This window comes from Pituophis catenifer, unplaced genomic scaffold (assembly GCF_029215685.1).
Source record: "Pituophis catenifer annectens isolate HBS135680 unplaced genomic scaffold, rPitCat1.0.hap2 SCAF_3, whole genome shotgun sequence".
Taxonomy (NCBI): Eukaryota; Metazoa; Chordata; class Lepidosauria; order Squamata; family Colubridae; genus Pituophis; species Pituophis catenifer.
In genome coordinates this window covers 32,638,655-32,710,031 of record NW_027256883.1, presented here as the reverse complement: position 1 = coordinate 32,710,031, position 71,377 = coordinate 32,638,655, and the positions used below count along the sequence as shown (strand labels likewise).

Here is a 71,377-nt window from a genome sequence, read left to right as displayed (position 1 = left end):
TCCTATAGTTTTCTTGATTAAGAAGAACTACTTACCACCACCATTCTTCCATCAATTAATTTCCTCCTTATTGTTGATTCCTTGCCATTCCATTTCTGCACTTGAACCAGCGCTCCTTTTTCTAAGGTTACCACAGTCTGTAGATCCAAATAGTAATACTAAAAGTTATCATTTTGACACAGATTGAGTACAATAAAAAATGCGAAATATTACTCCCATGTGTAAAGACTATGCATCTCTCTCTCTCTCCCTCCCTCTCCCCCTCTTCCTCCCCCCTCTCTCTATCATCTATCTATCTTTCTTTGATTTGTCAATTGATCTATCATCTACATATCCATCATCATCATCATCATCACCATCATCATCATCTTCTAGCACTTAGGAATAATCAGCTGAGAGAGAAAAAAAGAGACACATATATCCTGCTTGTCACACTGGATAGCAGTGCTTAGCTGATAATGGTGGCTGATCTTGAAAAAACTAATCAGAACTTGGATGATGAGCTACCAAGAGACAGCAGAGCAAGAGACTCAAGCAAGAAGTCAAAATGCACCCTGGAAGAAAGCCAGGACAAAACTACTTTTGTACTGTTGATATGAAAACAATATAGGTGAGTCCATGAATTCATCAGTCACGCTGTTCCCTATATCCATTTTGCTATTTCTGTATTGTATTGTTCCATCATAGTCACTTGCAACCTTGAGCTTTGCTACTGTATATTAAATAGCTACAGTTTTATTAGCAATAAAATGCCAATTATTTTTCTGCTATTGAATCGCAAACAAATGACCCTCAATATATATTATAGTATATTTTCCTCTTGATGGTGCCTCTTCCTATTTTTCTGCTTTATCTTCCACATGATTTATGCTCAGTTCTCACATGCCTTGTTTGCTTTGTCTCCTTTGAATTATTATTTGTGTTTGTATAATCCTTGGGGCTCTCCTTGATTCTGTCCTGTTTGTATCAAAGCCATAGTTTTATGTAAGTCTGCCTAACCCGAGGTGGAAAATCTAGGGGCCCACTAGTGGCAAAATCACTTTTCTCTACGTCTATACAACCCTCTTGTTGTCATCTGAATTTTTGCAGCCGACATATAGTAGTTCTTTTATAGTAAAAAGGAAGTTACAAAGATTGTCAATTATAAGACATTTTTCTTCCTTTTCTTTCAAAATACATCTTAAACATACTCAACACTTTAATGAGAATTTCCCACATCAGGACTGAACTCTGAGGAAATATGGTAGACGGTAATCAACTATCTGAATGATCCACTTATTAATTTCCTCTGTGATTGGAAACTCTTACACTGTTCCTAAGAACAACAAAATACCTCCGATAAAATGTAAAAAAAAAAAAGCTTATTCACCTTGGTTTTTCTGCCATCTGCTGTGGTTTCTTGAAATTCTTGACCCAACTTAAATATGATCTGTGTATTTTTAAAGGTACTTTCTGTTCTGATTGTGACCTCATCACCCTTCATGCTGATGATGGTTTTAGGCTTTGCCAAGTTACCAAGTTTCCTAGTTGCCAATCCCACTCCTATGGAACACCAAGAAAAAAGTAGTCATTCATTACTCATTTGACAAAAAGTGTACGGGGGTGGGTTGTATTATGCAATCATTTACACCAATTATCTCTGACATATTACGTACCTGCACTCATATTTAAATTCATAGTTAAATAACAGCATTTATTTGTGTTCCTAGTAGGACAACTATTCATTGCTGTGAACCACATAGTCATAGCCCAATACCCTCCTTAAGGGTAGATTTTTCATATTCCACAGTGATGATAAGGAACATCTGGCAGGGGACAATGGGAATTGTGCTCCAATATGTCTATAGAGTGACTGGTTGAGAAAAACTAAAACAGCAGCATCAAGTGAATAATAAAATTAAATAAATAACAAATGGAAGCCAAAGTAGAAAGAACTGCTTTTCTGTGATATCTTTTCTATATGAAGAGTCAGTTTCCAGAAAAAAAATTAATCCTGTGAGGAAGCACAACCAGGAGTACTAACCAGGGGTGAAATGTTCCCGGTTTGGACCAGATCACCTGATCCAGTAGTGATGGTGGTGGGTGGTTCAGAGAACTGGTAGCAAAAATCCCTGCACCCCCCCCCCCCCCCGCCCCATGCCCAGCTGAGCCGGGTGATCATCAGAGGCTTTTTTTTTTTTTTACTTTTAAAAGCATTTTTTCTACAATCTCTTTGGCTGAAAAAATGCTTTTAAAAGTAAAAAAAAAAACAAGACTCTGATGATTTCCCGGCTCAGCTGGGATCATCAGAGACTTTTAAAAACATTTTTTAACAACCTCTTTGGCAGAAGAAGTCGTAGAAAAAATGCTTTTAAAAGAAAAAAGAGCGTCTGATGATCAGGCAACTCAGCTGGGATCGTCAAGCCTTTTAAAAGCATTTTTTATAACCTCTGTGGCCAAGAGCTTGTAGAAAAAATGCTTTTAAAAGTTAAAAAAAAAAAGTTGGCCACGTCCACCCAGTCACATTACCCACCACCAAGCCACGCCCAGAGAACCGGTAGTAACAAATTTTATATTTCACTACTGATACTAACTGTACCTTTATTGCACATTAACAGAGTTTTGCAATATTGAAAATATGCCTCTCCTCCTTTACTTTTACTCTCCAGAAAACTAAAGTCCCCTTTGAAACATTTCCCACACTCTCCCTCCTTCTGTATGGGGCTGAAACATCTTCCACATGCCGGTTGGGCAGTCTGCACCTATCTCGTAAAGTCACTTTCACCTATCATTACAACAACATGCAAGATCTGATTTTAGTCATTGAATCTTCTGCACCAGATGCATGCATCTATATGTGTATAGTGCATGTGCACCTGGGAGAAACTTATTGCATTTTACATATTACCTCCAAGTGTGATAACCACATTCTTTCTTTGATGTTTGATATCTGATGATGCATTTACAAAGATGAATGATTGCTTGGAATGACCGGTACTTCTTGATGATGTAGAAATAAAGCATGCGTGGGCTATACAAATCCAGATGACTATCTGATGGCACCAAAGAGATATAGGAAACTCTATTGCTCAACTGCCATTTATTAGCCATGTGGATGTTTGCAGTCCAGATGGTAACCTCATCACACATAATCTCCTTTTTTTGTTTTTTCAAAAATGCATTTTCATAGGTTAAAAAAGTAGTCTGGAAGCACATCTTCTTAAGTATACTGATCTTACAACAAAGCAAGTTAACATTCTCTAGTAAAACAAATGATAATTCACATAGCTCTTTCTTCTTTCATATTTTACTTCATGCTCAAAAACAATCCAATACAGTTTTATTTATATATATATATATATATATATATATATATATATATATATATATATATATATATATATATCAAACTTTCATATTTAACCCAATTAAACTTCCTTAAAATATACCTAGTTTTTGGACAAAATAAACAACTAAATTTATATTCCAGACATATCTGACTTCATCAGTTAAAAGCCTTCACTGATGGAGTAATTCTGCGAATAAATAGAGTTATGCCTACAATTTCTGTGCAACAAATAATTTTATTTACAGTAAAAACTGGCTATCAAGAAATTTAGGATTATTTATTTAAATTTATTTATTTATTTATTTATTTATTTATTTATTTATTTATTTATTTATTTATTTATTATATTTCTATACCGCCTTTCTCCCATAGGACTCAAGGTGGTATACAGTCAAGAAAAATATAGATATACAAACATCATAAAATTGCTAATTAAAATTATTATTATAACATAGTTTGGCCCAATTAAATAGAACCTAAAATTAGATAACATTTTAAAAACATTCACAATGAATTAAATTAAATTGATTAGCTACCCAGCTCCAATGGACTCAGAGGAAGTTTTTCCTTATTCCATCATGAATAATGACTTGGAAGAAGCAACAAGAAACATATTCATCTAATACTATAATAAAAGCTAAGTAATAAATTCTATGAAGGTTATTACCAAAGAAGAAATTTAAAAATTCTCATGTTTTCTAATATTTATTTTAAAGAGAATTAAATGTTTCATAATCTAACTGCAAAACTCTGATGAGAAATCAACAACGGACAATCTGCAGCATTTTAAAAATCAAATCGAGATAAATCTCACCCAATTCCTTCATATAATCATCAAAATTTTCACTAGAGATGAGTTTCCAGCTTCCCACAAATTTGTTGCACATAGTTTTGCTGGTTGTGTATCCTTGGGAGAAGGGCAATGACAGGAGCAATTCTTAGGAAGAGGCAGATGGATTATATGAATGGTAATATCCCAGCCACATCTTTTAAAGAGAGACCTAGGACATCCAGGGCTCAGCACCTCCCAATGCAGAAGGGCAATGTCAGAGGCCAAACAATGGGCCTTTGTGCCATACCATTCATGCTAGTACCAAGACCAGCAGCATTTGCCTGCCACCAACTCCTCCACAGTAATACAAAGAGGAAGGGTGATGGGCGTGAGTTTGCTACTATTGTGCTGGAGCACAGATGCAACACAGTGCTCTTGGGAAGGACAGCATTTGATTTTCAAGAAAGTCTTATGACACTGTCTTATGAGGATGAGGAATAAACTTAATGTAGCCATTAAGGAAATAAGTACAGATAAAATATTGTTTAGGATAGAAAAGGTTGTGTACTATAGGCAAGAAACCGATTCCAAAATTCCTTGCGCTATGTTCATCATCAGAATGTCAACATACTAGGAGGTCTTAAAGTCAAGATATTTCAGAATGTTGAAAGTATAGTGCCATATTGTACATAATATTGACACATTCTCCTGGCACCAAAATAATCTAAAAGGCTAATAACACAGATCACAGAATGGCCTTAGAGGTATTTCAGCCCAACCCTGTGTACAGCTAGGAATGTAGGAACTACAAAAGATGCTTTTCTAACTTCTGTTTGTATTTCAACCAAAGGAAATTCCATTACATTCATGACCATCTTCTTTGCTGCTAAGAAGTTTATCCCAATGTTTAGTAGACTTGTGCAAAACCCGGAAGGCATAGCGTCTGGCTTCACTGAAGGAATATTTGAAACATCTTTTACAAGCTTTATGCTTTGTGAAGTAACACATCCCCCCCCACTTCTAAAAGCAAAGTGAAGCAGTTATGTTATTTCGTTTTAGTTTACTTCTGAGGCTTCCTTCTATGGTTCTAAGAAATGGAAGAGGATTAGAAATATATATGTCAATGTATACTGAACTTGTGAGTGAGATATAGGTTTTTTGGTTATGGATAAAGTGTAGGCCACGCCCACCCCAGTTCTGCAAATGGCTAAAACATAGTGAAACATCACGTGATGGCAACATGATGCAGCGAGTTTGACATCCGTGCTTTAAATGATAATCCTCCCACACTGATGCTGATACAGTTCAAAGAACAAAAAAAAGAGCTGGTAGTTGGAAGGGAAGGCAGCTGGGTGCCAAAGAAAAGATAAATTCTTATAAATTCTCTGTATATAAATATTACTTCCTGTGTTTGATGAAAGCTGGGTAAGTCCTAGTATTTGCACTTATTTGATGGGGATAATGTTGGCAGGAGAAGCTGAGTCATTTTGTTGTAATGCTATGAATAGGTGTTCATTTGAAGCATGACCTCTGCCCCAAGTAACAGATAAGATCATTGCTTCACAGGTTGCTTTACGAAGTGTATTTCCTAATAATTTGAAAATGATTTAAGGCTTTTTTTTTTTTTTTTTTACAAAAATGGAATGCTATCCCCACTTGGACCTCTATTAAGGAGCCTCCTTGCATTTGTCTCGGTTCCTGGTGTGTTCCCTTTCCTCTTCTCCCTTTCTATACTCAAAATATTTGAAGGGAAAGCTGATTCTTGTAAGTTAAACACCAACTTCATCTTTTATTTTTGACTGTTTCTGGAATCCCTAAGTATTCTTAGATCAGGGAAAGAAGAGCGAGGAGTTACACAGCCAATGCTTTCTTAGGAAGTGGGCATCCCAACTCAGAGAAAGGTAAACCAGGATGGTGGAGAAGTGTGGAATTTAGGAATCAATCTAATGTCCTGATAAATGAATATAGTTATGCTGGCCATGTCTATTATGGCAAGTCACTTTATGCCAAGTCCACAGCATAACTTTCAAATATAATTTGGAGATTTTAGAAGTCCTGCTTTAAACATTTTTTAAGATAATCAATATGGGTAATTCTTGGAACTATGCTCCAAATAGCACAACAAGCAACTTCTGGCCTTCCTATTTTCCCAAAAGACATTAATTTATTCTCAGGAAGAATCCTAGACATTTGTTCTAACAAATTATGGCTCCAAAAAGACGATTCTTGAAACCACCCACTGGAAGCCCTGGACTCTAGTTATTCCAGCATTATTTTTTTTGAAATTGATTTTTCTATAGGAAGTAAAACAGCAAATACAGCAGTAAAGAAACAATGAACTTTTCAACGTACACAGTATAAAAGAATAGGTGGGGCAGGACAATTACACTTTAGCCTATTTCATTATTTACTACAGTCAGATTTCTAAAGAATATTTAAATAAGTGAGGAATAATGAGGCTAAGTTGATCCCATAAGGAGAACATGAAAATCTAGTTTTGACTGATCCTTATTCAATTTCCACAACTGAGTCAGAAACTTTTTCATTTCAAGGTAAACACTTTATTGAATAATCAAAATGTTCTGAATTAGGTACAAAAGTAATTGGGAGTTGGTCTGTCAAATTCAACTTCAACAGAGCTGAAGGCTGTGCTCCGTGAATCAAACTTCATATTTTGCTTTGAGATACATCTAATTTTTACAATATGGATTTTTCATGCTTTCTCATACACTCTAGTGGAGACAATTTTGTTCATTACACACTCCTAGAAGAGAAAAAAGCACAAGAATATCACCATTATATCATATCAGCAATACAGTTATTTTCAGTAAGTGGATCAGGTGTCCCTTTATCCAAATGAAGTATGAGACTATCAAGGAAGCCAACAAGACTTGGATTGATGCAACACGCTAAACCAATTTTGGCTTAGTGTATTGCATGACCCCAGGCAATGGTGCTTTATTTTTTAAAAAATCATATCCAAGAGAATAAGATTCAAATTGCTTAAGTCTGCTTATATGTGCTTATATCCTTGACCACTGAAAAATGCATTAGACAAATTCTCTCCAAAAAGGCCAGAAAAACAATTTCCAATATTTGAAAATTGCTCTTTTGGCTTGCTTGAAGAGAATTTGACTTACTTTTCTGTTTAACAATGGACTGAATATTGGGTTTTTAAATAATTTGAATTATGCTTGTATAAAAGACTGAGAAATATCCGGAATATTTAAGCAAGAGTTTTTAAGATACCTTCGAGTTTCCACAGTTCATAGGTTGTGCAAGTCAACATAATACCTTACTGGCAACGTATTTAGACATTTTTGTTGAAAACACATTTGCTTAAGGCCCTTCCCTTGATGTTGTCACAAACGATCAATTAATCCAATTGTCTTGTTTGCACATGTGCCTGCATGCCAACGTCATCCTGAAATCTGAATGACTTCTCATTTTCCTGAAACTGCTCTTGCCACAGCTGATACATGGCAGGTTGGCATTACCTTTTCCACTGAGAAGAGTACTCACCGATTACTTTTCAGTGAGAAACTGTCTGCTAGAATGCTTTTTCTTTGCTAAAATCAAGACAGCATTTCAATTACTAGGATTTTCTTTTCATTTGTCTTTTTGGAAGCATGTAGGTGGTGCCTATAGAAAAGGTTTTAAATATCAAAAGAGTGGAGTTTCCCTGCATGTCCCATTAGAGATTACAGCATCCATCAATATCACTTTTCAATCTGATCCATTGCTCTGCTCTTGTAAAAATTATAGATTATAATGTATAAATATGAGAATCACCATTCGGCCACGGCTAGGGCCATTCATTTCCAATCAACTCATTGCTAGGGGCTGCCATTGAATCATAATATTTAAAACCTGCTTCATTTTGAAATCATTCTACACTAAAAAGGATGTTTGTTGCAAATTTGAGCCAATCTGATGAATTCTCAGATTGAGAATCGGAGAATGGTTGTAGTAGAGTCTGAAGTAATGCTCTCAAAGTGAGATTTGCTTTAAATACTTTTTAAAAAATAGCACAAGATATACTGTTCTACTTGCAAAATAGCCTAGTATTTCCCTTCTGTATTAACTTGCTTATTAACTTCAAGGAATTCTTGACTCACCAACCAAAATAAGACACATCTTTCTTCTATAGGATAGTAAAAAGAGAATATCTTTACTTGTTTTACTCTTTCCCCTTTGAAAAATGTTCACTCATAAACTTGCCATTTCTATTGCTGGAAAACATCCCAAATGTTTATAACCAAAAATGAACTTACCACAACCAATTTACCATCTTCTATTTTTCTTTTTATTATTGTTTCTTTGCCATCCCATTTCTGCACCTGATTCAGTGAGCCATTGTCTAGTGTCACAATACTCTGCCAAGAAAAATTATCTGGTCAATTTTATAAAAAGGCAGCGTTTGAAATATGTGAATCAATTTAGGTAGAAACACAGTTCTCAAACTATGCACAATGTACATCTCAGTAAGACAATAATCAGCATTCAATGTTTTTTTTTAATAATGAAATTACTAGCATGGTGAAAGTTCTGCTCACTGCAAGAAAATAATCACAGACAGAAACAACATATATATTGCCTGGAACACCTAATATCTATTCGTATAAGTAGGGAGTCATGTAGATCCTTGAACAGAAGATTCAGAAGCTGCTACAGAAGTATTCCTTCCACTCTAGGAAAGGGGGAAGTATCAGGAAGAGGCTTTGGCTGGCTCCTTTTGTCTTTACTGGGTATCAGTGGGAAGCAAGGTAAAAGAGAAGCAGATTTCGTTACGTTAACCTATCTCAATAAAGTATATTCTGGTCTATTAGGAATTAGTTTCCTAATCTGGTCAGCCTTAGAGGGCTGATGTATATGAGAGAAGCCTATTCAATCTGATCAGATGTATTTGAAGTATATAATTTCCCCTAAAACTCTTGATACCTGGGGCTACCATGATCTCAGAGGCATCAATTTTATTTTTATTTCACCTTTCTTTTCTATAAATAACTCAAGGAGGAGAACATATAGGTACGGTGCTCAACGTACAGCCACAATTGAGCCCAAAATTTTGGTTGCTAAAAAGCAATACATTTGCTTAGTGAGTTTTCCTCTATTGTAGGACCTTTCTTGCCACAATTGTTAAGTAATGCAGATGTGAATAACACAGTTGTTAAGTGAATCTGGCTTCCCCATTGACTTTGCTTGTCAGAAGGTTGCAAAAGATGGATCACATGACCTTGGGATACGCAACGGTCATAAATACATATACATTGCCAATTTTGATCCCAAGACTATGGGGATGCTGCAATGACCATAAACGTGAAAAATGGTAATGAATCACTTATTTCAGTGGCATTGTAACTTGTCACTAAATAAACTGTTAAGTACTTGTACTTAATGCTCCTTTCTCCTAGTTTCCCTAAAAAAAAACTACCCTGTGAGGTGGGTTGGGCTGAGACAGAGTGACTGTCCTTTGGCTTTCATACTGAAGGCAGGACTAGACCTCAGACTTCCAATTTCTAGCCTCGGGCCTTAATCAAAAAACCAAATTGGCTCAATATAAATATAAATATAAATATAAATATAAATATAAATATAAATATAAATATAAATATAAATATATATATATATATATATATATATATATATATATATATATATATATATATGGATATAGGTAGTCCTCAACTTACGACCACAACTGAGCCCAAAATTTCTGTTGCTAAGCAATACAGTTGTTAAGTGAGTTTTGTCCTATTTTATGATCATTCTTGCCACAGGTGTTAAGTGAATCACTGCAGTTGTTAAGATAGTAACACAATTGTTAAGTGAATTGGCTTCCCCATTGATTTTGCTTGTCACAAAATATTATCACATTACACCGGGACATTGTTACTGTTGCAAGCATGAGTCAGTTGCCAAGCGTCTGAATTTTGATCATGTGACCATGGGGATGCTACAATGGTTATAAAAAATGGTTATAAGTCACTTTTTTCAGTGCCATTTTAACTTTGACTGGTCACTAAGTGAACTGTTGTAAGTCGAGGACTACCTGTACCTTTGTTGGCATCCACCAAGCTTCATGCCGTGTCCAAATTTTAGATCTAAAACCATTAATTTAATCTGCAGGAAAGGGCATGCTACGTGGCTAGCTGGGGAATTCTCGGAGTGAAGTTCACACATCTTCAAGTTGCCAAGGTTGAGAAACATCACTTTACAGTTTATTTTCATCAGTGCTTTAGATCTCCAAGCGGACTGCATATTCTTCTTAATTAACAAGAACATGTGGCTGCAGCCCATTATTTGACTTGGATGTCACCTGCCCAGAAATCAGCAAAACCGGAACATCTTGTAGGATGAAAGAGCTTAAAACCCTTGTTTCCCAACTTAAACTTGCTAGAATTCTTAACCAAGTCATTAAGCTTGGTATTCATGTCTCACACAGTCATCATTTTATAAATGAGGAAGTTCCTACATTATCATTTCCAAGAGAATTCACAATACATTTTCAAGAGTCGAAATGTACTCAACCAAAATGATTTAAGGGAAAGTAGGGAACTCACCTTTACTTTTCTGTCATCTGCTGTGGTCTCATCGAATTCTTCTTCTAGTTTGAAGGAAATCTCAGTGTTTTTGAAACTGCTTTCAGTCTTGATAGTTATAACACCCCCAGTGCAGGTGATAATTATATTGGGCTTGGCCACTCCAGCTATTTTCCTAGTGGCAAAGCCCACACCTACAAATCAAACCAAAAATCATGAATTTCTTATCACAAATTTCTTGATCTTGAAGACTGAATTGAAAAAACACACACCTACTTATAAAGACTTGATTCAAGATGGGTTATAACCAAACCCTTACAGAACAAGAGAGTAAAGAGTTTAAAGACAAAGTTCTTTTCCTACAGTCATTTTTATCTTGATGGGGGGTTTGCCTTTGATTAGAGCTTCTCTGTATAAAAATTGTGCTGGAGGTGAGAAAGATTTTAAGGCATGGAGTGCAAGCTGGATATTTGATCTGGGGACCAGCTTGAATTGTGTAGTAAATTGAGTTAGGTGACTCTATTGCCTGCCATAGGCTGAAAATAATAAAGCAACTGTCCAATTCAATCTCTGTTCTCCCCCAACTATTTGGTATATTTTGTATATGAAATCCAAAGTAGTTTCCACAATTAGCTTTAATATATGTTTTCATAAATATCCTGATTGATTTCATTTGATCTAGCTAACAAACTTCATAAAGTGCCTTTTCCTTTAAGGCAACATCACTATTTATTACAATTACTCAAAGCTATCAACATAAATATTTAAGAGCCTTGGTGGTGCAGCAGACTAAAGCACTGTTAAGTAACAAAAGCTGCCTGCAATTACTGCAAGTTCAAATCTCACCAGGCTCAAGGTGAGCACCCGGTTTGTGGGGGCAATAAGCTGACTTTGTATATAAAAGAACACCGCTTGGGGGGGGTGCGAAAGCCCTACTAAGCAGGTATATACAAAAAGTATGAAGGCTATTGCTTAACGCATTGTAAGCCACTCTGAGTCTCCGGAAAAGGGCGGCATATAAATCGAACCAATAAATAAATAAATAATAAATAAATAATAAATAAATAAATAAATAAATAATGAGAGGAATACTAAAAGCCCTCCTCCTATCCAGAGCAGTATTTACTCCAGGCTGTCACAGATTGAGAAAGATAATTTCCCAGAAACCATGGAAAAAGAAAATGTCAGAATCTGCTTGGTCCTATACAGCAGTGGTCCCCAACCCCCGGTCCGCGGACCGGTGCCGGGCCGTGGAGTACCTGGCACCGGGCCGCGCAGCGGCCGGGGGACATAAACGCTGCAGCGCAAAGGCTCCTGGGCCGTGCGCAATGGGCCGTGCGCAAAAGCTCCTGGACCGTGCCCCCACCCCTGCGCGCGCTCAGCGGGCCGCGGCGATAAAAAGGTTGGGGACCACTGCTATACAGCATCCTGTTTTCTATACTGGGCAGTCATACATTAGTGAGAAGTATTCAGATCAGAAGTCAGGCTGTTACCCCTCTCCCCAAACTGGCAGTCAGGGAAAGCTGTCTTTCTGATTCTTAAAGTAATATAGACCTGAATTATAAGATAAAGGGATGGCAACTACTATGATAGCAAATTATACTGTTCAGCATCAAGAAGTTTAACTGGTGCTTGCTTTCGCACATAGAATGACTTGCAAGAACACATCAAAAGGGCTTCCATGGTGGTGGGACAATTTAGGTGGGGTCCTCCATTCTAAAGGGTTAGAAAAGCTTTTTCTATGTTTATCCAGAGCATAACCATTTTTTAAAACAAGCACTTTACTCAATGGCTTATTTACCAAATATTACCTTCATTTTTATGCCCATCTCCACTCAATTTTCTTTTCAAAAGACTGGAGACAAATATAATTTCTTGAAATAAGTATTATATAAACTAAATTCCTTACTCTACATAATTTGATATAATCCAGCTATATCTGCATTTCATTTGAAGAAATATTTGTAACGGCTGATCTCAACAAAAAATTGAGTAGAAGATTGTCCCCCAGGTTGTTAAACAGTAGCAGCAGAGGCACCTCGGAAGCTACCTTACACCTAGGGAGAAACTTAGTTCTCACATTGCACTGAGCTATGTTCATTTAAGTGAAGCCTGGAGACTGAAAAAATGCAAAAATATTAGAGGGGTGCAAAGAGATGCAGAATACTACCTCTTTATTGCCATATTGTCTATTCGAAGTTAACAGCAGTCTCAGAAGTCTTCCATATCACTTACTACTAGAGGTGTTATTAGCCAGAAAATGAAGTGTAAAGCTAAAACTATGGGCTCCTTGAACTTGAACGTCCAAGAAAAGAGTGTCTAACAGATTTAGAGGTATCTTTATTCCTATGCCCTATATATATTAATATTGGAAGTAGGCCATTTGCATACATTAGTTTTACCACAATTAAACAAGGGACCAGCATTCTACTTAAAAAGTGTGATGGATAAACAATGCAAAGCTTCAGGCCAATTCTTTGAAGCATCATTAACCTAAAGCAGGCATGTCTTGATAAGAACATTACCACTAGTTCAAAGCTCACAGCTAGCCATTACCAAGCATCATAAACCTTGCTCACATTTGGCCAGAGGGAAAAAACCATAAGCTTTCATATAAGGGAGCATCTGATCAGAGCTTCTTCTGTTTGGGGTGTTTTGTTAACATTTGTATCAATGTTAATGTATGTTGAGAAAATATCAGACAATAAACATTTAAATAAATAAGTAGCAAGAACCCTTCACACTCCTGTGGTAAGTAACCTGGCTACAAATGCTATATAAAACTTAAACATGATTTCATGCTTTTCTAATATTTAATAAAACAATTCCAGGGTAACATTCTACAATCCATGCTATACGAACTGAATTTGTACATTCAAAAATTAGTTGGAAGCCAGATAAAATGCAAACAAAATGAATTTTACTTTAGACATACAGTATAACATGGATTACTCTGGAATCTAGCATAGCTAACAATGTAAGCAAGAGTTTTTCCTCTGCATTACTATTAACAATAAAGAAAAAGGAGCTATATTGTCACAGGTTAAGTTTATAATAAAACAAGTCCACTAGTTACATACCTAATAAAAATTCTACATAACCACATTCTCCAGCAAAACCAAAGCTTTTTACTAAATTCAATAAACAATTCTTACCCAGCTCCTTCATGTAGTCATCAAACTTTTCACTTGAAATTAGTTTCCAAGTTCCCAAAAATGGTTCACACATTGTGAAGGACTAAGTTTTCTAACACACTCTAAACACCTTCCTGCAAACCTCGATGTAATCACCACTTCTGTTACTAACCTTACTCATGCCTTTAAAAAGAAGCTTTGACCATGTGATTTTCTGCTATTAGCCAATAGTCACTCAGGCAATCAGTGGCTCTGATTTAACATATTTTTTTTCCTTAGTGGGTCATAGTGCTATTAGCCATTAGGACAAAGCATTACCAGCACCTAACTATTATGTTTTGTTCTAGCAGCAGTAGTTATTTCTGCTACTTTTTCTCTCCCCCCCCCCCCACCCAGTAATACTGTATTTGGTATGACTAATTCACTGCATAAAAAGCACTGACCTCTGCACTGATCTAGCAATTAACTATTTGCTGCAAAATTATAATTACATACAATGAATAGCACAATCCCATGCATGTCTGTTCAGATGTCAATTCCACTGGGCTTTATTTCAATGGGCTTTATTTCCACATAATGTTTGGAGAACTCTTTGTGTCTTAAAGCTTTCAGAAATCTTTTTAAGTTTTATGTATGCAGCGAACAAGTCAAACAAATATGCTTCATATCACTATTTAACTTGATTGTGATGATAATAGGATCCTTAGATTTGCTGTAGGTATTTTAATTATCTCTTTGTGAATTATAAATTGGCCTAATCCTGAAAGAGCACAGATATTCAGTCAACTGTTTGACACAACAAAGGGTTTAGCATTTTATTCAGAAGAAAGAAAAGTGTGGTTGCATTCATTTTAATGAGCGGATTTTTTTTTAATGAGTAGAAGAAAGGCACTGTGCTTACGTGAGGTTTGAAGCATTTCTTCTGAAACAATCCTAATTTATGTTTTATTTGGTTTTAGTTTAGCATATTGTGTAAACAGTCATTGTGGTTTGTTAAGCATGGTTTATGCAGTGTGTTGTGTGAACCCAATAAATGAAATAATTAGTACAAACATTTCCAAAAGTCATACAATCCAATTATAATGGATTTCCCCATTAGTTGGGATGTTAATAACATCAAGTTAGAGAAAATTGTACTTTTATTAACTAAAGTCAAATTTTAAAATAATAATCTTAGGAAAAATTTTCCTACTCTCTTAAGCACTGCCTTATATTGCAGAAACAAAATACAAATATGTTGAGTCCTAACATTAGGAAACAAATCTTTGCAAGGATGTCTTAAATTGTAGGAATTGCATCACCAAAATTCTCTTTCAAGAAGGATATTTTTGAAAGAAGAGGGGATTAACCTATTTTCCAAAGCACCAGAAGGCAAGACAAGAAACAATGGATGGAAACTAATAAAGGAGAGAAGCAACATAGAAATTTCCTAACAGTGAGAACAATTAGCCACTGGAATGGCTTGCCTTCACAGGTTGTGGGCACTGTAGGCTTTTAAGAAGAGACTGGACAGCCACTTGTATGGAATGATAGGATCTCCTGCTTAAGCAGTGGGTTGGATTAGAAGACTTCCATCATCCCCTCCGACTCTGTAAGGAGTCAAACAAACTTCCTTATGAATGTATCTGGGTTACTACTATTGATGGGCCAACTCATGAGAAAGTTGTTTCAGGATTGTATTCACACATTCTGAGCCTTTGCATTGTAAAATAAGTATAAATAAAAGCTATACATGCCTATTTGGAAGTACAGTAAACTCTAGTCTAAGTTTTATGGAAAGAAATAGGAAAAAATACACGAAGCACTAGAATATAAAATAAATGAAAAACTAAACAAACAAAAGACAAAAAAGGGAGGGAGGTTACAAAGTATCGAAACCTATGCCACTGAAAAACACAGTCATTTTTTGATTAGTGGATAAAACTATCTTTTCAAAAACAAAAATCCCATAAATGTCCTTAGTACTAACTTTAAAAATATTTGTTTAGTTTTGATACAGTTATGAGCATCATAACTGCTGATATGGGACATTTGGTTTTGACAAAATTTGTTATTTCAAAGGCATATCGGTAAATATTTTTATTGTTTAAAAATTTAAAGCATCCAATGAAGAAAGGGAAACATGCTTGCTTCAGGAGTTACATCCCAAATACAATAAATTGTTCCAACTATCCTGGAAATTGTACAGATGTGTTAATCCCTTTCCTGTTGTATCACCATAAAGGCATATTGTGACAGAGCCATACGCTCAAGCTCACTAAGCTTTCTTAAGATCTTGCGAATATCCCTGGAAATTACAAATATTTGATCATGCATACCTAGGAAGATTTATGTGGATTTCTGCTAATATGTATAGGATTCATGGAATGCCTTTTTGCAAATTATGTTCTCATACCCCTTTCTAAAATAAATGTTTCAGTGTCTTTATTATTTTGAAGATAGAGTTTAATTCTACTGATTTGTGAATTATACATTTTATGTGATTACTAAAAGTTCACTTTTGATATGTAATACCAAAAGTTCACTTTTGCGTAAAATGTCATGGAAACCTAAATCAAATTGGTCCTTTCCAAATGTGATTGGACAGCATGTGGATAATTCCCAGTCAGGCTGACCTTTAGTAAAAATACTATTTTGGGAACTATATTCATGAAACCATATTTATTTTTAGAAAAGAAATGAACTTTGTTCATGAATTTTTTCCCCTTTCTGGCTCCTAGCTTGAACTATTGCTTACCCTTTTTTCCCTACAAGGGAAGCAAGATTTCATTTTTCAGCTACACTTTAATAGAAACTACCGGTACTTATCCTATTATTCTTCATTATCAACAACTCTTATTAAATGTGAGTTTTCTGACAAAAGTCCTGAAAATATTCCAGGGTCATCATACCTAGACTACAACAATCTGGATTGTTGCACCATGAATGTCTAAGCACACTGCTGCTATACATAAAAAATGGAATCATTTATTTATTTACTTAAAGATTGTATTGCTACCCATCTTAAAACAGTTCTGGTGCTCACAACTACAACAAACCCCCCAAGCTATAAAACCATAAAGCTGTAAAACACAACCAAAACTCAATGCATCTGCCATCTACTTGGGATGCACCAACTACTAATCCCAAGCACCTCACTCTACTCTAACAGATAAAAAGCCAGGTCTTAAGGGCTTTCTGGAAGACTAAAAGGCTGGGGAGGGGCTACTGGATTTCCTGGGATAGGATGTGCATATGATAGGAACAGCCATGGAAAAAGTACACTTTTGAAGTACCTAGATACTGACATTTCAGGGAAGTGGCTCTGGAGCATGGCTACTCTACCTAATCAGGTAGGCTAAGCAGATATGCTCAGGGAGTGGAGATCCAGCACACAGGGCATCTCCCTTGCACGTCACATATAATGCAGACATATAAATGAATAAGGGTGCTTCCTACATCCCTGGTAATAGGTAGACACACCAATTGATGGAGAATTTTTTTGTTTTCCCAGACATTTTAATTGATGTAATTATCCTGACCACTGTTTCCCCCCCTCCTTTCTTTGTTTATACTGCTATTATATGATTTTATTGTTTTCATATGATGATTTATCATCACCCTGAAAATATCTGGTAGAGAGCCACAAATTCCCAATTCTTGCTCTGCTTGGTGTGATATAGATCTTGAGTTATAATGTAGACTTTGGGGGATAAAAAAGCAAGTACTATAGTGGCCAATTTACTGTATGAGAAAGCAGACTTCAGTGCTTATTAATTTAACTTTTCTGTGAAATCATTGAATCTATGCTTGTTGGAGAGGGGTTTTGCTTGTTGTTTCAAATTTTTGTATTTTTACTTGCCACAAACCAGAGCTTATCCATATTTGACCGACATGAATTGTAGTTAACTACTGTTAATACCTTAAAATAAGAGAGAGGAAGAGAGTTCTTGAAACCTATCTGCTGCATATCCTGTTCATTATTTCCGTAGGAATAATGACTCATGTTTCCATAATATCTGAGATTAAGAATCCTGCAGCATTGTACGTCTTGAACAAGTTTTCAACAGGAATGACCTTGATTTTAGAAAAGCTGGTAAAACAGCAGAAATATATGACAAAAGTAAATACCACCATTTTGACTTGGGCTTGAAGCATAACACCAACTCAGGTGTTTCCATTTTCCTAGCTACAATGATTTTATGCTAAAGCAGTTTTGTATCTGACACTGTTTTTAATTAAAAATAATTAGGAGGCAAGGCAACATTGTTGCAGACTTCCTTTGAAGCTCCTAAATGAATGAATCATCTTGCCATGCATTCTTCCAGATTAATGCCCCATGATTGTTGCTGCCTCAGTCATCAGCAATTTGTGGCTCATAATCACTGAACCAGATGAATGATGTCAAGAAGCCTGCAGTGAGAAAATTGGAGATGCAGGGCACCTTGTGCTGTTATGATTTCCAGCACCCTGCTTTTTAGCAGAAAAGCATAGATCAAAGTATAAATGAAAACTTTTTTTTTTTACTTCTGCCAAATAATCCAAAACGTATCAGGTATAGGTAGACATATTAGAGCAAGGTGGGTGTAATGGTTATGGCATCTGGATAAAAAGCTGGAGACTACGAATTCTAGTCTTGTTTTAGACATAAAGCCAGCTGAATGACCTTGGGGCAATCATTTTCCCTCAGCCCTAAGAAGGAGACAGTGGCAAACCACTTCTGAAATCTTGCCAAGAAAACTGCAGGGACTACTCTAGTCTAGGTAGTCACCAGGAGTCAAGATTGATTCCAAGACGCCTTTGTACACACACAATGTGTACATAGGATAAAAGCTTGCTTCTTTCACTCTTTTGTAATATCTTATTTATTGGAGGTCAGAATATTGACAGGTTTCCCTTGAGTACAATGTTCTTTCCTGCTCTTTTTCTGTTAACTGCTGAAAAATGTACTTTTCAGAAGTTAGGAGCTTTGTTAAGGACAAAGCAGCCAGCACAAAAAAGTAGAAACTTGTTTTAGTTTCTGCATCTCAATGTACCTAGCCCTGTTGTTGAAAGATGGGTCCCAGAATCCATTTGGTTATATTGGCAGGGGCTATTGGGAGTTGTGTTACAAATCTGGAGGACTGCAGTTTCCAGTTGATAGTTACGATTGCTGCATTGTTGGAAAGATTTGAACCATTTTCTCTGAAATCATTACGCATTTTAAAACTGCATCATATAATTAATAAAACTGAGCAGAGGTTTGGAAATAACTTGGAAGAATTAATTAAGAGTGTAAATATGCCCCTGTCTGCAACTCTTCAAAACAACTGCATCTTTTCTAAGGAATGCATAGCAGTCTTCTGCAGCTATCAAAGATCCAAGGAAAAAATGCAGTTTTACAAAGTTCCAGAAAAAAATGTTACATTCATTCTTCTGTGTGCTCTGAAGAACCTCTTGCAGACTGCATTTCAGAAACTCCACAATCCTAAACATCTTACTTTCTGTACTTTATATTACAAAACCATGTTGGACTTCACTGAATTAATATTATGACTTCATTCCACATCCACATTCCTTTTTATAGGCTTTTTTTTGAGGTAGGAGATTTAATAACTTGCCCCAGACTTAAATTACAATGGCTTGTTATTATAAGCACTTGTTGAGAACTTACTGAATAAACAGGTATACAATTGTGATTTAAATATTTCAAAGTTTTATTGATAGCATATTTATAAGATGTAAGAATAAATACCCTGCAAGAATGGTACTTTTCTATGCCATAACTTGATATTTTGCATTATCAAGATATTTATGCATCTTAAACTTGATTTGAAATTGCAAACTATGCAAGTAAAGCCTTAGCCCTGATTTTTGGACTTTCTGCTTCTTCCCATCCCACATTTTTAAAAGGAACATTATTTGATGAAGAGTTCTGAAAAACCTAAAATCTGCATACTTTTAAAAATAATTTGGTTTTCCTAATAATAATGCCACAATAATGTGTCTTTTTTTCTCTCATGGATCCATGTTGCTGCATTTCTTTATTCAAAACAGCGTGCTCCCAGTTTACAGTATGCAGATCTTTTTGGAGTAGCTTGATTTTTGTTTGAGTTTTAAACCTGTTAATTCCCCAAAGAGCTAGCAATCATGATGAAGTGTTTCATTTATATACTCATTACATTTGCTTGACATTTTTTAAAAAAATTGTAACACATGCCAACCATGATATATCATTAAAGAAACTCACACATTTCTTTGCTATGTCTTCAGACAAGCCGGTCAGCTTTATAAATTGAACTCTAGCTTCCTTTTTGCACACTGTATTCTGACCTTAGTTCTACTTGTCGAGTATAATCCTGGCTGTTTCGTTTTGTGAAAATACAAAGACACCCCCTGCTGGTCTGGTTGACAAGCATAAACGTCTGATTACACTCCTTAAACTTTCATAACAATTTTGCTAATTGATTACCTGAATCATAGTGACATGCAGGGATAACAAAAAAGTGTTACCCTTTCTTCCCCTTTTGCTGTGTATTTGCATTCGATTATTTCATGCAGCAAATGCCAAGATGTTCTTGTTTTCTATTCAGAAATCTTTCTTTCAGGAGAATATAAGAGTTGGGCTGGCCAAACTTCTGGCCCCTTGAACCAGTACAGTATCCTCTGACCAGATACCATTTGAAGGTCACAAGCAGGGCCTCTGGGCCACCATCATCTCCAGCCAAAAAGTAACATTTACAGTACATGGAGCACTTTCACATTTGATGGCCATGTTCTCTAAGAATGTCTCTGCTCTGCCTTGAAGGAGCGTACCAATTATCTTGGGGCAGGGTGGGAAGAAGGAAGAAAGTTTTAAAAATAAGGTCAAAATACCATCTTGGTGAACAATTTAGGACTTAAAGAAAGAGCAGTGGTAGCTTTTACTGACAGGCATTTAGTCTGTTCTTGGTCTATGGGATAGTGTACATTTTTTAATATTTTACATTTTTAATATACTACATCCTGGAAATCCAAAGTTCTTGTGGCCTCTTTTGGAGGTACAGTGCAGTAAAAAAAAAAAAAACCCACTAGAGGCCCTCAATTTGATCTCTCTATCCAAAAGGGGAGCACTGTGAGATTTGCAAGGTAAGTTGGAGAAAAATATATATTTTTTTGTTCTGGTGTACAGAACTGGCTTCCACCCACTTACCTGCCAATATTTTTATTCTTCCTTCTTTCTTTTTGCAGGGATGGCAACAGGGTGCGGTAAAGTCAAGATGGGAGCCACAAACCTATGATTGAAGCCCTTTCCCTTTACATGCATCAGTATGTGCAAAAAGGGTTAGGGCTTGGATTACAGCTGCCATCTTGAATTTTTTTTTAACCTTTTCTAGGATACCTTTGTTCTTTTGGCCTAGGATAGTCACATTCCATTTCTGGTAAAGAATCATTATTTAGAAATCCAGGCAAAATGCTTTGCCTGAAATGCAGGAATGGGGACATCCTGCCATTCTGAATTGCTGTCTGCGATGCAACTCTTATAAGTAAATGAAGGCTATTGAAATCTGTGTTTGCTTTAAGTTCTAGTCTCTTAGGTGATTCAAATTACTTAACAGATAAGACGCCAATGCAATGCAATATCCTGTTTGTGTTGAACTTACTTCCTGAGTCTACCAAAGTAATGGAAAGTCCTACTGCTAAAAATAGGCATTAGCCTGCTTTGTGCATAATACTAAACCATTATAACTTTTTCAACAGATTGGAATAAAACCAAATTGTGGTGTGGTATGAACTTCTATTTGTCCTGTCACAAGTTATAACATAACTTCTGTAGGTACTATTTTAATTTCATTTCATTCTTCAAGGGTTCTCTCAAACAACGTTTTCCAAGGCAGTAAGAAATAATAAACATTTAAATGTGAATGAAAGCAGAACTACAAAAAGTAACTGTAAAATAAAGCACTACAGTGGCAGGAAAATATTTGAAGCCAACATTAAAATAATCATCAGCATTGCCATGAATAGTTTGGGAAAGAACAGTGACTAGACTCTAAAGATTTTGTTTGGTTTGGTAGTTGCCCAGACATCCTGGATTACTGAGAAAGCTAGGGTGAAAAATGACATATTTTTACTCCGCTCTTAGCCAGTTTCACCAGTATCAAAAAGCCCACATAGATAGCCAGAATTCTTGCTAGAAATACTGACCAACGAAGTGTTAGGGCTCATAGCCACACCGTGGAATATATAAGGAAAGAAATGGGAAATGAATATACAGTAATTTGTCCATTGTAAATTAAGAACTATTACACATCTTAGTAATGGAGTTGGGTTTTCTGTCCTGTGTTGGCCTTAGTTCCTAACTGATTTCTCCTTGCTTGTAGTCCATTATAGTGCAACGCTGGGATGTTCCTTGGAGAAATTCAAATAACATAACTTCACATGAATCCATGATGAAGCTAGCATTGTGAAAATCTATCCAAAGTGTTCCATTCTTCTTTAACATTCTGTCATGTTAATCCACAGATCTATTCCCAGTTTTTTTTTCTACATCATAATTAAATGATGGTGGAGCAATTCTTGGGAACCTGGAAACTAATCTTGAGTGAAAACTTTGATGAATACATGAAAGAACTGGGTAAGCAAGCACACTGCAGGAAAAACCTAAATTTTCAGAGATAACCAGATTTACTTGTTTCTTAGATTTATAGCCTTCTTTTTATCCAACAGTAAAAAGTAGAATATATAATGCACCATACTCCCATTTTTCTCTATAAAAATGTGAAGTTTTGGATTGACAAAGAGTGAGAATAAATAACTGATCCAACGTCAGTGAACTTGCGATTTTGGGTGTTCCCAGTGTCAGGCCAACTTTTTAATCACTACCTTTTTAAAGTGTGTTGCCTACAAAAGAATATCAAATATTTCTGTTTCCAAACTTTGGAACAAATACTATGAGATATAGTAAAAGAACGAGGTATATTTAAACTGCAAAAAAATAGGAGTAAGAAGAAGCATGATAGCAGCCTTTGGCCATTAAAAAAGAGGGTTGACTTGTTCTCTCTTGATAGGCTGGGAGGTGTTAGGCTTGCACTTAGGTAAGGAGGTCTAAAGTATTTCTTCAAAACATGTTTGAAACCAAACAGAGCTATAATAATTACTTCTAAGACTCCCCAAAAGTACAATTTCAAATCTGGTGCTCCTTGATAAATTGGATTGCAGTATCCATCATCCTTAATTGAAATGGTCATTGCCTTTTCCAATTCAGTACTTTCCAGGAGTATTTTTGACTATATCTTACAGGTCTAGTTAGGAGTTGTAGACACCTATCAGGCTGAAGAATACGATGTGTCTTGGATATTTTATCTTGGCTTGCATTGGAAGATTACTAATCAAATCCACTAAACAAAATAAAATTATCCTAAAATCCAAATCTTGATTATCTAAATTCCTCCTTCTACACACTATTTGAAGTAGAACATCCTGCGGGTTTTTTAAAAAAAGTTTTATCTAACCAGACCTGCAGTCCCATACCTGATTTGGAAAATACGAAGATTTAACCCTGTTACTAGGATGAAAATAAAGTTTTTGGTTTTATGGTTTACTAAAATATGTTAATAAAAAATTAGAAACTATACTACACCAGTGAGCAATGTGTCATTTCATTTTATTTTCAGTAAGTTTTAATTCATCTTTTTAATATTTTTTTGTATTTATTTTTACTTTATCTGTTGTTTTTCTATAAGATAGGTATTCTTTCTTAGAAAAAAAAGTGGCATATAAACCAAGGAAATAAGAAATGCTAATAAAAACAAAAGTTGCCATTTTCTAACCTGAGTTATTTCTAAGAAGGCCTTAAAAATACTGGATGATATTTCATATTTTGCATTCTGCAGGAATAAACTTTGCCCAAAGACAACTGGGTTCTCTAGCCAAACCCAAAGTAATCATCACTATGGACAAAGATGTTATCACCATTAGAACAGAAACTATCTTTACAGTTAATGAGATCTCCTTCCAACTGGACCAAGAGTTTGAGGAAAGAACAATAGATAACAGGCTGGCCAAGGTAAATATTTCTAGGTTTTATTCCCATGTTTAAGAAGAAGAAATAGAATAACTTGCCATATAACAGAATCATTACCGTGTTTCCGTGAAAATAAGACCCTGTCTTATATTTTTTGAGCCCCGAAATAAGCGCTTGGCCTTATTTTCAGGGAGGTGTTATTATTTTGGGGTGCATGGAGCAAGACAGGGTTCCTCTTGCCATCTTACCTGATCTCCAGCTTTGTTTCCCTAACCCAAACCGGAGGAAATGGCGGGCACCAGCTGTGCAAGCATTTAAATATTTTCGGTGAGGGCTTATTTTCAGGGAGGGCTTATTTTCAAGGGGGGCATGCGCTCAAAAGCCAGAATTGGCTCATTATCAGGGGAGGTCTTATTTTCCGGGAAACAGGGTATTAGAATGTCGGTCTAGTGTTGAAGGTACCAGACTAGAAAGCAGAAGATTTTGAGTTCAAATTTTGTCTTAGTCATGCAAAGCTGATGGGAGACTTTGGACCAGTCACTCTCTCTCAGCCCAACTCACCCAAGGGGTTGTTGTTATAGAGAAAATAGGAGGAAGAAGGAAATGTTGTGTGTTGGAAATATTCACTGCCTTGAGTTATTTGTAAAAATGATGAAGACGGGATACCAATTCATAAATAAATGTCAGCTAATGAAAAATGGGATGTATGGGGGAGGAAAGAGGGGATTCAATTAACAAGGTGGGAGAAAGAAACTATCGTTCCCATAACCTCCTGTGTATTTTTAGAGCATTGTAACAAAGGATAATGACACCCTCATTCATATACAGAAGTGGAATGGCAACCACACTACTATCAAAAGAAAAATAGTAGACGGAAATATGGTGTTGGTAAGTTTTTTTCAATCTACCCTGCCTTTTAATTTATTTAGTTCTATATAAAGCCCCACAAAGACCTGATTTTAGAGTAAACATCATATACCTCATTGTTCCTATGGCATTCCCAACTATCAACGTAACATTTCAATTGTTCTCATTTTCTGTTATTATCTTAGTATTATTTTGTTAATTATTAAATCTACATTAGTATGTTGGGAATTGTGGGATGTTCAGAATACCTTAACAGCTATCAAGGAGTTTCGAGGTTTCTTCAGCTATATCTGCAGAAGTTGTTCAATGCTGAACTCAGGCAGTATGAGCTGTGAATTATGCTTGTGTGAACTCAATCCTTTAATGCTTTTTTACTTCTTTTTTATTTTATGAACTACACTCAACTATTTTTAGAATTAAAAAATGACAACCCTGGGGAAGAGGGACAAGGAGCATTTTCTTCAAACTGCAACCTCAAAGTCACTCTTATATTTAATGTAATCGATTCTACTTAAAAATTTTCGAGAATAACTTGCTAGTTTGGAGAAAAACTACAGATAGTCCACAATTTACAACCACAATTGGAGCCAGATTTTACTTTGTTAAGCAAGGCTTTGTTAAGTGAGTTGCACCTGATTTTACAATCTTTTTTTTTTTTTTGCTAAGGTTGTTAAGCAAATCACTGTAATTGTTGAATGAATCATGCGGTTGTTAAGTGAATTTGGTTTCCTTCGTTGATTTTACTTTTTGGAATCTGGCTGGGAAGGTCACAAATGGCAATCAGGTGACCCCAGATGTTGCAATCCATGCTGGTTGCCAAGCGCCTGAATTTTGATCATGTGGCCACAGGGATATAGCTACAGTTGTAATTGTGAGGATTGGTCATGGATCATTTTTCTCACTGCCTTGTAACTTTGAACAGTTGTTAAATGAATGGTTGTAAGTCATGGACTACCAGTATACCTTTTTGTATAAGTGGATAGCAGGGGTGGGTTCTACTTACCTTTACTACCGGTTCGCAACGGCAGCTTCTGCGCATGCACAGATCATCCTTTATGACGTTCGGGTAGGTGGGCGGAGCCTCCCGACGCTTTTACTACCGGTTTGCAAGAACCAGACAGAACCAGGAGCAACACACCACTGGTGGATAGCCACTAAAGCACGTAAGAGATCGGCAGGCTGCTATGTAACCCAATATAATGCAATGTGGAAGAAAGCTTGTCCCTGACATTACATGCGGCTCCAACCTCCTTTTGGAAGCCCCTAGATCATTGTCTAATCATTATTATTGAAAATCAGCTCCTTGGTTTTCTGTTACTTTAAGATAGGAAGCCCTTGAAAGCTATAGTGTAAACTGCAAAAAATAGCATTAGCATAGTTTAAAAGAAAAAAGCTTTGTTCTTCCAAAAGTGCAGAATCTTTTTGGATTGCTTCCATGCGCTCTACATGGGCCTGCCCTTGAAGATCACCCAGAAGCTACAGCTTATCCAGAATATGGCAGCATATGCAGTGATGTGTGTCCCTAAGTTTATCCACAAAGCACTTCTGTTGTGCAAGCTGCATTGCACCAGTTTTCCTCTGGATGCCATTCAGGGTATTGGCTATTACTTTTAAAGCCTTACATGGCGCAGGGCCTGGCTATCTGTAGGACCGTCTTTTCCTAAGGACATCTACCCATCCTACCAGATCAGATAGAATGGGCATGCTCCTATTCCCTTACCTTAAACATTGCCATTTTATGGGATTTAGGAAATATGACTTTTCCATGGTAGCCCATACCCTATGGAACACTTTCCCCCTTGAAGTTCAACAGGCCTCTATCCTCCGAGCCTTACAAAAAGCACTGAAATCCTCACTTTTCCCTAAAGTTCTTGAATAGGGTAAGGTGCACAAGAAGATTTAGCAAGGGTCTATATGTGAAAGCTTAACTTTGGTGCCAGGTTTTTAACATTAATGGTTTTAATTGATATGTGTACTATATTGTTTCCATCAATGTTGTTTTAATTGGTGATTGGGAGCCACCCTCAGTTTGATGCAAGATGGGTGATTATACAAACATTTTAAATAAATAACTACATCCCTAATTTTGTAGTCTTGACCTCATGGTATTACCATTGCAAACATTATGGTCACTGCAATGCAGATCTGGCTCAGTATCTGCTTCTCATTTTGTAGGGTCAGCTCAATTCCTGTCAGGTTTAGTTTCAGGTTTTGGAAATTTTTTGCTTTATTGTTTTGCTTTATTGTGGGATTGATGACAGATGAAGCAGATGAAAAATTGATCTAAATGGATATTAATGATAGTACATTTAAATGAATGTTACACATAGTACATTTACTAGGAATTTCTGAGTGCATGAAATTCCTACTAGCATCTTTTTCTCTTCTTCCAGGAATACATCTTGAATGATGTCATTTCTACCAGGGTCTACAAAAGAGTATAAGACAATTCTTTCCCAGGTTACATTTTCCTGTTTCTTATTCAAGTGATGTCAATGTTAATTATGGTGCTTGTATGCAGAAAGAATTCCATACTGAAATAAGATTGAAGAGAAATAAGTCCAACATCTTAATCACAATGCTTTTTATCATAGGATTACTATTTCCTCAATGATCATAGTTGCTGAACTGATTCTGATAGTCTGCTTAAAGCATCCGCATTGGGATCCACTATGCAAGTTAAAATCAAACCAACACAGAATAAAGTAAAACTGTTGGGGTTTTTTTAGCTGAAAATTAAGGCTTCGTTACTATACGTTAGAATCACGCCAGTCTTTGAAGTTTCATTACACTGCTGATTCAGGTGTGATACTAAAGTAGAAATAGAATAGAAAGATCATCATGAGAAGCCATGCATCAGTGATTGCACAAAAACTTTACTGAATAGATCAGATAGAGTGTGACACACACACGTTTTTATATTTTTTAAAAAAATAAACTTGACAATAAATTCTCCATTTTGAAATTCAGTTAAGCATTCTGATAAAACTACACAACATGGTATGTGGGATTTGAGAATCTGTCTGGGGATTAGGAAACTTTTGGGACCAAAGCACTGTTGTTATACTGCAAAAGTGGAAACCTGTTTGTGACCTCCCAGAATTCTAATTGCCCCATAATTGATTGCATGATTTTTCCATAATTTTGTGCAATGAAATATACAGAGACTGTTATGTAAGTCCCCTAAGTGGGGAAAAAAATCCAATCTCGTAAAACTAGGAAAAAAGATCTTGCTATCTACTTTATAATTGTTCTGCTAGTTACAGCCCCCCACACCTCACAATCAACCAGAAGTGGCAGATATTTCAGTTTAGTCTATCCAAAATCATAAAATAGCTAGGCAAGACAGAAGCCATCATTGTCAGTTGAGAAGAATAGTAAACTGAAAAGCAGAAGACTACTTCAGTGTATTATAAATAGGACAACTGTATTCATCAGGAAAGCAAAGAGAAGTATTTGAAATGAGTGAAATGAGTCCCTCTACTGGCAGATTTAAATAGGAGTAGCTGGTCCAGTTTCATGCATTTTGGGGAACCAATTTAATAAATCAAAGAAAACGTATTTTTGAAATAAAATAAGGAGAGCTATCCATTTCTTCCTTTTTTCCTTTCTCATTCTTGTCTTGCCATTTTGTAAATCTTTTTTTTTATTGTCTGTAAACTTAATACTTTTTTTAAAAAAAGACAACAGTGTAAATTGTATAATGGTAGTGTTGTTTCCAGCAATTATATTTAGAAGATGGGACAAGATGGAAGAGTTTCAGGAATAGTTTAAGAAAACTATTGTAATGATTTTTTAAAAAGATTGATAAATTTCTAGATAGAAGCTGCAGCTTCTAGATTTCTGAAAAGAATAGGAAGGAGAAAAAACATTTAAAGAGATAATTTATAACTGACAAAACTGATATTTATCTTAAACACATTATTAAACATAATAAATTTTAAAACAATTTACATTTTACAATATAAATCAATTTATTGTAGTATTCTGAGCTCAGATATTTTGCAGAAGTCCAGGTATTCCTATTTGGCTTGTTCTTTACCAAATCTTGTTTCCACACAACCATCACAAAAGTGGATTCCAAGATACCCAGTGTTAAGCCGAGATTGATACGCAAGTAAAATCAACAGGAAATGAGTATTAGGCTAAGAACACTTTATTTCTACATAAGGCTAAACTCAAAACAATTTGAAAGGAAATGAGCTGGGGGAAAAAACTTATCAGTGAAAATTATATGTATACTTATCACTACTTTGGAACAAGTCATTCTTCCAATATGTCAGAGCTTGCATAGGTATAGCTAACGTGAGAGTACTAACATAATAAAGTTTTTAATCCAAAACACAAGAAGATAAAAAATACACATGGAAAAAAATCAGGAACCTTTTTCAGGGCTAGATAGCATTGTATGAACTTGTAAGAAAGGCATCCTCAACAATTGAAAACAGTTGTTAACTGTTTGGGCTATTTGGATTTTAAAAACATTTTTACTTCATTTCAGGGACATCGGGACATCTGGATGGTTGATGCCTGTTCACATTCCATTGCTAACGCCTGGAATAAAATAGGTTGAAATCTTACATTTATGATTTATCATCAATTTGGGAATATGTCATTAGTATATCAGAATTATTCTGTCATGCAAATCTTTGTGTCAAAGTTATGATTAGATTTGAGTTCTGTACATCACAAGCATTAATATATGATTCTAACCTTCTAGATGTCATAAAGCTTTGTAAAGCTTCTTCATATCTTAGTATTTCTAAGAATGAATCCAACTCTGGATTAAATATCTTCTTCAAATCATCCAGTTTACTGGAAATAAATGATTAAACTACACATATGTTCACATACCCAAATAAAACAAAAATGCCTAATTCAATAAAAGTTCAATATTAAAAAAAAACACTTATTTGATTGTTGCCATTCTAAGAGACCAAAATACACTAATGGTGGCTTAATCTGATACAAAATACGGTTGTATTATTCTACTCAAATCTACGGTAAGGTTTTTAGTTTTAGTTTGGTCATACCTTCTGTTCTGCTATTGTGTTTGCTATATACCCCATACAATACTCAATAATTAGTATTGCAGTTTATGGAAACACTTATATAAACTATGAATAAAACATGTAAAAGGAAAGTTAACAGAAGGCATTCTTTCTCTTATAAATAGGAAGCATCAGTGGGAAAGATTTTTCAAGCACTGAATTTTCTCAGCACGTTGTTTCACATATATTTAAAACAGTACATCCATTACTAAGCAAGGAAATCAAGTTGGTGAAGAAAGAACAGTATGATCATGGCAACTGCAAGGGGAAAGAGGAAAAAGCATTTTGCTAGGGATTTTATTCTTTTCCCTTATAATATACAAAGGAAAAAAATGTCACATGGAATTGTATGGACAGTCAAACGTGTTCTGAACTATTAATTATATAGATGAATTACTCCATCCTCTTTTGCACCATATCCCATTTATTTTCTTGTCAGAGACAAGACAGCATGACATTTAAAAATGTGCTGCACACACGATAAATAATAAAAGAAATGTTTAAAACATTGGAGGGGGGAAGGATTTCAGCAGCAGGTTTTGACATATCAAGATGGATAACTGAGCCTATATTTACTCAGGTACAGTGGATGAGCATCAAAGAAGTTCTTTATGAAATAGAGGCCATGTGATCGGATATTTAATTCACTGCATCATCCCTTTTCAAAGGAATGATCTGAATCTCTTTTGCTATCCGCTCTGCTATTGCTTGACAATTTGCAGCAATGATCCTTCTTGACATCAAATCAAATGGTCCTCCTAGAAAACCAAACACATACATCTATTGAACACACAAGTCTATATATCTGACTTATTTCTACTAATTCATTTATAAAGTGACCTAAATCAGCAGAGGTGCAAACTGAATATTGTTTCAGGAATTAAATTTTATTTTCCTTAAACTACTGTATTTTTCAGACTATAAGACACACTTTTTTGTTTCCCAAAAGGGGGTGAAAATGTCTGTGTGTCTTATAGACCAAATATTTCTGAAGCACCGCCCAACACCAGCCATTTTTTGGCCTCCACACGCCCTGTTTTTGGGCCTTTTTCGGTCCCATTTTCGAGACTTTTTCTAGCCCATTTTTGAGGCTTTTTCCGGCCTGTTTTTGAGGCTTTTTTTGGCCCATTTTTGAGGCTTTTTTGGCCTCCCCCCAAAAACAACGGCTGAGAGACACTGCATGTTACAAAGGAAAAACATAAATCAGGATAATTCTTATTTTATGATTCCGAGCAGGGTACAACATAGTAGAAATTAACAGCATTGCATCAAACCCTTATGATGTCATCATGCAAATGCTGTTGTGATGTACCTAATTCCTGATATTTGACACAAATATGGAAGTTGCAACATTTGCATGATGATGTGTATCCTGAACGTTTTGTTATTCTCACCCTCTCTACAAGGCAATTCTCAGGTTTGTATCCCTGAGTGGAAAATACTTAACTGCTCAAGTTCTTTAACAGTCTTAGTCACGAACTGTTAACTGTACAAAACTGGCTTTACTTTGTTGTCAACATATTTTACCTGAGATGTCGAGCAGCACTCCCCCTGCTTCAACAATGATAATTCCAGCTCCTGCCATGTCCCAGCAGTGAATTCCCATCTCATAATAGGCATCTGCTCCTCCTGTGGCCACCAGGCACATATTAATAGCTGCTGTCCCTACTGCTCTAATCCTAAAACAGGTAACAGAATTACTACAACCTATTATTTAGGCATTGAAGTTAATGACTAATCATTTGGGCTGCTGAAGCACCGGAACAAACTCTGAATTGGGGAGCTGAGTGGAACTAAGCAGAATAAAGTGCATGTACCCGAATCTGGATGTAGCCAATATCAGGATATTAGTCTTCATAATAGCACACTACTACATCATCCTATCTTAATTATTCAATATGTACCTTTTTCAATCAGCTAAAATTGTGAATTTGCACATTATATATTTTTATTACTGTTACAGATTCTTTTAATAAAGATAATGCATTAAATGGTTATTTGTCAGCGCATTTGGAAATCAGCAACATACATCATAGAGAGGTAAGAAACAAACTCTTCTGGATGTTGAAAATCAAGTGCAACAGCCAAATATCTCTTTCCGTTATTCAGTGGACTTGGGTCCTTGTTTCTAGCTACTACCTCTGAACTGATGGCATTCAACAATTTATTTATTTATAAAATTTATAGGCCGCTTATCAAGGTAACTCTAGGCGGCTGAGGTTGAAAATTTAAACACACTACCAGGTTAGATAGGTCAAGTTTAAATTATTTTTAAACAGACTGTTCCTGTTGAATTGAAGCTATCTTCCTTTCCAACGCCTTAGAATGTTTACATTAACACTTTCCCTTGTATACTATTGTATAAAATTCAATTACTAAATAGACATTCAATTGTATAGAATGTGAAGGATGTGTTTGTGTTTTATTTTTATAATTATAATGTACATTGAAGATGGCATTTAATTTCGTTGTACGAGGTGCAATGACAAAAAACTATCTCCCTTGCCTTTACCAATCACTTTCTGAGACTTGGTATATTATATATTTTTATGATTGTGTACAGATTATTTAATGAAGATAATGCATTAAATGGTAATCTGTCAGTGCATTTGGAAATCAGTGACATTTGGCCCACAAATCTCAAAACTGGCAAATAAACGTTTGCATTGCCACCAACAGGCACACCTCTGCACAAATGATTAACCTCTGTTCTTCTTCACTCCTAGCCTAAATTCTTCTTTTTTTTCCTCCAGCACTGCCACTCATACTTAGCGTACAAAGTCACATAGTTCCTTGGTCATAAAAAAATAGGGTGAGGCTTACAATCAACATTCTTTTTACTTTACTTTACTTTACTATACTATACTGCTTTCTGCTTATATCATCTGGGACAATGTATTGAAACAGAAGTCCTAATTTGGATCTTTGCGTGGACTGAGAGAATAATGGGGACATTCTCATCTTCTTAGCAATATCTGCATTGTAGTGATGTTTCATTACAAATAAATCAAAACAAAAAAGATACCGTACCCATGAATAGGAATGCTAAGGAGCTTTTGCATATTAGAAAGAACTGTTTTGATAACTTCTGGATCACGGTCGGACCCCAATTCTGATACTAAGAGTGCTTTTGTAATGTCTGCAAAATAAAACAAAATTGCATCCATTAATTTACATTTGACCAGTGCTGTTAAAAAAGGCAAAATCAACTATTTTAATATAAAATATTGTTTAAAGCACATTGTTACTTATTTTGTATCTAATGCCTAGAAGGGCGAGGAAAAAGACCTGAATATGAAGAAGAAAATAAACTAAATTGTGTAAATCTTTGTTAAAGAATATAAGTAATTACCATATTTTTTGGAGTATAAGACACACTTTTTTTCCTTCTAAAAGGGAGGGAAATGTTGTGTGCATCTTATATACCAAATACAGCCATTTCCCAAACCCCGCCCCGCTCGTCCCATTTTTGCAAAAAAAACGGCCTGTTTTTGTGAAAAATGGGGCGCACAGAGGGTTTGGGAGGCCTGCAGAGTGCTCCTGGAAGCCAGGGAGGGCAAAAACCTTTTTTTTCTTACTTACCTCTTCAAAATCTTGGTGCGTCTTATACACCGGTGCGTTTTATACTCCGAAAAATACGGTATGTCCCACAAAGTTCTGAGCAATCCTCTAGCCCTGACAATTGAGCCTGAGTATCCTACAGATATTACATGAACAATAAGGTTGCATTTTATTCAGATATATGGTACTCTCCAAGTTGATTCTCCTGTTGACTGTCCAAGTCAGATGTCCTCTGTACTGTTTCCCACAAATTCACTTTTTTTAATGAAAATTTTAATTCAATGGCAAACAGGCACAGAACATCTTGGCAATGCTTCAAAAAAATAAAAAAAAGGCAGACAAATTGTCTGAAATGGCATGGAGGTATCAAGCAGATTGCTTGAATAGCATACCTATTGCCAGTTTATTTATTTATTTATTTATTATATTTCTATACCGCCTTTCTCCCGTAGGACTCAAGGCGGTGTACAGTCAAGAAAAATATAGACACACAAACATCATAAAATTGCTAATTAAAATTGTTACTTAGTTTAGTTAGCACAGAAGCAATATTAATTACGTGCTAAGACAGGGGTTCAAAGTCAATTTCACTGAGGGCTGCATCAGGGCTGTGGTTGACCTTGGGGGCCTGGATGGGCATGGCCAACTGGGTGGACATGGCCAACTGGGTGGACATGGCCAGCTTGACACCACTCCCCAAACTGCTGGAATGTTTTCTCTTTGCATTGGGTAGACTGGGCTGAAGCCACACTGGCTCGATGTTTCCTCTTTGCATTGGGTAGACTGGGCCAAAGCCACACTGGCCCAATGTTTCCTATTCACATTGGGTAGACCGGGCTGAAGCGATGCGGGTAGACTGGGTTGAAGTGACGGGGCCCAGTCCCTTATATTTTCCAGGATGGCCCCGTGGGCCGGATGTGACCACATCACGGGCCAGATTCAGCACATGGGCCTTGAATTTGACACCCCTGTGCTAAGAGAACACATACAGAGTAAGCTCCATTTCCAAGAGCATTTGATCAATCTTTTTGCACTAAGTGGGGCAGTTATAGATCAAAGAGAAACATTTCATATACTTCTCTGGCTGACTGCCATCAGATGAGCTCATCTCTGTTCTCAAACGATTTGCAATGTAAATTATGGAAGTACATTTAAGTATTTACATCCCTCAAGGCAATTTCTCAGTGTAATACAAGAACAAAAGAAGTCTGTGCGGATTTCTGGAAGACATTATTATATTTTTATCTTGCTCTTTTATATGCATATAACTCAAGGCAGTGAACATACCTAATACGCCTTCCTCCTTCTATTTTCCTCACAACAACCACCTTGTGAAGGCTGAGAGAAGGGTTGACCCAAAGTCACCCAGCCAGCTTTTGTACCTAGGGCTGAAGCCTTGTGGTTTCCACCTTTACCATTACACCAAACTAATTATTGGAAGAAAAAGAAGATTTTAGGAAGAAAGCCAACAACAGAAAGGGCTTTGGTGATCTTACAATTTTAGGATGAAAAGAAATTTGAAAAGTGAAAGTCAATGGAAAAGGTCGAGATATAATAAGGCCAGTAAAAAAAAAAAAAAAAAAATCAAAGGAGAGACCTTGTCCTATAGAATGAGAAATGGTGAAAAAGTGGAAAGAATCTTTCTCAACTGCAGGTTGATATCAGCCACAACGGGATGCGGAAGTGTAAACAAGCAAAGCCTTTATTTATTTGTATCCCGCCTTTATTATTTTACACATAATTCAAGGCAGCGAACATATTCAACACACCTTTCCCCTATTTTCCTCACAACAACCACCTTGTGAAGTGAGTTGGGCTGAGAGAGACAGTGACTGCTTCCAAGCCTTAAGTATGAAAAGAAGTTCCTTGGCAAAGGAACTAAGAAGGAAAAAACTCTCAAAGAATAACAGGGCAAAGGAATTCCAGACTAAAAAGGTGGAGAACTGTTAAACAGGATACAGTAATCATTGCATAATTGGTGTGAAATAGGCTAACATAGTCCTCTGCTTCCTGAAGTTTATGGAGCTCTGTAAAATGAATTCCCACCCTAACGCACAGAAACCAAAGATGCCAAAACTTTACCTCGTTGTTTTGATACTTGGAGTTTTTGTCCATTGCAAAAGGCTCCTTTTCCTTTTCGACCAGTATACATCTTGTCTTCTACACAGCTATACACAATTCCAAATTCCATCTGTTATAAGAAAAATGCAACACCTATAGATCTTTAACAGTCCAACTTTACATTATAGAAAGAAGTTGCAGTGAAAACATTTTTTCCAATTAGAAATATTAGAAGTTAAAGTAAATCAGTTACCTGTTTCTTTACTACAAAGCCAATTGAAACGGCTACAAAGGGAAACCTTGAAGATCAAAAAGAGAAATATATTGCCTTTGTAAAATGAGGACAGAAGCAACAACTGTAAATTAGAAAAGTAAAATTTGGATAATATTATTCTATACATGCCTAAAGAAAATACTGAAAAGCATGTTCTAACATTTTCATACCAAAACAGAAACAAAGATCATCCTCTAAATAATATGTAGTAATAGCTGAAAAAAGTACCTATGCACAAAATTAGTTGTTCCATCTATAGGGTCAATAATCCATGTGGGATTATCTGTCAAAATACTTCCTGCACCAGCTGCAACAGATTCTTCTCCGATAAAGCTAGAATGAACAACAATATACAAAGACAGACAACAGATTGTAAATTCATGTTTAATATACATGCATCATAAAGTAACACTATATCTTTAAAAGCCGTAACTCATCTAGTAAACTACTTTTAAAGTCGTTTTAATTTTTTTAAAGACCATCAGTCTTAATCATTACAAAATTGAATCGTTACAAAGTTATTTCCTGAACAACCGAGTAATTGGTCCATGTAGTTAATACTTCTGTACTTAGAAGTATATAGTCTGGTGCAGTTTTTCTCACTCTAATATCTCCAGATGTGTTAAAATCACAAGAGTCAGTACTGTAATTCCTAGTCAATGTAATTGGGAAACAATATAGGCAGTCCTTGAGTTATGATAGCAACTGGGACTAGAATTTCCATTGCTAATCAATGAACATCCCTGAAGAGGATGCCATTTTGGAGCAGTCACAATTCCTTGAAGCTGTTCAGAAAATGGCAGCTGCTTCTGGGATGCAGTTGCATGGATCCAGGGATGCTGAGCCATGGAATAACCTGCCCTCCTTCCCCAAGTGAGGTATGGAGCTCTAGAGATCTTCAAAAGATAAGTATTTGATGGGTAATGGGGGATGGGAAGCAGACCCAAGGCCCTTTAGGAACTCACTGGGAGGGGAAGCAGTCCAAGGCCTATGGGGATTTGGTGAGGTGGGATGGGGGGAGATAGGTGGGGGCATTGGAACACCCCTGAGATTGGTTACCAGGGTGAATTACCATAAGGGCAGTGCAGTGGTCATAATGTCAAAACAGGGTCTTAAGTAGCTTTTGGGGGGTGTCTGTCATAACTTTGCTAAGTGACCAGTTGCAAGTCAAAGACCACCTGTATATCCAGTTTCCTTATTCTTCCCTTGTAACACTTGATTTATAGCCACTCAGTTATTATTGCTACCCCTTGCAAGATTTTCTGTGAATCTTTCTTAAATGGAACCTCAAGGTTTCAACATGGACTCAGACCAATGTAGCACATAATGGAATTATATCTTTCCCTGATTTGGAATCTATTTATTCTATTATTGCTTCTATTAACATGGCCTAAATTGTGTTTGCCTTTTGCACAGCCATTTCACATTATTACAAAATTCAATGAGTTAATTGATAAGTCCAAGATCATATATCATATTCATGGGTACCTTTGCTGAGATCAGACCTGTATTTTAGAGGCATTCTCTTTTGCAATTAACATCATAAAACACGCTGTACCTGTGTGATGGATATTTTTCTTTTATAGAAGATATAATCATATTTTCCACTTTTTGATCAGTGATTGTGACTAGATCTGCTGGAGAACTTTTAATCATGACAGTTATTTCCTCTTTCAATGCCTCCCGGATTACCTGTGCAGAAAAATCTTTATATGATTATTTTGAAAACAGGACATGATAAATAATATTCTTAATTAGCAGTAAGACTTAAGTTAAAACTTGTCTGTTGGGGCGAGGCATAGAAGCAGCAAGAAAAATTATACTGAAAGACTCTGATTCAATTCTTATTTTACAAGGTACAAACATTTGTAATGAATAAAAATGTAGAAAATAGAAGAACCCTTTACATATGAGGGCACCATAGGAAGTATACAATTTAATACAATTTATACAATTTTATAAATGAATTGGTTAATTGTTTTTATAAGTTGACTATGATTTAGGGTTTCTAAATCTTATATTTATTTTCATATTTTAAAATATATGTGATTTCTTGTTTGCTCTGTAAAACCCTCATTTCTTTGTATTGCTTAGATAATAGACAGAAATACAAGTCAGGTTCTTGAACACGTACAACTTCTCAGAAAAGTTAATATTCTTAAGCAGAGATGGCAGCTTAGGGCCTAGCTGACACAAGTGTCCCTCAATTCATTATTTTTATAGTTTTTACAGCAGTACTGAAATATGTTAATACAATTATTCATTATTGGTCACTAGCCACAATTTCCAAGCTGTGAAGGCTAAATTTAAAATCAGTACTTGAACATTTAAACCATTTTTGAGAATGATATTTTAAAATGTTTTTCTAATCCCAATAGAAAGTAAATTATTCATACCTCACCAGCTTTTCTTGCTAAAACAATTGCATAGTTCATGCATTCTTCCCAAGGATCAGTCATCTTGATCTACCTAGAATATAATATTTTAGTTACTTTTAACTTGTAAAATACTGTACAGTACTGATGCTGAGAAAAAAAAAATTCTTTCCAGAATCTTTGTCTTCAGTCTGATTAACTTCATACTCTGGATTTCCCTTGTTCAGATTTTATACCCACATACTATAGATGATACACAAATAAAGATTAACATTGGTGTGCCTGGTATCTTCCTTAGAAATTTCTTTGATTGAAAAGCTTAGGGATTTTGTTTGCTTTTAAGCATTGTTTTGTTCCAGAATTTTGGGATCACAGCTAAAAATATACATGTATTTGCTTGGAAGTAAATTCTTTGAATATGAAATGTTTTTCTATTTATGCTTAAAGATACAAGTCTGGAAGATAAATACTCTTTAACAGGTTGATGCATGAAAAATATCTTTGTCCAGGCTTCCATTTTTTTATTATGATCCAACACAGGTGATATTTACAATGATATTTACAATGAGTTTAGGTGGATGCAATTAATTGGATTTTTTAAAAACAGGATTTGAATCTAATCTTGGGACAGAAATCCTCCCAGATTTCTTGATAGTGAGATCGGCAGCATATAAAATAAATAAATAAATAAATAATGGTGGATGATTTATGCCAAAAATGGGGAAAACCCCATCCTCAAATCTAGGGAGAACTTAATGACTAAAATAATTAAGCAGATTAACAACGAGAAAATGCAACTTATTGTATAGCTTAATTATTATAAAATGAAACATTGCTCTGGACTGAAGAAAATCAAATTTATCCTACACACATGGAGGGCCAACTAGGAATATAGTGAAGGGATGAAGGGGTTGAGCCCATTGTTGAATTCTCTGCTACTTTCCAAAAAACAAACAAATTCCACTCAAATTCTCTTTATCTGCTAATGGATATTACCAATTAGATTTTGATTAACTTGTGTTAGCTAATACAACAACTCAATTATATCCAGCTGTTTTCTTTATTTTTCTCCTGGCCAAGCAATTTGTGAATTCAGTATAGGATGGAAATAGCGTGAACATTTTCTGAAATGGGGAATGTAAGTTATCATCTTTTCAGCATCCTTTGAGACAGCACCTACTGAGAGCACAATTCTGCCTCTGTTAAATCCAGAACACAATTCTGACGCTCTTAGATCCAATCTGCTTATCTGAAGGCTCCTTATTACTTTATCTTTGCAGGCTCTTCCTTATCCTTTGCCAGCAATTGAACCTTGATAGTGGTCATAGGGAATCACTGATCTAACCCCTTCCTAGCACTCATTAGATTCCCTATGTGCATCAGAAAAGGCCATCTCTTTCTGCTTCAGGCTGGTTAGCTTCTATCCAGTATTGCTAGGGAGTACCTGCCTACTTCCTCAATTATAATTAGAAAACACCAAATGGCAAAAGAGCATCTCTGGGGAAATGGAGCTTTTTCACCTTAGCTTCATTGGAGCACTCTTTTTCCTATCTTCCAGCAGAGATGATTCCTGCTATGTCAGGAGGCATATTCCTCCTCCAGCCAAGTTTGCAGACAGGTTTTCATGACCTCTTTCTGCCTTTATCCTCCTTTTCTAGCTTCCCCACATCCTAATGGTTCTGAGATATGTCTGCTTTTCCTCATCCATCCTGCTGTTCCATGCAGAGGAAAGCCACCAGGAAATGAGGGGATGGCATAGTGCAACAGGATGGGAGTGGCAAGACTGTCAAAGGGCACAGGCTTCTTTACTGTTTTCTAGGCAACAATATAAAATAGCTTGCCATTTCCTTTTTCAGAATTACATTTTCTGCATTTCCCATTTTGGCATAAAGCCCTGGGATCTCCTGGTGGCCTCTCATCCAAGTACTAACCATGTCTGATCATTTAGGTCTTCCCCTTCCCCTGGGAATCTTCCATATCTCACTGCCCACATAAAGTCAGCAAGAGGATGGAACTGGAGCAATGATTCTCTTCTTTCAATACTATTTGATCTTCCTTTACAGCAGAGGAAGTGGTCTTGGAGAGATAATTCCTGGCTGAGGAGGGTCCTTTGTGCCCTTGAATGTCATTTACTGCCTGCCTGATCTAGTCTAGTGTACATTTTCTTCAAAGTAGAAGCGGTACATCAAAACAGTCTTTTCTCTGTGCCTATTTCCAAATAAATGTAGCCAGGCTTTTAGGGGACATTTATACAAGGAAAGGTGGGCCTCTATGCTAAATCAGTTTCCAGCATCCAACAAGGACGTTTGTAGCTTTTGAGAATTTAAAAAAAGTGGGGTAGGATTGCCACTTCCTGTTTTGTATGGATACACAATGCACAATGCAAAACAAGGCTGCAATTATGCTTTTTGAAAGTACCGGCCTTGCATATATAATGGATCTGTCCGGGAAAAAAACTCGACATTTTCCCGCTTCCATTAAATCCAGCGTCAGATTTTCTATGACCCAAAGCTCGACCTTAACATACATGACACCGTGTTAAGGGAGTTGTCAACATGTTGGAGCGCAGTCGACTCTCTGAACCCTACAAGCTGCGGTGGCAAAGCAATAGAAACAGTTGGGAGAAAGAACAAAGAGAACCCTAGAAATCAGATCAGATCACCGCTTAAAACAGGCAATCTCGCCAGCCCGGGACTTACCGTTAGGAGGCCAATTTTTTTTGCAGCAGCTACCGGGTACTGGCAAAGCCGGTTGACTAGGCACCGCCTCAGCAGAACCCACTGCGCAGGCGCTGCAAGGACTTAACAACCCCCCCCCCCCCCCCGCGCTGCCATTGCAACTGTGTCTGATAGTTCCAGGCAGCGCGAGCCTGAAAGAGCGAGGCGCGGCTCGTGCGAAGAATCGTGCTTTCATTGGTTGCCGAGAGTTCGGATGTTCGTGGGGTGCGGCGAAATTCCACGGCGCTTTCCCGGCAAAATGAACCTTCCTTTCTACGCGAGGGCTCAGCGTAACTGAACAAAATTCGGGCATCTTTACGTTTTGAATTTGCACGTGCATATCGGCCTGAATCGGGCATACCAAATAGGCGAGTAGATCATTTGTACTTTGCTTGTAAATACGAAGGGAAAAATAAAAGCAGTTTTGATACAGAGATCTGGGTTTTTTAAAAAAATCAATTTGCGCCTTTAATTGCTTCATTCTGTTCCGAAATTGGAGTGGGTTTATTAAGGAATGGAGATAAATGGCGGTCAGAAGGAGAGAACGGCATTCTTTGATTGTAAAAAATATTTCATTTAAGATGTTACGAAAAAATAGCATTAGGCATTGCATCGCCCTAAAAAAGGAGCTGCTGGACACGCTTGCCATGATTTCCTTCCCCAGTCTTATATTACTTTCAAAAATATAAAACCCAAAGTAGTTAACCTTTCTTATGAATGTATTTCAACATGGTGTCTTTCCAAACTGCCCATGAGCAATTAGTATTTTAATGTTTAAAAGATACTTTGACCATGCAGATATATGTCCAACGCTCGGTATTGTGATTCATTGGTTTTCCTTCTTTGTATTTCTCTAAATATGTTTATATTGTGTACTAGATTAGCCAAATGTACTGTATGGCTAATCTACAATATCACCTATCACCAAACCAAATTCCAAATCTCCTTTTTCATAAAGAGAAAATATATTGGAATATTGTAACATGGTATATAATTTATAAAATACACATTATAATTTATAAGAAAAAAATGGCTTGGTTGTTCCAGGTTTTTGTATGACCACACACAGCTTCGAACACAAATATTTCTGCTTCCGTAGCTGATAGAATTGCAAATTGACTGTAATGGTGTCACTTTCTCCAATAGTGCACTTCTCTGAAAATATTAATTACATTACTTCAAATATTTTTGACAAATAAAACTCAGGGTTGAAAAGATTAAACTATTAATAGTTGATACAATTGTAAGACACAGTCATAATAATGTTCTATTGACATTTTGAACCATTTAATTGATCCCAAATCCAGCTAACATCAAAATTAAATATCCAAATGAACTGTAAATACAGAATGGTTTTCAAAATAAATATTAAAATTCCAAAAGAGCATCTATGACTGACTGGATTGTATATGTGAGCCACTCCATTAGCTGGATCACAGGAATAGAATAGGCAAAATCTTGTAAAATAAAATAGAATAATCTTCCACTACGTTTAATAACCCTATTTTGGGATTTTATTTCAACTTCATTTATTTTAACTGGTTCAGAAAACAGCAGGCAAATAACACAATCACCTGCTGTACTTGAATACTAAGTTTATAATAACCCACATGTATTAAGCACCACAGGTAGACTTTTCAGTTGAGTATCTGTCAGTCTGAACTCAATTTTTGGTACATGGGATGACATGTATGACAAATGTATTTGCCCACTTGAGAAAACAACATAAATACATATTTCTTTTTAAACTGAATTCCCATTTCTTAGGAAAAGTCACTCTTGTACCATAGAGCTAGTAAAACAAAAAGTCTTCTCATGTTCAATCTGATACAATAAATACAAAAGCAGTATTTTCCGTAATTACTATAGATAAGAATCTGCATCTGCTAAAAATTCAACGTCATCAAGATATTCCAGAATCACATTTCCCCCATTATATAGCGGCGATTCTTTAGAGTTTATCCACGATTCTACTGCATGATCCAAAGGCAGGGCTTCTCCAGATGCTGTGTGGCAAAGTCTTAATTTCTGAAAATTGGGAGGGGAGGAAGTTAATCACTTAAATCCAAATATTTGGAATTCCCACAATATTGCTTCAATTGATTTACCTTGGCTGTGGTTTTATTGTTGTCATTTTTAAGGCTTGCTAAGTGGGCTGCAGAATCTATCACTTTGCCAATGCTCCATTTGCTGCAAAAGTACATGGGTATACTTTTATTCTTGCTTCCTTTGGGTAAAAATACTTGGAAATAGATTCTGTCTGTCTATAAGAGAAAAAAAAACCAAGGTGCAGTGTTAAAATAGTTCCTACTTGCACATTCCATTTATCTTATTGCTTTAAAAGAAACTTGCATTTCTCCACCAATGCATAAATTTCTCACCCCAGAACTATAATTTTAAGACAAATTCCACCTTCCTCCTTCACTTCAGCAAATCTACATCTTACATGTAAGCAACAGTGCCCCTTACCACCCTTGAAACAAGTTTGTGGGATTAGAAAAAAAATTATTAGAGAATAAATACTGCAGTTATTCTGAAATGTATTTGTCTAATCCATGAGCATGATACCTGCGGTACAGACTTCTCCCCACATGCGTGCATTTTTAGTTTCATCAGGGCCACTTTCGCAGCTGTTTCAGGGTTCTTGGCTCCTCTGCATTTTTTAATTGCAGTGGCTTCTTTTTTAGAATCTAAAAATATACAGACATTCACTGGGTTAAATTACCTATCCCTCCTTTTTTTCTAAATGCTGAGCGCAGTTATCTTGGAAGAAAGTGCTGCCTCTCCCCACTTGTCTATTTAAGATGCAGTCTCTTCCCTGATCTTCAAATCCTGACAGTTCCCAATATTCAACGTGTGACTGAGAAGTGACAGCAATGAAATCTAAAGGAAGGGATGCTTAGGAATTCCTTAGTATGAGAAAAGAAGCTTCTACAGTACTGTGTAATTATTTTAATATAAAACACTGTGGAACAGCAGTATTGTTATTGAAAAAAGGCTTTGAGTTATACTACAATCTATTCTTGCAGATTTCAATATGTAGCAAAGATAGGGAGCATGATGTTCATGGACACTCAAATTCCCAGAGATGATCTGTCTTGCTGCATGCCAGGCTCAACAATCCATCTGTTTCTTTTCATTTTTAAAATTTGTTAAGTAAGTGGGAAATTGCCATACTGCAGAACAAATTTCAGCCTCTGATGTCATCCTTATAAATACTATATGGGGATTATAACTCTGGGTATATGTTGAAAAAAAGTAAACATTGGAGTATGAAGTATGGAGTACTGCTTTGCTACCGTATGCAATTCAGTTCAGAAGAAAGACTTCAAATTCTCATTGTAATCAACTGAGCTTAGAGGGTGCAGCTTAATCTCTGCAATTCTTTCAAAGCAGGATTTATTCAGCTTAAGGGCATGGATCGCTGGATATGTGCTCTATTCTAACATGGAGTTCTGAACACTCTATCAGAGGAAACAATATTTTAAAAAAAATCCTTCTGCACTTACCTACAATATCTTTAATCAGTTGCCGAGTGACACCCATACGAGCCTGAGGGATTTCCAGTTTCTCACACTCATGGTCTGACTGGTGACGGTGCCTGGAAATAATAGATTGCCAAATATTTACTAGGTACTTTACAGAACAATAGGATAAGATTTGTTAGATCATTGCCTTTGCTCACCTTAAGCAAAATTGTTTTTCACAATAACCACATAAGACAGGTACAAGTTCTCTTCCATCACAATCTTTATACATGCATGGAAATGATTTGTGATAATCCAATTTCATATTTTTGTTTTTTAGATTTGCCTAAGGGAATTAAAAAAATACAATTTAAAATCTTATTTCAAAAATCAAATTATATATTAAAATTATTAAAGTTCATAGTTTAAGCTAAATGTACACTATTTAAACTACCTGGTGGTGACAACCTGAGAGGAAGTAGGTAGTTCAAATTTAGGTATTATTTATTTATTATTTATTATATTTCTATACCGCCTTTCTCCCGTAGGACTCAAGGCGGTGTACAGTCAAGAAAAATATAGACACACAAACATCATAAAATTGCTAATTAAAAGGTATGATGCCAAACTATAACAGTTAATCCTTTGCTTAGGTGCTCTTTCTCTCCCTGTGAACTCCTGGATACATAAGAGCCAACAAAATAATTTGCATACTGTCCTACAAACCTGGAGTACTTGACTTGTAACTCCAAACCTCCAGTAACTTGACTTGACAGCTCTTTGCAGGGTAGACACAAGCCATAGACTACATAGCAAAAACAGATCTCTTGCAAACCATATTTTGCAAATCCTGGTGGCACAGTGGTTAGAATGCAGTACTGCAAGCACACACTGCCACAGCCTGAAGTTCGATCCTGACAGGGTTCGAGATTGACTCATCCTTCCAAGGTCGGTAAAATGAGAACCTAGACTGTTGGGGGCAATATGCTGACTCTGTAAACCGCTGTAAAACATAGTGCTGTAAAACACTATGGGTTGATACATAAGCCTGCTACTATTACTATTTACTTGAAGCCTTTGGTTTTACCCTTTTACTTTTTGGAGCAGTTTCCTGACTCTGGCAATTGGTCTCCCTATGGTGCTCTATCTATCCAAATTGCTAGCTAGAACTCCCTCAACTGGTCAACAGGAAAGTATAATTAATAATAAAAGAAGTCAGCTAATAGTTGACCTCCAACCTATTTGTTCTTTCCCAAAGATAGGATTAGCCACAGAACATCAGAAAAATAGCAATAGCAATTAGACTTTACAGTGCTTTACAGCCCTCTGGTTTACAGAGCCAGCATATTGCCCCCAACAATTTGGGTCCTCATTTTACCCACCTTGGAAGGATGGAAGGCTGAGTCAACCTTGAGTCTGGTGAGATTTGAACTGCCAAATTTCAGGCAGCCGGCAGTCAGCAGAAATAGCCTACAGTACTGCACTCTAACCCACTGTCCCACTCAATATTTTGAAGCTTAGCTGAAAACTATTTTCAACTGCTGCAATGAAAGAAAAGATTTTTTTTTCTTTCATTGCAAACAGACTGTGTTCACAATCAGTCTAATTCACAATAAGGTCCTCACTTGGTCAGCCCTTCTAAACTATATAATCCAAAAGAAAGCTTTTTTTTTGCAGACATAATTTGGCAATAAGACAAGAATATGAATTTCTCTTATTAGGTAAAATGTTGATAAATGTAACTTAAAACAAATTAATTATGAAATATTAGCTTACCTCAGAACAGCCATGAGCAGACAGACTTCTGTGTTGAATGCTTAAAAAAAGTTTTACAGAAACAAAAAAGCCATCAATATGTGTAATATAAGGTTTTATGAAAAAGAGTGACTTAGTCTTAACCACAGCTTAAAATGGAACAGTACCATGTAATATTTACTACTTAAAATGTATTCTTTTCTTTCTCATTTCCATATTATTTTCTCTATCCTTCTTTACAATCCTGTCCCAAATCTCTAAAAATAGTCTATATTGCTAGACTATACCTTAATAATTAATAATATAATTACCAGAAAACTCCTGAGCAGCCATCACAGACAAAAGGGAGGAAATCTAATATAAAAGAAATATTGTAATTATATTCATTCTTTGATAGGTTGACTCAGCGTTCCATCCTTTCGAGGTAGGTAAATTGAGGACCCGGATTGTGGGGGCAATAAGCCAACTTTGTATAGAACATCACCGCTTAGGGGGCCTCCCGAAAGCCCTAATTAGCAGGTATATACAAAAAGTATGCAGGCTATTGCTATAATGCATTGTAAGCCGCCCTGAGTCTACGGAGAAGGGCGGTATATAAATTGGACTAATAAATAAATAAATAAATTGTCATACTGATAAAAGGTAAGTTAGAAGATCTATTCTGTATGAACATTGGCTTTATGCCAATTTGTATGCTAAATGGAATAAACTTGAGGCCAAACTGCAGAATTAACTAGGTATTCTTAAGCAGATGGTTTTTAATTTGTTGGATTTAAAGAGGTTCAGTCATAAATTCTGAGCAATATACCGGCATTTGTAAATCAGGTTGAAAAAATGTCAGTAATAAAATTGAAAAAAATGTCATAGAATACAGTACAGTGATATGTATACTACCCTTATAGAAATACAATTTACTAATTTAACTGCAGTGGATTGTGATTTTGTCTTTAGAACTTTCAAATAACAAAAAAATGAAAGGTAACTAGTGTTTCCATCTTGCATGGTTTAATAAGAGTCAGGGTAAGAAAACAATTTCTCTGACTTTTTGTTTTTTAATTTTATCTTTTTACAGTTACAGGGATATAATTTTTCAATAGCTGTATCGTCCCTATGTTAAATTCTCACAGGGTTGTAGTTGTTGTGGGGAGCGTTGTATAACTTTCTTGAAGAACATGTGGGTTATGCATCTAATAAGACACCAAGAGAATTTTCAATAATATAAAAATGCATATTGAAACAAAATAACACTAAACAAATACTAACACTAGCAAATAAAACTAAAGAACAATACATTATGATAAATGTAAACGAAGTTTGGAACTTTTTTTTAGAAAGGCAGGATTACAATGTCAAATATATAAGTGTGAATAAAACTCTTCTCTTTCTCCAATTTTCATAAAACCTCTGGCCCACAAGTGCTTTGTTCGTGAATGACTGGTCTGATTTTCAATACATCAGAGTTATAGTTAGCAATAGGTAGAAAAAACGGATTTCTCTTATCTCCTAAATTAAGCTAGAGACGGAAGCAAAGTGAAATTGTAATGGTAGACTGGTGAGCACATCTCTGCTAAAAAGGCCTCCTTTGGGACTACTAAAGATAGGCAGATTTCACTTCGTACCTTAATTCTTCGTTCTTAAGGACTTTTTAAAACATTTAAGTATAAAAGAGATCAAGTCATACAACGTGTGGTCGCTCCTGTAAGTTTTTTTTTTTTTTTAAAGTAATTTGCTTTTCACTACATTCATAACCACAAACGCCATTCAGCTACATCTAACCACCAGGCAGGCAAGCAGGCAGATTCATAGAAAGAACCCTCGGCATTCACCCTCGTCTTTTGCCTGCAGCCCTGCACCCTGGTTTGCATTCGAATAACTCCCGTGGGAAAGGCAGAAGCAGCAAGCAAAGTGTGGGAATCGTTTGACGCTGAAATTCCCACGGTGACAACCAGCCAATTCAGAGGCACAAATGTTTCGCGGTAAAAGTTGCAGGCCCTCAAAATACTCATGTGGGACCGACTCCCTCCCCAAGTTGCTGCCTGGTCGATTACTCTATTCCTCTACAGAGTCTCCTAACCTGAACCTCCCAACAAAACGCTCTTACCGAGCTGTTTACACTCTTCAACCCCGCAATGCTGCCCGATTTCCAATTCCGCCATGTTTCCCAACAGCGCATGTGCGCGCCGTCACGTTCTTCCGGGGATACTTGAGGACTTTATTCCACCCCCCCCCCCCCCCACTTCCCCATTGCTTGAAACCTAATAGGAGGCGGGATCGCCCCTGGCGTCAACAGAGGGGTGGAGCTTGTGCGGTGACTCATGAATAATCCATGTAATTATCCCTGCAACAACAGCGAACTGATTTTGTGTTTCTTTCTGGAGAGTTTTCGCCTTCCCATTCTATATATACCATATTTTTAGAAAGATTTACAGAAGTTACTGAAATAAGTGTAAAGGCGTAAAAGTAGACCCGATCAGTGGACTAGAAAGTGTTATAAAACTGGATACATTTTAGAACCATGTAGTCTTTGAAAATAATTTAGAAAAAAAATGTTCATTTTTCTTGTTCAGTTCTCTATTTTGCATTAAGGGAACCTAAACATATTTTGCTGCTTTGAAGAACTGCATTATGACCCAACTCCTTAAAGTGGCACTTTAAAGCAGTGTAATGTCATTGAAATACATTCCTCTGTTTTAATGTCCAGGAGAGTTAGTATCTAATGAAAACTATAGAGCACATTTTTTCCCAAAGTATGCACAGAACATCAGAAGCTGTTTTTCATTATTGTAAAACATATAATATGGAATAATAGATTAAACTTATAGGAACATTCTAGTTGAGTATTAGAGACACAAAAATAACTTTGGTAATTGTGAGATCAGAAAAAGACCCTTAGTAATTGTGAGTTCCCTTTTGTGCATGTATTCAAACAGAAGCTGGACAGCCATCTGTCTGGGATGATTCAGTTTGAATTCTTAAAATATCTTCCACTGCTACGGTTCTTATAAAATGTTCTAAATTTTCTTGCATTTTAAAACACATTAATTTGAAGAGTCTTTCATGGACTTTGCTATGTATTAAACAATGTTAAAGTGTGTTATAGTTTTGCACAAGCGATTCAACATGGCTACCTGTGTGGAATCTACAGAGACTATATTACCAGTCTACTGACAACTGGTGAAGAAAGTTATACCCATCGTAAATCTTTAACTTTTCAGTTAGTATTTCACTGAAGACTGACGTTAATGCTTTAACCTCTTTTATCCCAATGGCAAGTTACAATGTGTGTTGGACTTTTACCCCATGTTCAATGTTTCACAGTAAAAACGCAACAATAATGGAGTTTGAAACAGGACTATAATTTCTGTGAATTATAGCAAAAACTTAGATTTAGAATAACTTTATTGTCACTTTGAATGTACACTAATCGACATGCATTAAAATGAAATTTTGTTACATACAGCTCTCAAGGGTCACCACCTCCAATATACACTACAACAAACTCTCTATACAAACTCTCTAAGTATTGCTTAACTCTGGAATAACACACTTCTGCACCTAGGCCGAAAATACATTGCTATTTATCCAAACTTCAGGAACGGGAGTTTGGTTACAGCTCGGGGACGGCATGTTCCAGTGGGAGGAGCAAATCCATTTTTTTTCACTTCACAAAGTCACCATTTCTCCTTTTTCACTGGGCGCGCGAGTAAGGATTTCCGCGGTGGCGGATGCCGCTGGAGAAAGGGTGAGAGACACATCCCCGCTTGCAGCACCTGTCGCAGGTGCGCGTGGGTCACGTGGCTCTGCCGTCGGTCTTTGGGAGCCGCGCCAGCTTCCTTCCTTTTAGGCGTTTCTCCGCTTGCGCGACCGGACCAGATTAGGGAATGCGGATCGAGTTGGCCGTCGCTCGTTAGTTCTCGGGGAAAACAAAACAAAACAAAACAAAAAGAACCCTGAAGGAGGGAGAGGTATTCAGGCCGCCTTCCATTAAGACGGTGGCGATTCGGCGGACCGAAGATGAGCAAGATCCAGAAGTTTTTCAAGGGCGGCGGCGGCGGATCCGGCTACTCCAAGGGGAAGGGGAAAGGGGGCCCCACCCCGCAGGAGGCTTTAGCGCGGCTGCGGGAGACGGAAGAAATGCTGATCAAGAAGCAGGAATACCTGGAAGCCAGGGTCGCCAAGGAGTTGGCCCTGGCTAAGAAATACGGCACCCGAGACAAGCGAGGTGGGTTTTCTCGAGGAAGCAGGCCTTTAATCGGGCAAATCAAGGTACATCGCTGAGACGTAATGGGCTTTAGGAAACGAGGCCCCTGAGCGTGAGCAGAGTACAAAGCCTCATCGGACAAATTATCGTTCGAACTCTTGGTTTTGGGGAGTTATCCAAGACTTTAAAAAGTATCGTTGCTGAGTTGGTATGGGGAAGGGCAGAAAGTGACTTCGTGTATTGCAAAATCTGGCCTCGAGTCGAGAGCCGTTTCCTTAACTACGTGAGAGACTGGTAACTTTTACTATTTGGTTCAGTGGGTTTCTTTTTATACATTTTAGAAGTTGGAGGTTGGTCACTGTCGTTTTAAATCCTGGCGCTTGAATGGCGTTGCTTGTACTTAGTTTTAAATTTTGGCTGCCGTTGTTGAAAGATACTTGTGTCACAGTAAGAATTGGCTTTGTTCACGTGGCTGAACAAAGCTATAATTTGAGTGCTGGAGATGGCTGTTTTTGTGTCAGTGAGTCCGAATTTGGCTGTTGCTATATTTGAAGCTCACCCTCCCCTTTGACAATCATAATGTGTGGTTCTACCCAGGATGAAAATGCTTTCTTTCCTTGAATAACATTCCTTGTATAATGTTTCCTTTCTTGTTTTCACATCCCATAGGGGAGATCAGCCTCTGAAATAAATGTAAACACTGAGCTTAAAGGTCTTATGGTGCCCTTTTCTTATATTTAAGAGCCATTGTTTTGCTTAATTCTAAAGGTAATCATCCCTACATTAATTTTTTTTTGCCTTCAGATGGGTTTCAGCGGATGCCACTTTCAAATGCTACCCTGAGGGCTTTATTGTCAGAAATCCTTCCTGTCTTGTTCCCCCATAAATTTATTTCCCAGGAATAGAAACTTCCGCAAGCTTTCCCCTGAGCAATTTTGAATGCTTCTACCACATCTCTTTCCAGATTGCTTTGTATGTGAACTTAATACCTGCTAGGAAAGTTTTGATTGTGGATGGTTGAATAAATAAGTTGATTTAAGCAATTACAGTAATATAACTTCTCTTTGTTTAATGGTATTCAGAATGAGGTCTTGTTTTTTGAATAAAGCTTTTAAGATTATCTACCAATTACCACATCTAAGTTTGTTTTGATCTTGTTTAGGACATTGCTAATGCTGCCTTTGTTAAGGATCCTTATGTAAGGATAGTTGTGCCTTAACAAATCCAATTTTTGAGTAGGACTTATTTCTGAACTGATTATGTGCCATTGAGTTGTTTTTGACTCCTTGTGTCGACATAGATATATTTCCAACTCATGATCTGTCCTTAACCTGGCCTTTCAGGTATTCCAACATTCTTTCTAAATAACATTTATTCATGGTATAAACAAAGTGGAAGTAATGGAACACCTAGGTTTTCAGGATTCAGGTGTGAAATTTTACATGGATACTTAAAATGTCACTTGTGTTAGAATTAAGTAATGTAAGTAATTAAATAATTTATATAAAATTATATAAGTAAATAAATATATCATGACACCTCCCTTTTCTGTTTCAAATCACGAGTGGGGTATATCAAAAAAGTCAAGATGATAGCTGCCATCACAAGATTGAAGCTGCCTATTTTGTACATGTGATGAATGTAAAAATGCATGTGTAATATATAGAAAAAGGAGTGAAACTTTATTTACATACCTGCCATACCACAGTATTTGGATTTTTTTGACCCCTGCCGCTTTCATCAATCTTCTTTTAAAATAAAGAGTTGCAAAGCCCAACATTTAAAAAAACTTGAAGATAATCTTGAAATTGGGGAAGAAAGCACTGATTTAATGTGGGTATGATTAAGGATGATGTTGGACTGTCTCACTCATGGGCTGACGGCAAAGTCATTGGGGCAGGAAAGAAAAAAGTCAGGGTATATTTGTATTGTGGTTAGGTGCAATCAGGAAAAAACATGAAATAGATATGTTTTGAAATAAGTCATTGTGTTTTACATCATGCTTCTAAAGTAGTCGTGTAAAGATGCAATATTATGGTTCCCAGCAGTATGGGGATGTTGCAACGATCATAAGGGTGAAAAATGGTCATTTCAGTGATGTTGTAAGTTCAAAGTCATTAAACAAATGGTTGTGAGTGTACAGTTTTTAATTAAAAAATAGATTTATTTAGCTTCTTGTTAAAGTGGAATCAATGCTTTTGTTATATTGAAGGTAGCTAGCAGAGCATTGTCGCAAGCCATTTTTATAAAATATAATTATATAAATTTAGAACACACTTCCTGAAACTATTTTTATTGGCTAGCAAGAATGGATCTGCAAGCACAGAAAAAGCAGCTGTAGAGTTCTAATTTTATATTACATTTCATCCCAACTGAATGCAGAAACTATGTGACACTGTATGTTACAAAATGGTAATTTAATTTCAACATGCAGGGTTGGTTGGTTTTTAACTGTACACTGCCCAGAGTCATTCAGACACAAGAGATAGATGGTACCTGCATTGACAAAATAAATTGATTATTTGCCCTCCAAGGATAGAAGGAAAAATCTGATTGAGTAGTGGGAAGTCTGAGATGTTCCTTGCACACCTCATGGTGGTAGTTCAGAAAGGCTTGACTTTAAAAACTCTTAAGAGAATCTTCTGGGCTTGGGCAGGGCAAGAGAGCAAAGTCTGGGATTCAAGACTTCCCAGTTTCCTTCATTCCTTTTGAGTGATTTGGGTTTTTTTGGGGGGGGGATTTCTAAAAACCACTTCAACCATGATCACCAAATTCTAAGCATATGGTTTCCTGGCATATAAAATGAGAAAACCATAATAAAGCCACAGCAGGATTAAAAAAAGAAAAGTAGGAAAAGTATGCAGAACATTATTTCTTTCAGACATCTTTACTAGCACTGGCCTTGTTAGCTGTATGTAACAAAATAATGTATCTGTGTATGTGTTTTTCAGTTATCACTTTGTGTTATGCCCATATGCATTTCTGTGTATGTATATACTGGAAAGCGCTGGGTGCATTACATATAAACTTCACTGGGTCACATGACCTGGAGGGAAGAACGGGGAAAGCTTAGAATGATGCAGGGATCATCTTTCTGAGTGACAGCCCAGTTGTGTCTCCTATAGGGAAATTTTTCAGGATTATTTTGTCTTTTTCAAAGCCCAATGTTTTGCTGATTTTTTCTCCACACCAAATTTGGTTCCATTCTGTTCAGTTCTAAATATATGGTGCAGACAGAGTCCCAACCCCCTTTACATAACTTAATTCCAGCTTTACTTAGAACATCTTACATGTTCAACATTATCTTTAATATCATCAAACATCCACATCTCCTCCCATCCCAGATCTTTGGGAAGGACTCAGTTAGGTGGACAAAAATGTCAAATCCAATCTGAACATCTGTTTGACTGTGCAGCGAATCATAACAATAATGGATAGTCCCATCAACCTTTGCGGATTGATATTGACTACTTTGGAAAATCCTGCCCTAAATAATGGATAATATTATTTTTATTTTTTATTTTATTTTATTTGATTTCTATACCGCCCTACTCCCGAAGGACTCAGGGCGGTGCACAGCCAAACAATAAAACACATACATACAAAATTTAAAAGTAGAATAAAATCAAATTAAATAATTTTGGCCCCGACAAATTTAAAACCCCAAACTTTTAAAACCAATTTAAAATTGAATGTATAAAATACTAAAAGATATTTAAAAATTAAAAAATCTTTTATAAAAGAGGGGGAAAATTAGGCCAGGCCCGCCTGGTGAAATAGTAAGGTCTTTAAAGCGCGGCGGAAGGTGCGCGGATCCGGGATCCTCCGTATCTCTGGGGGGAGCTCATTCCAGATAGTAGGTGCCCCCACAGAGAAGGCTCTCCCCCTGGGGGCCACCAGTCGGCATTGTTTGGCTGACGGTACCCGGAGGAGCCCCTCTCTATGGGAGTGTACCGGCCGGTGGGAGGCTATTGGTGGTAGTAGGCGGTCCCGCAAGTACCCAGGTCCTAAGCCATGGAGCGCTTTAAAGGTGGTAACCAAAACCTTGAAGCGCACCCGGAAGACCACCGGGAGCCAGTGCAGCTTGCGCAGGAGGGGTGTTACATGGGAACGCCATGTCGCTCCCATTACCACCCGCGCGGCCGCACTCTGCGCCAGTTGGAACCTCTGGGTGCTCCTCATACCTAGATGTGTCTCTGTGTTATGTGAGCATTCTTAAATGAGAGTGGTATAGCATCAGTGGTAGGTTACCCCCGGTTCGGACCAGTTCACAAGAACTGGTAGCAAAACCGGTGACAAGCTCCGCCCACTGACCCCAACATCATCAGAAAGCTTCTGCGCATGTGCAGAAGTGCACACGGCCCCGTTGTGAACCGGTAGTAAAGGTAAGTAGGACCCACCCTTGTATAGCATGAGATAAATATGTGGAAAATGAAATATAGCATCTTAAGTCTCAGACAGATCCAGGGCAAAAGAATCACGTTCTCCCCAACATTTCATTTCATTCTATGTATGTATTTTTCTTTTTTCTTTTCTGTCTATTGAAACTAACGCATCAGTAAATAGAAGAATGCGGGAAAACCCAAAATGCAGGTAGTCCTCGAATTACAACCACAGTTTGGATTGGAACTTCCATCTCTAAGCCAATGCTACAATAAAGCAAGAGATTACATGACTGCATCATTTAAAATTGCGATTTCAGCAGTCCTTATTGCCATTTTAAGCTAGATTTGTGAGTTATCAAGTAAGTACCCACTTTAATCAAGCCATTCCAGCCCTGGTGCTTTCCAGCCCTGAGCCTTAGTAAGGTAAAGGACTGAGTCCAAATCCCACACTGCACCTATCTCCCTCCATTTTTGCCCTTTGGCAAGCCTACACCTGTGCCCTAGGATGCCACAACACCCCAGCCCTGTCTCAGCCACAGTTGCTGTTGCCAACCTGCAGTCTGAGAATCCTGACCCCACATTCAAAGAGTTAAATTTCCATTTGTGTCAAACAGGCAGAGGTTGTGAGTGAAATGGACAGAGCCTTCATATATCCTGACAACACTCCATGCTTCCAAAGATTTGAATATCTTAAGAGAATTTAGATGCTTTTGAAATCCAGGAAAATGTGCTCTTATGGGATAATTATTGTGTTTCTCATGAATACTATCAACAATTTTGTCCCAAAGAGCCATAGTAAATTGCTTTTGGTAAATTCAGGAAAATACTTCAGTGGTGATAGCAAGATAGCTATGAGTGAATATATTGCAAACCCCTTGATGATGATTAGCATCCAAGTGTATGATGACACCGCTGTGACTTGTTACTACTTGAAGTTGAGTAACAATAGAGGAGTTTCAAATTATTACAGCACAAGCCTGGCTGCATGTTCACAAGCAGAGATTGCAGAGTAGAAAACTGTAGCAAAATATTTCTAGTTGCTGCTTTTCTCCTAATTTTAACAGTCAATCTGCAGACTTTAAAAATGTGAACAGAGAAAATATTTTATTGCATCCTTATTATAAAAGCCATAACTTTCCTCTTCATTTATATTATTCATGTACAAAGTCTAATTTCAATCTAGGATGAAGATACATAAATAGATTTTTGGGTGTCACATAAAAGTCTTGTTAAAAGTCTCATTTGCTTATGTGGGAGAGTCAGCTTTGGATCATTATAAGAGTGGTACAAGATTTAGCTTTGATAAACTCCCACATCCTTTCTAATATTTGTCATCCAAGGCAAAGATGGATAAATATTAACAGGAATTTCTTGTTTTCTACTTTTTGAGAAAAGGCAACTTTAGTTAGGAACACAGAACAAGTACCTGAATTGTGATCATGTGACTGCAGGGACTGTGTGACTGTTGTATTTGCAAAGATCAGTAATATGTCACTATTGGCGTCGTATGTTTGAATGGTCACTAAATGAATGAATGGTTTTAATTGAGGATTATTTGTATAAGTCTATCTGCTAACTGCTGCTATTTCCTTCAGCTTGCCAACCTTCTATTCAAATGCTTTTGGAATCTAGAGTTTCCTATTACACTGTTTTGTTTTAGCTTCCATATTCTTTTTAATTTTTTTTTATTGTATTCAGTTTTGCTATACATTGCCTAGAAATTCTAGAAATCGGGTGGTAATATAAATACCTTAAATATATTTTTTTCATAATTATATTTCCAGGTCTAGCACTGTTGCATTTTTGTCTCAAAAACGCAAGAGAGAAGCTAAAATGAATGTATTGTTCATTACTATTTATGGAGATTCTCAGTCATCAGGTCATGGTTGTCCCAAAGGTGCTTTTTAAAGAGGCAACTGAACTTTCTTGTGTTTTTTTTTTTTTTTGAAGATGTTTTACTTCTCATCCAAGAAGTTTCTTCAGCTTGATTGGATGGTGGGGAATGGAAGGATTTATACTCTTTGCAGACTACTGGTCATTTGCATTCTTTTTAGAGAGTCATTGAAGCCACTTGGAGATTTATCTGTGTCATCAGGGTCACCTGAGTAGTGCAAATGGGTATGGAGCCTTCTTGGAACTGCTGAAAGGTCTGTGCTGTAGACTGGAGGTAGATGATGTTGTATCCATCCCCATCTGTTGAGAGAAGGCTGTTCAGTTTTGACATAGATGGACTCTTTGACCCCTCTTTTAAACAGCGGTTCCCTCTGTCCAAAATGTGGACATCATTTATCTCCAGTAAAAATCCCTCTATTCCCCACCATCTAGTCAGAGATGAAGAAGCTTGCTTCATCAATAAGAAGCAAAACATTTTATTTATTTATTTATTTATTTATTTATTTATTTATTTATTTATTTATTTATCAATCAAACAATCAAACAATCAATCCAGTTGTTTTTAGTTTGGTGATAATTGGAAACATAAAAATTTTTGAATTATGGATGAAATATGATTTAAATCATGATCATTTTAGTTTCTCTTTATGTAATTATCTTTAAATCACTAATAATCTTGCAAACTAATTGAATACGAGCCTTTACATGGGGCACCTATGAGACATTCACAACACAAGCATCATGAGAATAAATATTTTCATAGATGAGGACTATAGCCCATCCACCTCTTTTCAAATTCAATTAGATATTCAGTGTTTAAATAATTAAAGAGGTTCTGTGTGTACGTACTTATGAAAATATTGGTTGGCAGGAACAAGGCCTTTTTATTTTATAAATTACAAAATTCCAGAATCTCCTTTCAAGGTATAGCTTAATTTTCAGTTGATACAATTTTCACAGGTAGAATTAAAAACTGTTTGTCGATTAATGTCCAATATTCTATTTAGTTAGTTTTAGGAAAGCATACAATAAATGTAATTTAAACTTGCAAATATTAATGGAAACTGGAGAATTCCAGGTCTGTTTATTTAAAGGAGCTTTTTGTCCTTTCTCTCTGGAAAACCTGTTGCTGTGTCTTGGCAGTTCTCCCAGAACAGTTGATAAATGCGCCATTTCCTAGGGATTGACATAAGGTAGTTTCTCACTCTGCAGTATGTATTTTACTGTGGGAAAGAATATTTTCACTGTGATTTGGGTGAAGACTATTATGGTTATTTGCTTTTCTTATATATTACTATATTTTGTTTTTGTTTTTTTAAAAATCCCATCAATTCAAAATGTACGTTATTTAGAGTATTTGTAGTTAAAGCAGCCTATAGTACTAAAGAAATAACAGTAATTAAGTATAGAGATTTAGGAAGTTTCGCCATGTTTGCAGAAACTAATGAAATTCTGAATTTATATGTATCTTTCTTGGCATCTGCTTTCTATTATGTTATGAACAAAGCATTGGCTATAGTTATAATTGTAGTTTTAACATATGGAATTAATTGTGGGGGGAAAACCATTGATCTCATTTTCTTAATTGGAAAAGTTCACAAAATGTCTATAAATATATCTCTACAGTAAATCCTGTCTTTCCTTGATACTCATTTTTTAAGAAAAAAGTTTATGTCAGAATATATATATATATATATATATATATATATATATATATATATATATATATATATATATACACACACACACACACACATACATACACACACACACACACACACGAAAATCTTTAAATTTTATAATGTAAATCATAATCTTATACATTTTATAATTGTATAATCTTTATAAAAGTTAAAGATTTTCAGAAGATCACAAATCACTGTTTTAAAACAAAATTATGTAGAATTATGACCTGTGGCATTATGTTTATTTCAGATTAGTCTCCTTATAGTCTCCAGATTCTCCTTATCTGGCTTTCTACTTTTTCTGACTGTTTGGAGTTGGGGATCTTCTTTTTCCAGAGTTTCTCTGATGTAAGTTTATTTCCAGTACTGTCAAATCTAGGGGTTAGGACTTGGTTATGTTGCTAGTCCAATAAATAAGACATGCACATTTACCATATAAATAAAATAGTGGTATTGTCAAAACTTTTAGATCAGTGTTTCTCCATATCAGCAACTTTCAAATGGGAATTGAAGTCTGCATGTTTGAAAGTTGCTGAAGTTGAGAATCATTGCCTTCATAGACCATTGTCTATATTGCTGTCAGATCATACTTGTGGTGACTCTGAATTCAATAGTTCAGTTTTTGATTTTGCAATGCTAATTTGTTCATTAACTGGTATTAAACTTTGGAAACCTTGAGGATAGTATTTATTGCATAGAAGCAAAATAGTTGTATATTCTTATCCATTTATAGTTCAGAACAGGGAGCGGCAGTATGGCACTCAGGTGTTTCTCACAAAATGATACTTGTGGTCCAATTTCAATTTCTAAAGTTAAATTTACACAAATCATGGTGAACAATTTATTTCCAGTAACATACATTTTGTGACAAAATTACCAAAATCCTCATTCAGTTTGATGATTAGGAATTTATTTAATATTTTATTTATTTATGAAATTTATAGGTTCCCCATCTCATTGTCATGTAACTCTTGACTATTCAGTTTTGACTGAATAGCTGGGGAGCTAATATGTGAGATCAGGGAATGTTGTCTATCCTAAAAAGAACTAGAGGTGTGTTCAAGTTAAAGTAGTCTACCATTTATTTCTAAATATTTTGAGGTCACAAGTTAAGTACTGTAATGCTTTGGAAAAATGTGACATGAACTCAGGACATGAGGTAGTTGTTTACCTGGTCCAATAGGACTAAAAAACTCTTGAAATTTGGAATTCTCATACTTCAGGCTGAATAAACTTAGGAGATCCATTGATTCTCCATTTGGGGGGGGAGTGATGGTTGTAGTCACATTTGACTCATCTTTCCAGTTTTTAAATGTGAATAGAGGCAATATTTCTCCATACCAGTCTTTGTCATAAGCTGTTGAACTTTTCCAACCAGTATGTTCTGAAAATCCCCGTCCCCCCACAATGAGATGTTCAAGGATGCTAGAGTTTGGCTTCTTTTGGAGGAAGAGTTCTATTGTCACTTTTATAGGATGGAGACAAAATTCAAAATAACTTTGTAGCAAAGACAAGATGTTCCATAGAGAAGTTGTGCATCTAATACATATCCAAGATATTTTCAGCATTTAGTTGACTGCTTCTCTATATCTCAGTCTCTGTTACAAACTGCTTCTGTGTTATTTCTTCTTGCTGTCTCTATATGCCTCAGTATCCATACATGGCCATTATCACAGAACAATCTTTTTCTTTTAATTGGGAGGGGGGGCCTGTTACTAAATTTGCTATGTTGATTAACAAAATTCCATTCTGCCCCAATAAGGAAATTTATTTATTTACAGTATTAAATTTATGTACTACCCATCTTGTTATCCAAAGTGATCTTGGATTCTTCCTCCCCTCCATTTTAAAGGTAATCTGATGTCGTGAGTGACTGTAGCCAATGGGAAGAGATTATATTGGACCTCTATTCTAAAATATATGGTGGAGACCACATCTCTTAATGTTTACCTTGTACAAAGATATTGCTGATTGATTTATACTAGTAATTTTATTGTTAAATGGGAAAAAAGTTAATAATATAATACAGTGCCTTTCAGAAGGAAGAACAATTAACCTGCTTTGAATCACCAAATTCTTTTGCTATTGAAGTAAGCTGAGAAAGATGGTTTTGAGTTTAGTATAGCTTTCTTTAACCTGGTTGTCCTCCGGTTGAGTGTCCTGATAGATTTCCCAACTCTCTGTTTATTTAGTTTCACTGAATTTGCTCGCTCAATAAATGTGGCAGTCTGTCTCTGATTTATGTTAAGAACTAAAGCAGCCATATGGGTATCTTTTGCATTGGCTTATGAGATACTTTTCCCTGTTCTTACTTCACCAGCTGCACTGCAGGCACTGAAAAGAAAAAAGAGGTATGAAAAACAGTTGACCCAAATTGACGGGACTCTTTCCACTATTGAATTCCAGCGTGAGGCTCTTGAAAATTCCTACACAAATACAGAAGTGTTCAAGAATATGGGCTATGCTGCTCAGGCCATGAAAAAAGTACATGAAAACATGTAAGTGGAAAATGTCAAACCCCATGGAAAATAACCTTAACTCTTACATTTACACCTATTTGGTGGGTTTCTTTCTTGCATAAGAATTGAGATGTTTCATTCTTGTATATGATGCTAAGGTTTATCTTCAGGTATAGATAAAGTTGCTAGGATTTTACTGTTACACTTTAATCTAAGTGTAGTCCTGCAGCAGGTAAGATTAGTGTGGCCTGAACCATAGATAACTGCAAGCTGTATATATTGCTTCAGCTGAAATTTCTGCAATAGAAATTTCATCAATAGGCATCTTTTTTCCTTTTATACTGCCTTTCTCCAAATAGAATATACCTGAAGTTAAATGGACTTCAAATTCCAAAATTCTTCTGCTACGATGATAATTCCTTAGAATTGTGGGAGTTGAAGTTTGTAGATCTGGAAGGTATGTACTCTGGAAAAATAGAATCTTCCAGAAATCTTCTAAAAGTTTGGGTCCTTCTGTAAACCTTGCCAGTTCAGCCATTCCAAAAATAGTACAATGACTTTCCTTAAATTAATCCTCAAAATCAGAAACGGTTCATGATGTTCTGGGCATGAAACAGAATTGTTTTATGGCTTGACCCTCTGTAGGACATCATGTTTTAAGTTCTCAAATAGAGTTCCCCAAATCTCCAATATGCAAACTGCTTGAAAACTGATTGGGATTGCTTCTTATGTACATATCTCTTTTGCTTATATTATTCTATTTTTCTATTCACTACTGTTTGTAAGCAGTTCAAGGGCTTTTATAGAATTTAAAGCCCTTATGGAATTTGGAACTTGCATGCCGGAAGGAATTTTCCTGTAACATTATTACAAACTAAACTTGTCTTTGATGGCCCTTTAAATGCCCTAATAAGCCAGGATAATGGCTTATAAAGAGTGGGAGTTTATTAATCATACTTCATTTTATTGAAGTGTTTTATTAAAGTAGATAACTTAATAATATATCTTTGCTATTTTCCCAGACTTTCAATATCCTCCTCCCCAAAATTTAAATCTCTCTTTTGCTGTTGCTTTTTGCTTTGATGATTATTGATTTTTTATGAAAACCTCAGAATTTTACTGGAATCCACTATGCCATCCTATCTATATACAAATGAGCAAAGAATTTCTTCTTTCCTTATATCCTTAGGGACTTGGACAAAATTGATGACATGATGCAAGATATCACTGAGCAACAAGATATTGCTCAGGAAATCACAGAAGCTCTCACAAGAAGAGTTGGTGATGACTTTGATGAGGTATGTTTTGACATCTAAGAACAAAAAATGGCCCTGACTTTAATATTACTGCTAATTTTAAATTTGCTATAATTGTTGTCTAGCTCTTTTCTAAGCGCTTCAACATTTTTCCTTAAATGCACTCGAATTCTCAGAGACTAAAGAGACATTTATTCAAAAATAGAGACTGTACTGTCTTGAAGAAAGTATTCAAAAGAATGCAAATTGCTATGTCAAAACAATGCAAATGCATAACCTCTTTTGCTGTGACAAAATGATTGGATTTCTGACATATCAAATGGAATAGACTGTACATAGGTAATAGCAATGTGTGATACATTCCTAATTTTATCCTAGCTGATCAGTCATGCCTTCTTCTAGTATACTCCACTGTCATCATCTGGAATTCAGAGAAGCTTTGTATCACCACATGCAAGGAGGGAAGATTAGTCAAGCTACTATATTTTTCTCTATTTCCATTTTCACCACATTTGCAGACCAGCCCTTCTGTTTTGAGGGCCTCATCTATAGGTTGTGATTCAAGCGAGAAAATAGAAGAAACTTCCTATTTTAGCCCATGAAGAAAGTAATGAAAGATGGAAAACAAGATGGACTCCTCTTTGTATCTTGTGATGAATAACTTGTTGGCATACCTCAAGAGGTCTTGTTCCATACTTTCCCCACTTTTCTGTTTTTGCCTTCATTAGGAACACACTTAGTAAGCATGTTCAGTGTCAGCATATATCAATAGCTTCTCCTTTTACAAAACCAGAAAGACTGAAGCCATTTTTGGGTAGTAGAATGATCACAAAATAAAGCAACTCTTTTTTAAAACCCTTGTAGCCTTTTTTGTATTCAACCATATTTTGTATTCAACTATATTTTCAGTCAATTACCATAATTTATCCTTATCAACCAATATCTACTTAAAATATTTGTTTGAGATCTTGTCCGGTACAAAAAATAAGATATTCATAAAATTGCAGCATAGAAGATTTATTCATATACAAGAATCTGGTCAATTAATAATCAGTACTAAATTGGCACTAGATAAGGGTCAATGAAATTCAAGGGGAACTGGACTTGGATATCTTGTGGCAATGCAAGGATTCTAAACTGATGACATGTTTAATTGTGCCCACCAGCTGTGCTTGCTGTTCTACAAATTTCTAATAAAATTTATTTGTCCTAAAAATATCCATTTGTATAGGTCCCTGGCATGCTGAAAACCCAAAATAAAGTTTTTTTTAAAGTAAAGTTTGTATAGGTAACTATACTTGGTTGGCTACAATTGTGAAACTGTTGTACTTAGAGGTTCTTTTGACATTAGGCATTGTTTATTGAAATATAACCTGCCAAATTTTAAAATTTCAGGATGAACTGTTGGCAGAATTAGAAGAACTGGAGCAAGAGGAACTCAATAATAAGATGAAAAATGTTCATTTACCAAGTGTCCCAGCTACCCCATTGCCTTCTCATCCTGGTAAATTGTTTTCTTATATTAATTAGTTCTGTTATGAAAGTAGGCTATAGAAATATTGAGGAGAAAAGGAACAATCATAGAAATTTAACATACTTGGATATAATAGTAGCTATCTTGACACATAAGAGTGATACATTGATGTGAATGAGGAGTAATTATGACTGGTCCTCATAGTTTTTGTTGATGCAGTGTTTGTATGGTCACCTGGTCCCAATTTGGACATCTGACAACCAGCCCACAATTATGACATCACAGCATCCTGTGTCATGTAATTACCATCTGCAAACTTCATTCCCAGCTTTCAACAAGCAAAGTCAGTGGGGAAGCTGGCAGAAAGTTTGGTGATCACTTGACTACAGAATACTGCTACTGCAAGAGATTTGCCCAATAATGGCAACTGAAACTGCTATAAATTTGTACAGTCACAGGATGTGCCTTCTTTGCTTAGTGATGGCCTTCTCAGTTCCAATTACTATTGGTGAGAGAGGACTATTAATAGTAATTGCACTTTGGTGAAAGAATACTTTGTACACAGAGTAATAATTTGGTGGTAGCGAAAGCTGAACTTGGATTTGGTCATCTGGATTCAAGTCTTGTGATCTGATGTAAAGCTATGCAAGCAATTCTTATTGAATAGATCTACTGAAGTAATCCCTTTACAAGATGTGTCTTGTAAAGTATGTTTCTTCATTTTTGAGCCACAATGCCTCTAATCCAAATACCAAGTCTTTCCAGAGACAGCAAAAGGGTATCTTTGTTGTTCCAATATGTTGAACAATTATTATCTTTTGTTACAGCATCCTCAAAGAAGAGGGTGGAAGATGATGAAGATATGCAGCAACTGGCAGCATGGGCATCTTAACAGTAGTTTCTCACTGGCTTCAAGGGAATACTACGGGAATATCATGGAAGGACTTCATGGAATAGTGCTTATGTTTTATACAGAGTGTAGCTGTGTGGAATTTTGACCCAAATTGGTCTTTGGTGGAATATATGTATATATTTTATATAGTCTTGTATATATTATTTTTTTTTTAAAAAAAAAGCCAGCATTCTCAAGTATAAACTTTCTCCTTTGGGTATATCTCCAGGCATGCCATTTTTATGCTAAAGAAACCAGATAACAAGCAAGGCTGAATTTTAATTAATGTTATTCTTCTTAGCTGATACTGTTTTAATGACAGAACATGTGTAGATTGCAAAACCTGTTGGTACAATAGTAAGTGTTATAGTGGTTTGAAAGAGAATTAAAATTGGCTTGATTTTGGAATCTCGTTTCCAAATATTTTTCTAAACAAAATTATTAAAACTCATGATCCTTAGGTTGACTAGAGAAATCCTGTAGCAATTTTGCATCGAGTTCTTTGTTTTCTGTGATTCTTCTATAATGCCAATTTTGCTTTTTCAAAGCAAAAATGAAGAATTTGTACCTTAAAAACTAAGATGATGAAAATGGATCTCTATTGAAAGAGAGGGAGGATGCATTCTCTATGCAGAGGGCAGGACCAAAATAAGTGGATTAAAACTAGAAGAAGTGGGTTCAAGGTAGATGTCAGGAGGACCGTTCTGACTGTCTGAGCTGCCATCTAGAATAACAGAGACTGTAGAACAAGCTGTCATAGAAGTGATGAGGTTTTTTTCCAGTGAAGTTCTTCAGCAGAGATGGGTGAACATCTAGCAGATCTTTTTTTTTTTTTAATTTGATTTATATGCCACCCTTCTCCAGAGACTCAGGGCGGCTTACAGTGCGTTAAGAAATAGCCTTCATACTTTTGTATATTTTATACAAAGTCAGCTTATTGCCCCCAGAAACTGGATCCTCAAGATCTTGCATTGAATAGATAACCTCTTATGATCCTCCCAGTTCTGTTCTGTGAGAGATCATCAGAGAAGGAAGAGTATAGATTCATTACCAGCTGTGTTTAGATGATTGGTATGCCTTGAAATTGGTTGCCCCAGGGGTAGTTTAGAAAAGAGCTTTGGATTGATTGACTTTCAGGTTGTTTATAATTCTGAGCAGTCTCAGGGACGAGAGTCCACTACCCATCTAAGAGCTGGAGTAATTGATTCTGTTACTCCGCTTTTAATGGATTGGGAATTAGTGATTCTGAACTAAGTTATATCATGGTTGGTTTTTTTAAAAAAGGTTTTCCCTGCCTGCATGAGTCATTAGAACACTTCTGTCTTATCCCACATGCACTTAAAACTAATCTAGAATATTCATATTTTATCAAGAACCCACTTAATCACTGAGTATAAAAGGTGATAGAGATATGCAATCTAATGCACCCAGGGAAACTTTGATGCACTATGATTTGGTTTATCCAAATTTAGTAGCACAAACTTTTACTGATTTTTATGTAAATTAGATTAATTTGGTTTTATATAAGGGAAAAAAGTAGAATGAATTTTTTTGGCTGAATGATCAGCAAGTGATAATTGAGTTTATCAGCCTCTTTAAAAATAGGAGGTCATAATTCTGTAAATCAGTTGGATTACATTCAAGTAATTGTATGCTGGATTCATGTATATTTTCTTGATGGCAGACAAGACATTGCAGTATCTTGTCAGGCAGAAAAATTGTAATACCTTATGATTGTAGTTCTTAAACGAATCTTACTCTATTTCTTCATTTTTTGGTTTGGATAGTATAGTTCTCTTTAAATATTTCAATACAATAATTTATATGATGTTTATGTATCTTCTTTGAACTATCTTTTTTTTTAATCTGAGAAACAAATCATATGAAGAAAGTTTTAAATTTCTCAAAATAGTAGACAAGTTCCAAAATTATTATGTATGTCAGCGTTTTTTTTTTTCATCCCTGAAATTAGTCTCTGCATATGCAACCTTTTTTCCTAGCCCCTCTCCCTTTTGAATTTTAATTTAAGATGACATTACTGTTACTTTCCTGGAATATAAAAGATTTAAATATGCTAATAAGTATTAAATTGTGCTATTAAAAATGTCACATTGCTTTTTTACAAGAAACATATTCCACAAAGGAAATATATATGCAGGACATTTATAATTGTGTATCTTTGTGGAAATTCAGCATTTACTAGGTCTATAGGGTCTTTGATTTACTGTTCTAATCATAAAACAATAAATGATCCAGAACAATTTTTAACAATGGTCATTAAATAATGCACTACATGTACTGAACTTTAGGGTCTACGGATTATCCAGATATATCACACAGGAGTTTTAACACCTTTTTACTTTAGTAGAGGAGATTGGATAGCTTCTTTATTAAATAACAATATTATCCCACCTAAATTTAATCCCTGAAATGGAAAATTTTGCACATTTTTACATTAGAATTTAATATAGGCATAGTAGCTTTTAAATTCACCATAGCAAGATCATACTAAACTCCAGATTTGTTCCCAATTCAATTATTTTTTAGTATTTTGGGGTTTGGTTGAATGGATGGATAAACATGCTTTAAAATTTTCTGCCTAGATTTCCATAGTTTCAGTAGTTTGTAATCTAGTGACTATTTTATACACCATTAAAGCATCATGGTTGTATTATTATGATTCATGAAAAAATTAAAGCAGAAATTTTGAGAAAAAATATTTTTTTCTGTATCCAAAGGTAATAATGCACCCACATTACATAAAGGTTTTCGGATTATAGGACATGTAATTAATTCCCTCTGTACTCTTTATTGGTAGTGGGAAGAAAGACCCAATAAACTACTGGTCCCTTGATAAATGCAGTTAAACCAATATTTCTATTATCAAAGACGTTGGGATAAAATATTTAATAATTCCAATTTAACCAATAATTAGCGATACTATTTCATCTATGAAAGCAGGAAAAGTTCTAAGCCTGATGACTTATCACATTGACTATCACATACCTACATATACACCGAAATTCCAGTATAATTGGAAGTATTAATTTATAATACTTTTCTTGAAAAACATTTTTTCTAGCCTCTGCTAGTGAGCCTTAAATAGCTGTGATTTTGATAGCTTCTAAAGAACCTGTTGACCATACAACTTTCTTAATACTGATGCCAAAACAACTGACTCTGACTCCGTCATGCAGTTTTCAGATAATACGATTCTTGATTATCTAGCACCTATCTGGTTTTATAAAAATAAAAGTGTCTTATAATACTATGTTACTAATATAATGGATACATACTTCATAAAAATTGAAATCAATAACAATTTCATAATTGTAAGAGAAAAAGCCTTTGATGTTGATGTAAGTTGTTCATTTAAAATTTTAAATCAACCTACTTTAGATGGCTTGTATTATAACCAATTATAACCAACACACCAACTAAATCAACACAAAAACATGGGCAATTTCATTCTATGCCAACTGTAATTTTCAAGTAATCTTCAAGAATAGCTCCATGTAGATTTAATTATAGGTATTTTAACTAGGAACTGATGAAGGTATGAGTCACCATTGCCATGACTCCTAGTCCAAGAAAATTCACGATTGCTCAAGCAATTGGATGTAGCCAAAGATTCATTTTACCATGAAACACATTCTTTTTTCATAGGAGGTTTTGAAACTAAGAGAATCCCCAGATCGTGGCCAAAATCTTCAGATTATCTCAGCCAAAACTGTCTGAACTATTTTGGTACAAGAGGGCCTCTTTTTGTAACAGTAGCTCCTTGCTGAGGTCCTTCTGAATCTGTTCCTTCACATGGATTCAGATGAAACTTTTGAAACAAGACTTGGTCAAATACAGACTTTTTATTTTTAAACATTAATTAGATTAATACACCTAGTATTAATCCACATCTAGTTCTTAAATCTAGTATTGTTATGACAATGGAAATATTTTCATCAATATGTGTTGTGGATCTCATCATCATTATCTTAAACTGCTACTGGATATTTCTTTTCCTTTCTCTCTCTCTCTCTTAAAACAATAAAAAATGTTCCACAAAGAGCAGAGATGCATTTGAAAATTCTTCCCTTTTCTAGAGCTTGTGATGACACCTCTGTTGAGAAATAATGGTAGTATCTGCCTACTGCAATCTTTTTCAATATGTTGCCCTTCAAATGACTCAGACTACAACTTACCCCAAGCTAGCAGTCATTGGAAACAGAAACTGGTCTAGTGGTTAAAGCAAGAAACTGGGAAATTGTGTACAATTTTTGTGTAAAATGTTTGAAGTATCATTTTGAACTAGTTCTCTGCCCTATGGTCATCAGCTATAGTAACACCAATCTTTAAAAAGGGTGACCCTAATTCAGTACAAAGTTATAGAACAATCTCTCTGTATTGTGTTACATGCAAAGTTATGGAACCAATTATAAACCAATCCATCGTTCGGCACTTAGAAACAAACAATTTGCTATCCAACAGTTTGACTTTAGGAAAAACATGTCCTGTAATTTACAACTTTTGCACTGTAAAAACATCTGGACTACATATCTTGGTCAAGGTAAAGCTGTAGATGCAATTTACACAGATTTTTGTAAGGCTTTTGATACAGCAGTATACAATAAACTGCTGTTGAAATTAAACTCTTACAGCATTTCTGGACCTTTGCACAAGTGGATTGTTGCTTTCCTGTCTAATAGACTGCAGAAAGTCAAAATAGGGAACTCGCTGTCTAATCCTGCATCAGTTAACAATGGTGTTCCGCAAGGCAATGTTTTAGGTCCCACACTTTTCTTGCTCTATATCAATGACTTATGTGATCAACTTAAAAGCAGTTGTGTCCTGTTTGCCGATGATGTAAAATTATTTAATACTACAGCTAATTCTGTTTTTCAAAGTGATCTTGACTATATGTCTGAGTGGTCATCTATTTGGCAACTTCAAATTTCAATTAATAAATGTTCTGTCTTATATATTGGTAAACGTAATCAGAATGTCAATTATAAGCTAGGTGGTATTGATCTAGCAGATGACCTTCACTTTGTCAAGGACATAGGTGTACTTATCTCTGACGACCTATGCTTCAAAATTCATTGTTAACAGCATTGCTAAAAAAGCATTAAGAGTTGTAAACTTAATTTTGTGAAGCTTTTTTTCTGGAAACATCGTATTGCTAATTAGAGCTTATAAAACTTATGCTAGACCAAGCTCAATTGTTTGGAATCCCCACCATATATCTGACATCAGTACAATCGAGCGGGTTCAGAAGTATTTAACAAGAAAAGTTTTGCACTCTTCTGTACACAATAGACTTCCCTATGCTACTAGGCTCAAAATTCTCGATTTTGATAACTTAGAACTGCATCATTTGCGATCAGACGTAAGTATTGCATACAAAATTATACGTAGTAATGCTGTACTTGTGACTTTTTTTGTTTTAATTGCAATAATATGCATGCGAACAACCGCTTTAAACTCAATGTATATCGTTCTAAACTTGACTGTAAAAAATATGATTCCTGTAATAGAGTTGTCAGGCTGGAATGCTCAACCTGATCCAGTTGTCTCAGCTACAAATTTTCATAGTTTCAGTCACAAATTGACTTCTGTGGACCTTACTTCATACTTAAGTGGTCAGTAGAGGGGATGTGCATAAGTGCACAATCGTGCCTATGGTCCCTGTCATTGTATTTTTTTCTTTTTTTCTTGTTTTTGTTTTGACAAATTATAATAAAATTAATTAATAATTAAAATAAATTAAAATAAATCAATAAATAGTAAATTCTAATCCCACTTTAGGCAAGAAGGCCACTTTCTCAGCCCAATCAACTTAAAAAATATATAAGTATCCATAGCCATCCTTTAAAAAGTAGCAGCAAGAATACTACCTAACCTTACTCTTCTGCTTCTGGAAATTATTTTTTTGTATGCAGTTTATGGACAGCTTATGTATGCAGTTTGTCCATTATATCTGAAGTATGCTAAATTGCTCTGTTAAACTTGACAATTTGCTTATGCCACCATAATCAATGGGCCTACTCTAAGTATGAATAAACGTAGATCTAATTCTAGAACTTATTTTATATAGAATCATAGGACTGGAAGGGATCTTGGAGGTCTTTTAGTCCAACCCCTTGCCCAAGGCAGAAGTCCTTTTAAAAGAATAACAGAGTTGGAAGGGATCTAGTCCAACCCACTGCTCAGGCAGGAAATTTATACCACTGATGGTTAATCTTTTTGGTGCCAAGTGGCCAAAGTGTGTGTGTGTGAATGCACACATGCATGCCTGAACCCCCAAAATGCAATGCAAGTGGCCCCCTGCACATGCGAGTGCCCCAGTACATGTGATCATCCCCCACGCATGCATGCATCCCCCACACGTGCCCCACCCTCCTGCACATCCCCCCATGCCATTTTGGCTTCCAGGTTGGTCAGGAGGCTCTCCAGGCCCAAAATGAGGCATGGAGGGCCCTCGTGCAGCTCCCCAGCGCCCTGTTCTGGGGCTGGAAAACCACCTGTATCCCCCTGTGCATGCACTCCACCCATCGCATGCATGTGCATCCCCTGCATGCGTCCCGCCCCCTCCACATGCGCAGCAGAGACCTGAAGACCAGCTGGCTGGCGGGAGGGACGCACGCATGTGCGGTGGAGCTTGGCTTGGGTGACACCTGGCGTGCCCACAGAGAGGGCTCTGCGTGCCACCTGTGGCATGCATGCAATAGGTTCGCCATCACGTCCCTATACCATTTATACCATTTCAGACAAATGCTTGTCCAATGTCTTCTTAAAAACCTCCAGTGTTGGAATACCCACAACTCCAGGAGACAAGCTGTTCTACTGATTAATCATTCTGTCAGGAAATTCCTCCTTATTTCTTCTGATGATTTTTCACCCATTACTTCTTGTCCTACTCTCAGGGGCTATGGAAAAGAAGTCAGTACCCTCTTCCCTGTGACAGCACTTCAAATATTGGAAAACTATTAGCTCTCCCTTAAGCCTTCTCTTCATTAGGCTAAATATACTTGCTTCCTTGGCCATTCATCATACGATGTAATCTCCAGACCCCTTATCATCTTTGTTGTTCTTCTCTGCACTCTTTCTAGGATATCAGATTCCTTTTTTATATCATGATCAGAACTGGACACAATATTCCAAATGTGGCCTTACTAGTGCAGTATAGATCAGAACTATCATGTCCTGTGATCTTATGCTATCCCTCTGTTGATGCAACCTAGGATTACGTTGGGTTTTTTGGCAGCTGTAG

General features: G+C 36.2%; 6 protein-coding genes across 7 annotated transcripts in view; 2 read left to right on the top strand and 4 right to left on the bottom strand.

The window, feature by feature from the left end:
* LOC139315736 (myelin P2 protein-like) overlaps nt 1-4,264 on the bottom strand; it is a 5,836-nt gene extending 1,572 nt beyond the window's left edge. The window contains exons 1-3 of the mRNA XM_070942170.1: nt 4,143-4,264; nt 1,370-1,542; nt 36-137 (exon numbers count right to left, since the gene is read on the bottom strand). Coding sequence (XP_070798271.1) covers nt 36-137; nt 1,370-1,542; nt 4,143-4,215 — 348 coding nt within the window. The 5' untranslated portion in view covers nt 4,216-4,264. The remainder of the gene's footprint in view (nt 1-35; nt 138-1,369; nt 1,543-4,142) is intronic.
* Nucleotides 4,265-6,651: 2,387 nt separating this feature from the next.
* On the bottom strand, nt 6,652-13,943 carry LOC139315735 (fatty acid-binding protein, adipocyte-like). The gene is made up of 4 exons (XM_070942168.1): nt 13,798-13,943; nt 10,664-10,836; nt 8,375-8,476; nt 6,652-6,864 (listed from the first exon to the last, which is right to left on the bottom strand). The coding sequence occupies exons 1-4, from the start codon at nt 13,868-13,870 to the stop codon at nt 6,814-6,816; spliced, it is 399 nt and encodes a 132-aa protein (XP_070798269.1). The 5' UTR covers nt 13,871-13,943; the 3' UTR covers nt 6,652-6,813.
* Nucleotides 13,944-22,275: 8,332 nt separating this feature from the next.
* LOC139315734 (myelin P2 protein-like) lies at nt 22,276-27,051 on the top strand. Its single transcript, XM_070942167.1, has 4 exons — nt 22,276-22,351; nt 23,610-23,782; nt 24,527-24,628; nt 27,001-27,051. The coding sequence occupies exons 1-4, from the start codon at nt 22,276-22,278 to the stop codon at nt 27,049-27,051; spliced, it is 402 nt and encodes a 133-aa protein (XP_070798268.1).
* Nucleotides 27,052-28,600: 1,549 nt separating this feature from the next.
* IMPA1 (inositol monophosphatase 1) lies at nt 28,601-40,693 on the bottom strand. Its single transcript, XM_070942166.1, has 9 exons — nt 40,629-40,693; nt 37,951-38,023; nt 37,113-37,246; nt 35,783-35,887; nt 35,534-35,579; nt 35,302-35,410; nt 32,689-32,797; nt 31,186-31,337; nt 28,601-30,416 (listed from the first exon to the last, which is right to left on the bottom strand). The coding sequence occupies exons 2-9, from the start codon at nt 38,011-38,013 to the stop codon at nt 30,298-30,300; spliced, it is 837 nt and encodes a 278-aa protein (XP_070798267.1). The 5' UTR covers nt 38,014-38,023; nt 40,629-40,693; the 3' UTR covers nt 28,601-30,297.
* Nucleotides 40,694-41,959: 1,266 nt separating this feature from the next.
* On the bottom strand, nt 41,960-48,050 carry ZFAND1 (zinc finger AN1-type containing 1). 2 transcript variants are annotated; one of them, XM_070942164.1, is made up of 8 exons: nt 47,970-48,050; nt 46,180-46,222; nt 45,890-45,929; nt 44,332-44,459; nt 44,156-44,247; nt 43,215-43,336; nt 42,755-42,910; nt 41,960-42,674 (listed from the first exon to the last, which is right to left on the bottom strand). In XM_070942164.1, the coding sequence occupies exons 1-8, from the start codon at nt 48,022-48,024 to the stop codon at nt 42,510-42,512; spliced, it is 801 nt and encodes a 266-aa protein (XP_070798265.1). In that variant the 5' UTR covers nt 48,025-48,050; the 3' UTR covers nt 41,960-42,509. The 2 variants fall into 2 exon arrangements, with proteins under 2 accessions (XP_070798265.1, XP_070798266.1); XM_070942165.1 differs by lacking the exon at nt 46,180-46,222 and having other exon boundaries at nt 47,970-48,032.
* Nucleotides 48,051-49,546: 1,496 nt separating this feature from the next.
* On the top strand, nt 49,547-66,217 carry CHMP4C (charged multivesicular body protein 4C). Its single transcript, XM_070940473.1, has 5 exons — nt 49,547-50,090; nt 60,353-60,530; nt 61,681-61,789; nt 63,143-63,251; nt 64,049-66,217. The coding sequence occupies exons 1-5, from the start codon at nt 49,883-49,885 to the stop codon at nt 64,111-64,113; spliced, it is 669 nt and encodes a 222-aa protein (XP_070796574.1). The 5' UTR covers nt 49,547-49,882; the 3' UTR covers nt 64,114-66,217.
* The last annotated feature ends 5,160 nt before the right edge of the window (nt 66,218-71,377 follow it).

Bases quoted from the DNA above. Each gene is read 5' to 3' on its own strand.
- LOC139315735 (XM_070942168.1), bottom strand. From the start codon at position 13,870: ATGTGTGAACCATTTTTGGGAACTTGGAAACTAATTTCAAGTGAAAAG. The intron at 8,477-10,663 runs GTGAGTTCCCTA...TTTTCTTGGCAG, and splicing joins CAGATGACAGAAAAGTAAAG to AGTATTGTGACACTAGACAA. The intron at 6,865-8,374 runs GTAAGTTCATTT...TTTCTCTTCTAG, and splicing joins AAGATGGTAAATTGGTTGTG to GAGTGTGTAATGAACAAAAT.
- IMPA1 (XM_070942166.1), bottom strand. From the start codon at position 38,013: ATGACTGATCCTTGGGAAGAATGCATGAACTATGCAATTGTTTTAGCA. The intron at 35,411-35,533 runs GTAACTGATTTA...TTCTTATAACAG, and splicing joins GCTTTGTAGTAAAGAAACAG to ATGGAATTTGGAATTGTGTA. The intron at 32,798-35,301 runs GTAAAGTTTTGG...TTTATTTTGCAG, and splicing joins CCAAGTATCAAAACAACGAG to ACATTACAAAAGCACTCTTA.
- ZFAND1 (XM_070942164.1), bottom strand. From the start codon at position 48,024: ATGGCGGAATTGGAAATCGGGCAGCATTGCGGGGTTGAAGAGTGTAAA. The intron at 46,223-47,969 runs GTAAGAGCGTTT...CTTTTATATTAG, and splicing joins TGAAGAGTGTAAACAGCTCG to ATTTCCTCCCTTTTGTCTGT. The intron at 44,248-44,331 runs GTGAGCAAAGGC...TATTATTTCCAG, and splicing joins GAAAAACAATTTTGCTTAAG to GCACCGTCACCAGTCAGACC.
- CHMP4C (XM_070940473.1), top strand. From the start codon at position 49,883: ATGAGCAAGATCCAGAAGTTTTTCAAGGGCGGCGGCGGCGGATCCGGC. The intron at 50,091-60,352 runs GTGGGTTTTCTC...TTACTTCACCAG, and splicing joins CGGCACCCGAGACAAGCGAG to CTGCACTGCAGGCACTGAAA. The intron at 63,252-64,048 runs GTAAATTGTTTT...CTTTTGTTACAG, and splicing joins CCCATTGCCTTCTCATCCTG to CATCCTCAAAGAAGAGGGTG.
- LOC139315734 (XM_070942167.1), top strand. From the start codon at position 22,276: ATGATGGTGGAGCAATTCTTGGGAACCTGGAAACTAATCTTGAGTGAA. The intron at 22,352-23,609 runs GTAAGCAAGCAC...TGCATTCTGCAG, and splicing joins TGAATACATGAAAGAACTGG to GAATAAACTTTGCCCAAAGA. The intron at 24,629-27,000 runs GTAAGTTTTTTT...CTCTTCTTCCAG, and splicing joins TAGACGGAAATATGGTGTTG to GAATACATCTTGAATGATGT.